At 35.2% G+C, this 72,089-nt stretch overlaps 1 protein-coding gene across 1 annotated transcript; it reads right to left on the minus strand.

The window, feature by feature from the left end:
* Positions 1 to 11,725: 11,725 nt before the first annotated feature.
* Positions 11,726 to 50,690, minus strand: LOC141682550 (midasin). Its single transcript, XM_074487242.1, has 76 exons — positions 50,455 to 50,690; positions 49,957 to 50,300; positions 49,788 to 49,872; positions 48,637 to 48,911; positions 47,961 to 48,155; positions 47,502 to 47,671; positions 47,025 to 47,134; positions 46,826 to 46,945; positions 46,085 to 46,163; positions 44,738 to 44,860; positions 44,580 to 44,664; positions 44,399 to 44,492; positions 44,167 to 44,301; positions 41,492 to 41,548; positions 41,238 to 41,414; positions 40,886 to 41,011; positions 39,058 to 40,800; positions 38,743 to 38,813; positions 38,452 to 38,647; positions 38,177 to 38,281; positions 37,774 to 38,079; positions 35,643 to 35,836; positions 35,505 to 35,559; positions 35,101 to 35,251; positions 34,438 to 34,511; positions 33,747 to 33,894; positions 32,980 to 33,078; positions 32,717 to 32,817; positions 32,520 to 32,609; positions 32,374 to 32,439; positions 31,996 to 32,160; positions 31,678 to 31,885; positions 30,700 to 31,589; positions 29,109 to 30,599; positions 28,837 to 29,014; positions 28,669 to 28,737; positions 28,409 to 28,476; positions 28,081 to 28,326; positions 27,498 to 27,633; positions 27,332 to 27,417; positions 27,134 to 27,219; positions 25,668 to 25,809; positions 25,508 to 25,597; positions 25,190 to 25,313; positions 24,953 to 25,107; positions 24,495 to 24,608; positions 24,018 to 24,167; positions 23,648 to 23,827; positions 23,023 to 23,301; positions 22,689 to 22,916; positions 22,487 to 22,609; positions 21,870 to 21,951; positions 21,662 to 21,792; positions 21,393 to 21,557; positions 21,055 to 21,130; positions 20,835 to 20,947; positions 20,446 to 20,525; positions 20,241 to 20,354; positions 20,017 to 20,085; positions 19,784 to 19,928; positions 19,174 to 19,340; positions 18,891 to 19,003; positions 18,554 to 18,789; positions 18,163 to 18,414; positions 17,220 to 17,429; positions 16,937 to 17,095; positions 16,539 to 16,865; positions 16,107 to 16,403; positions 15,885 to 16,031; positions 15,418 to 15,621; positions 13,581 to 15,314; positions 13,216 to 13,497; positions 12,814 to 12,993; positions 12,628 to 12,726; positions 12,413 to 12,538; positions 11,726 to 12,299 (listed from the first exon to the last, which is right to left on the minus strand). The coding sequence occupies exons 1-76, from the start codon at positions 50,557 to 50,559 to the stop codon at positions 12,267 to 12,269; spliced, it is 16,428 nt and encodes a 5,475-aa protein (XP_074343343.1). The 5' UTR covers positions 50,560 to 50,690; the 3' UTR covers positions 11,726 to 12,266.
* Positions 50,691 to 72,089: the final 21,399 nt, after the last annotated feature.

Here is a 72,089-nt window from a genome sequence, read left to right on the forward strand (position 1 = left end):
TCAGCCTACGGCGATTCGCCATGTTAATGGGCAGCGACAAAGGAAGCCCCAGGAGGAGAATTGGAATGAGAAGACCCCTGAGGATTTTGACTCAGATTTGATTATTGCTACTCTCTGTCAGCCGGGCACGATGTGGAAGTTTAAGACGGGATCCAACGAGTATCGTTCTTTCCCGGCTGTTGCGATGAATAGGTATGCCCGTGCATGGAATGCTTTTATTTGTGCTAATATTTTGCCTTCTTCGCATGCATATGAGGTTATAGTTGAGAGAGCCAGGTTGTTGTGGGGGATTTTGAATGAGGAGTATTATGTGGACCTTGGTGAGTTCATCTACCAAGGGATTTTAAAGTTTTAAAGGGGAAGTCGCAGTACAATATCTCGTATGCCTCTATTGTCACGAAGCTGTGCAAGGCAGTTGGAGTCCATTTGTCTTCTTATGAGCAGTTGCAGATGCCGGCCGCTCCTATTGATTCATCAACGTTGAATGTGATGCAGGAATGGACGGGTGGAGAGCCTGAGGAGCATGGTTTAGGATATCATCTCCCAGGAGGACGTCCAGCAGCTGGTATTACGATGGCTAGGCCTAGTCAGGCTCAGGGGGAGCCTAGGCAGGCTCAGGGGGAGGCAAGCCCAGAGGCTAGGGAGGAGATGGTTCGGGTATGGCTGATGTCCAGTACTGGAGGCTTTCCAGGAGGATGGATGTGATGTATGAGTTACAGAGTAGGTTTGCGCAGGAGCTCACCCTAGCGCTTGGGACTGCTTTTAGAGGCCCTGGAGCTGACATCCAGTGGCCCGTTTTTGGTGAGGACTCTACTTATCCGCCTCCTGACACTCCACCCTCTGAGGTTGATGATGATGATGATTTCTCTGAGTAGGTATACCCTTTGTTCCTTTCTATTACCTTCACTGGGGACAGTGAAGATTTTAAGTTTGGGGGTGGTAGTTAAGGAACATATTTGTGTGTGTGTCATATAGTTGCATTTTCATGTAGTTTAGCTCATATAGTTGCATATTTTGTCATATAGTTTTTTTTAGTTTTATCATGTCATATAGTTTTTTTTTAGTTTTAACATGTCATATAGCTCATGCATATACCATGATCCCTTTTGTGTTGCTTTATTGATTGATATGTGATATTGATGCGAGTGTAGTGATAGCGTTAGAGTGATGTTAAATCTTGTTAGGATGGCATGCATGCTAGAAACACTTTTAATTTCACTAAGTCTTAAAGTATGCTTAAGGACTAGATTATTGTCATGGTTTGATGGTTTTTGAGGTTAATATATTGCTTATACTTAGAATGTATGATAGGCTCTTAATGATAAAAGGCATGAAAAGATAAAATTGGAGTAAAAATTGGAATTCATTGCTAGTTGTGGCTAGGCGTCAAATGGCTAGTAGCCGGCTCATATTGTATGCGAGTAGTCTAGGGTTGAGCAAGATGGAGCGAAACGCACTTGCTCAGAAATTTAAAAAAAAAGAGAAAAAAATAAAGAGAAAAAAAAGAGTGAAAAAAATATATGGTTTAATGCATAATTGATCACGAGTGAGCTCTTTGGTATTCGAGTTATTAAGTTCTTAGGGGACTTTGAGCCTAGTGACCTAAGGCTTTTATAGTCTGGAATCCGCTAACCTAACGCTCGCTAAATGGGTACCATCGCATAAGTCTTTTGTGGACCTCAATCATTGCACGATCAAATAAGCATTTGTTTGCTGTGTTGAATAAAAGCATGATTCTGTAATAAGCTCCAGTGATCTTGAAGTGTTATAAGTCATTTTGTGTCTAGAATATATTCTTCGTATAATCTTGTGATTGTCTTGAGGATAATTGAGTTATGATAATTGATCTAGTTTTGAAGCATATCTGTTAAGCATTCGCACACACCACGTTTCTAGTTATATGTTAGCTTGCGTAATTTGATTGATCTTTAGTCGCCCAATTACATATGTTGAGATGCCATGTGTTGGTTGGTTTAGTCATCACAATGGGGATCGCTGCATTCATGTAGTTTGCATTCATACACGTTTTTATTTTATTTTTGAGTCTGTCACGCTTGAGGACAAGCATCGATTTAAGTTTGGGGGCGTGATAAGTGGCATTTTATACCACTGCGAAGAAATCAGCAAAATAAGAAGCAAGAAGTGGAATTTTTCAGAAGGTGTGCAGGCGCCCTCATGGAGACTGCAGGCGACCGCCTGGAGAGCAGGCGCCCGCGTGGGATTGGAGGCGGCCGCCTGGGGTCGGATTTTCAGATTCTGGATTTTCTAATTTGAGTTCTATTGGGATTCTGCAACTGCTATTTCTTGTGGACTCTTATATAAGTAATCTTGGGAGACGCTTTTACAACAACAAGTAACAAGCAAGGAGCAAGTAACAAGGAGAGAAGATTAAGAAGACCGTTTTAGCACGCAACAACGAAGAAGAGGAAGCATATGTTTATCTTGTGATTCTTTTAATTCGTTGTAACAGTGGATGCTAGTTTTCTTTACTTTGAACCTTAATACTCTTGTGACGTACTCTGTTTTTATTAAGTATTTTTTAGTTTATATCGTTGTGTTATTATTATATTTGCATATGAACCCATGGTGATGATGAGTTCTATCATGGGCTAATCGTGATCATGGGATCGTAGCGGATTTACTATGGATTTCTTTAGTTAATTGTTTAATACCTTAGTATGTGATGATTGTATGATATCTAGCATATGTTGTGCTTATTCGTCTTATGTGTATCGCGAACATATAAGATAGCGTGTTAATCTCTTGTAAAGCGATAGTGAATCTTGAGATTTAGAACTTGCTATGCTAGCATAGGTTCATATATTTTATGCATGATTAGTGGGTAACTCTAACCGTTTTACTTGCCCTGTGTAATCATAATGAATAACTTGCGCTTAAATCGTTATGTTGTCAAATTCTGTAGACATATAGGGTCTCAACATAATTGATGCCTATTCAACTTCTATCTTAATTATGGATGCTTGGTAGAATGGTACTTGTGCAACGAAAGTTGGCTTTTATCAGTTTCGTGTTATTCGATTAATATCATCACCGTTACATGCTAAGGGTAATAACAATAACTATTGAACGAAGTAGTAATGAAGTTATGATTTCATGTGTGTTTAATATTGTTAATTCAGGTGTTAATTTAAGTATTTAATTCTCATAGTTAATAATTAGTTAATCAACCTTAAGTGTTATTGTCTTGACATTAAAGAGTAATCATACATTGGTGAGTAAGTGTTAATTAAATATAATTAATCAGAGTCTCTGTGGAACGAACTAGAAATTATTCTATATTACTTGCGAACGCGTATACTTGAGTGAATTATTAGTGCATGATTTGTGCCTAACATAGACACATGTGCTACTAATAGCTTTATGGCTGAGAAAAATGTTAAGTTGCTGGGTCTTGAGTTGCAGCCTAGTACTAGCCAATTTAAAGCTGTGAATGCGAATGCTCAATAAGATTGGACCATGTGAAGGGAAGTACAAGATGTTGGCGATGCCCCTTGATGATTTTGATATCATATTAGGAATGGATTTCCTATTGGCAGAAAATGTTTTGGTGATGCCTCGTTATGGGGGAATATTCATAGGAGATGAGAAATAACCTTGTTTTGTGAAGGGTATTCGAGAGAAGTGGGATAAGGGAATGGCAGAAAATGGGTTATTATCAGCTTTGCAGGTTGAAGCTGGGTTGAAACGTGGTGAAGTAACATATCTTGCAGCCTTGGTTGAAGTGAAGCCGGATCAAATGGTTGAAGTTCCAGATTCTGTTGCTGAAATACTAAGGGAATTTGATGATGTTATGCCCCCTGAGTTGCCTAAATCCTTGCCGCCTAGACGTGTCATTGATCGCAAAATTGAGTTGGAGCCTGGTGTTAGGCCTCCTGCACAAGCCCCTTACAGAATGGGTCCATTAGAACTTGAAGAACTAAGGAAGTAGTTGAATGATTTGCTGAAATCGGGGTTGCTGCGTCCCTCCAAGGCTCCTTATGGTGCTCCGGTTTTATTTCAGAAGAAGGCAGATGGGTCTTTGAGAATGTGTGTGGATTACCGGGCGCTGAATAAAGTGACAATCAAGAATAAGTATCCTGTTCCAAATGTGGTTGAGCTCTTTGACAGACTTTCGCGGGCAAAGTACTTCACAAAATTGGATCTAAGGTCAGGCTATTGGCAAGTTCGGATTGCAGCAGGAGATGAGTCCAAAACAGCATACGTTACTAGGTATGGGTCTTTTGAATTTCTAGTAATGCCTTTCGGTTTAACAAATGCCTGCCACGTTTTGAAATCTTATGAATGATGTGCTATATGACTACTTAGACAAATTTATGGTAGTATATCTTGATGATATTGTCATATACAGTGAAAGTCTATATGACCACCTAGAACATTTGAAATGTGTATTCTTGAAACTGCGTGAATATAGTCTCTATGTGAAGAAGGAGAAGTGTGAATTCTGAAGTACATAAATTATGTTCCTTGGGCATGTGGTTAGTCAAGGACTTGTGAAGATGGATTCGAGAAAAGTTAAGGCCATTGTTGATTGGCATGTCTGTAATAACTCGAATTTTTGATACCTTGTAAAATGTTTAATGAATAGCAACCCTGACGGACGGGAAAAACTTTTGAGCCCACACTATGTAGTGCATGAGAAAATGAGTTTCGGAGTTGATATTATGATTATACGTACCAAATGAGTGTATGTAAACGCTATTAATTTTCGAAGAAAACGAACTTTGAAAAACGACCATATTTACGACTCATCGAGGATTACGGGAATCACAATATAATTACAAGATTAAAACCCTACGAATTTATATCCAAGTATGATAATTCAAAACATAAGGAATAAATACGAAAAGAATTATGTCGCGAACCATTTACGAGGAAGTATTACGAAAACGTTTAAGCGACCGAGCGAACGTGTAAACGATTAAATAAACGTAACGCACTAACTAACCATGGTAAGAAAGTAACCATGATTACTTTATCAAATATTGAGCTAGATATAGGATGATCAACCAAGGCTAATGAAATAGTGAGCTAAGGAACCTAAAATAAGTAGCTTAGCTTGTAAACTAGGAAGCTAGTTAGATTTGTCCATGGATTTGGCAACAAGAATAAACCTAGGATTCTAAACTAGAGAATATCAAATGAATATAAGATATCACCAACATAATTTCCTAGAAGAAACCAAGGAAGCAAGCATAAAAACTCTCTCCCCACTTCTTCATCAAGCTTCATTCGACCCCTTCCTAAAAATAAGAGAAATCAAATTCAAAACCTCAAGTTCTAGCCATGGTTAAATCCTCCCATTAATTATTAAGCTTCCTAACAACCAAACTAAGGTAAGATAAATATTTGATCTCTTTTTATTAAGGTTTGATGGGTGAAATAAAATCAAGAAAGTTGAAAATGAATAGTACGAATAGTAACTCTTCTTTGGTTTCTTGATTTCAATGGTGGTTTTAGGTTCCAAAAACCATATCAAGCACTCCAAACACTTCACCATCATCAAGAATACATCTCAAGCTTTCAATAAAGGTAAAAATATTTGACCCAACTTTATTTAAGATTCAATTTCAAGATCATTTTATTATGTAGTTATAAACCTAGTTTTAGTGGTGATATTGTTAAGATCTTGATGTTTAGTTAAGTAGATTTAAGGTTGATTGTTGTTGTCTCAAGAACATAATATTCTTGAGAGGAGTTAGTGTGTTGATGATGATATGATGATTGTTGGTGGTAGTATAAAGATTTAAGGTGTAAACGAAACTCCGATCGTAAACGTAATCTCGTTAAAACCAACAAAACGTAACTTTAAGTTTCTGCAGAAAGTCTCGAAGATTTAAACTGTAGTTTCTTGAAAAATAACCTTGATTATAATAGGCAATGTTATAAGGATCATTTAGGCACTTGAATCGCTTGATTCCGATTTACGGATCAAAAGTTATGACCGTTTTACTAAAAGTGATTTATGCGACAAAAACTGCTACGAATTACGAATTTTGAAAATATAAAGGATCGACTTAATAATGTTCATAAATCATGAAATTTTTACAGAGAGTAGTATTTTGATTTTCCTAACTGGGATAAAAATTTCAAGTAAAAATAATGATTTTTCAATTTTATAAAAATATCGGAGCCGAGACCGCGCGATTAGAAACCGTAGAATCCATAAGTGGAGCCGACGACGAAAACGAAAATGAACTTAAGATACTTTGAAAAAGGAAGCGATCATGATGTGAATAAGGACTTAAAGGAATAATAAGGATAAAATAAGTTGAGAGGGTGCATATTAATTAGCGCATGAGTGCGGGTAGCCGTAAATTAGAACGGGACCTAACGAAATGAATTGTGTTCATGATTATAGATTTCCGAGCGGAACCTAGAGCATCCTCCACCTCGAGATACCCAGGCAAGTTTATGAACCCAATTCCATTTACTGTTATGTTGTGAAAGGATTGTTTTATTATCATTGAATAAGTACCATATTTGTCATGATACGTAGCTATTGAATTTTCGCATGATATAGTGATGTTGTACGATAAAGTATATATCGTGAAATGTTTAATTCCGCTATAAGCGTGTCGTATTATAATAAGACCGAGAGTCAGTCGGGATTTCAAGATAAAAACCCTGAAATCATTCCGGTGATATTATAGGACGATTACAAGTCCATAATAGTACGTTTTAAAGGGACTCAACGTCCACTTACCAATATTAAACACCTCGAGCTTTTATTAAAACGATTTCCAAAGATCGTATTCCCTCAACTATACTTTATCATTTGGACAAGAAATATTTACTTACTATTCATTAATTAGGGAGAAGTATTCTCCAGTAAATATTTACTTCAATCTCGACTAAATATTAAAGTTATTAATGTATTAAACATAAATTAGTTGAGGAATATTATTTTATTCTTTTAAAAGTAAACTCATTCGAGGTTCAATTAATTATCGATTATCATTTAATTATTCACTATTTATTAAAGGGTTTATTTATGATTTAAAAATCATAGAACCGGATTTAAATTACTTTCTGATTTTCGAAAATCATTCGAATAATTTCAGATCGTCGGAGAATATTATCCCGACTTATTTATATTTTGAATATAGTTTCAAGGAGAAACTTTTTCCCCTTATTTAATTATCTGTTGACAACGGTCAACTCAAATCCTTAGTACTTCCTCCGAAAATTTCGGAAGTACGTATATATATATACATTTATATCTTAGTAAGATAAACTGTTTCTATCAACAAGCAAAACGCTTGGGGAACTTCGATGTGGTTCGAGTTCTCGAGATATGATAGAATTCTTTTAAAATGACAAGGGAGGGGTAAACTCTGGTACTATGTGTGCTAGATGGACTACCAAAGGTACCGCAGGCGAAGGTACTCTGTGTACTCAGGAACTTGTGAAGTATGTGTATACCCAAAAATGGGACACGTAGCCCGAATGCGGCAAGGGTGATAACCGGGATACGAAGGTGTCATTCTTCTACTAGTAGAAAAGGTTACTAATCGTATTACGACTGATCATCGTATGCGGTGGCTTCAACGAGTGTCATATTCTTCCAATTGGAATTGTGATGCAATACCGTAACCCAAGCCTAGGTGCTGGGTTTACTATTAAGGTATTCGCAGGATAATAAAATCCCCTAAAGAATTGTTTTCATAAGAAGGTGTGTATCACCAAGGAAAACTAATTTTGAATAAAACATAATTATCATATATGATGTTTTACGTAAGCTTATAATACAGTCATTTTCATACTGTACATTATTATACTGGGCACTATAGCTCACTCTTGATTTCTTTAAATGACACAACACAACAGTGAATCAAGATGCCTACCATGAGAACCACAGCCAGGAAACGGGTAGTAAATGGCCAGTTGTTCCGTAGATTGTTTGGTGTTGTACCGCAGGTAGTCTGAATAAGCTGGATTGGTTTTCAGTTGTTTTTAGTTCTGCTTATTTATAAGTATGACTTATGTAAGGTAATAAATAAGAAACATATATTTGGTCGACGGACTAGCCTTACTTAAAGGTTATTTCCCGGTAAGACTTAATTACTTTTGGGTTGTAATAATTATCACTTTGCGGTTTAATCCACTCTAATAATGAATGGTTCGTTTCCAAGACAATAACTTGTAAGTGTGTGTGTGTGTGATGAGTGTGGGGTTGTAAAGTGTGAGTATTTATATATTGTGGTGCAAGGTATGTGGTTTATAGTGGTTTAGATGGCGTGGCCTCCGAGATTTCCGACCCCGGATTTTGGGGCGCCACACTGCCCCTACTAAAGTTTCTGAACTTAGGTCCTTCCTTGGGTTGGAGAACTACTACAGAAAGTTCATTTTGGGGTATTCAAAAATCGTGCAAAGCCTCACTGATTTGTTGAAGAAAGATAGTAAAATGGAGTGGTCCGGGAGCTGCATGAAAGCCTTTGAAAAGTTGAAGCAGATTGTGGCGACTGAGCCGGTACTTAGACTTCCTGATTTTGAGAAGCCATTTGAGGTGCACACTAATGCTTCTGATAAAGCTATTGGTGGTGTGTTGGTTCAAGAGGGTCATTCGGTTGCATATGAAAGTAGAAAGTTGAAAGATGCTGAGCAGAGGTATACTACTCATGAAAAAGAAATGACTATTGTGATTCATTGCTTAGAAGTGTAGATACATTACTTGCTAGGTACAAAGTTCGTGGTGTGTACAGATAATGTGGTTAATACTTACTTTAAAACTCAGAATAAATTGACTCCAAAGCAAGCTCGCTGGCAGAAATACTTGGCAGAATTTTATTTCACTTGGGGGCACAAGCCGGGAGCCCGCTGATGCTTTGAGTAGAAAGGTGGCTGTGAAAGAATTGTCAATGCTCTAACAGTCATAAACTCAGACTTTGTGGGACAAATCAGGACGCTTTCGGGAAGCGATGAGGCATATAAGCGGCTTATAAAAGAAGTGCGTGAAGGCATTGTTCGTAAGTATTGGATTGAAGATGGGCTATTGCATGCTAAAGGCAACAGGCTCTATGTTCCTTGTGGTGGGAGTTTGAGACTACAGATTTTGAGGGAGTCGCAAGACTCTAAGTGGGCTGGAGATCCGGGTGTTGAAATGATGTATGCTTTGTTGTGTAGAACATATATTTGGCCCAAGATGTTAGAGGCCCAGCTGCGCCAGGGAAAAGAATAGAAGAAGCATCTGACTCCTTCATGCCTTATTTTATTAAAAAAAAAGAGCGGTACGCTCTAAAAAAAGTACAAGGGAGTTTGAAGGAAAAGAGACTAAAAAGACACAGAAGCGCATGTGAAGTCATGTTTGGTTTGTCAACTTGACAAAACAGAAAAGAAGAAGGAAGCGGGTTTGTTGTAGCCTCTTCCAATCCCTAGCAGACCATGGCAATGTATATCATTGGATTTTATTTCAGGGTTGTCTAGTGTTGATGGGATGCAATCTATCCTTGTGATTGTGGATAGATTCTGTAAGTATGCTGTGTTTGTCCCTGCATCGCATGCTTGTCCCGCTGATGTAGCCGATGGGCTGTTTTTCAAGAACCTGGTAAAGTACTTTGGGTTGCCTGAAGATGTGGTTAGTGATAGAGATGCAAGATTCACTGGAAGATTCTGGACAGTTTTGTTTGGGTTATAGGGGTCTGAACTGAAATTTTCAACAGCAAATCATCCTCAAACAGATGGCCAAACAGAAAGGTTGAATGCTTTGCTAGAGGAATACTTAAGACACTTTGTCACTGCGATTCAGAAAAATTGGTTAGACTTGATGAACACCGCACAGTTCTGCTATAACTTGCAGCATTCATCATCAACAGGCAAGAGTCCTTTTGAGATGGTTTTGGGAGTGCGGCCTAGAACTCCAAATGAGGTAGAGATTCAGAGAATGGGTGGAAATTGTCCTGCTGCTTATAGATATGTTGTTGGGAGACAAGAAATATTTGAAGATGCTCATGACAGCCTTAGTAAATCACAACATAGGATGAGGAAGTATGCTGATAAGAAATGCAGGCCTTTGGAATTTCAGGTTGGGGACAAGGTGTTGTTGAAATTGACACCACAGATTTGGAAGAAGATTAGTTCAAAATCAGTTCATCGTGGGTTGGTTCAGAAATATGATGGGCCATTTGAAGTGATCAAGAAAGTTAATGTTGTTGCCTATCGATTGAATCTACCAGCTAGGATAAGATTCATCCAACATTTCATGTGAGTTTTCTAAAGCCTTTTCATGAAAGCTTATTGGGTCAAAGGCAGCAATTAAAAAAGGCGCCTCCTACCGTTCGGAAACAGAATGTACAAGAATGTACATTCACAACCCAATTGGATTGTGCTTATATTATATGATTTGAAGTTTGATTGTCAACTGGGTGTAGCCGGTTATATATGGGGATCAAGGGTGAATTTGGAATTACGCAATCGGGTATTTGAGAAGTACGCATGTTTGAGTCAGGTATCTTTTGAATAACCCAATTGTATGCGTATTTGGTGAAATTTTCTAAACCTTACCCTAGTTATAGGTGTAGTACCCGAATGGTAAATACGTGTTCCATTCGGTAATTTTCTCATTCTGAAATCGTTATTTTGCTACACCCCGTTCAGAAAAACCGGTACTTTTAACCATCGGCGACCCGATTAAAATCTCGAAAAAACAGGTTATAATTTGATTATTCTAATATATTTTCTTATATATTTATGAATTTATATATACTAAAATATAAATAATACTTTAAACACATATATATTTATTGCATGAATAATAAAAAAAAAAGATATACTAGATATACTAAGTACCCTGTATATATTTGGATAAAATTGGTAAAACATGTTATTTTATAAATAAATGTTTTAATATTTTCATAAAATATTTTATGCAGACTAATAGGGTGGTGGCCTAAATGTCACTTTTTGGGGGTTAAAAATAGCCATGTCACTTCAAAACGGGTGTACCGTTTATGCAAAAAATAAACGGTACTTCGTGTAACGTTTGGCATTTTGATTTTTTTTATGCGCAAAACGGTAGATAAAATAAAACGCTATATGATGTGCCCTTTTGAGCCAAAACGCTACTTCAACTAACATTTGCACATTATAAAAAAATTTAAAAATAATAATAAAGTAGCAAAACGTACCTTTTTGCATAAAAAAATAAAACGAAAGACGAAGTACCGTTATGAAGTGACATTTTGGGTCATTTTTAAAAGTGATATTTGGATCATTTAACACAAATAACATTTTGGTCCATTGTTCAAACTAATAATGATTTAGTTTCTAATAAACCAAAAATGGATTGGATCGAAACGACTTTCCGATTTAAATTTGAAAAAAATTCAGCCCGATCCGATCCGGCCCAAAAAAAGCCCGATTTTCGGCCCGACCCGAGTCGAAGCCCAAAACATCCGGCCCAATCAAAGCTCGGACTATTCTACATCTCTTTATTCAACTAACATTTTTTTTCAAAAGAAACAGGAAGGAGGGAGTATTATATGAGCAAATTTTAATGTTCGGTACCTGGGTCCAATCTAGCCACATCACCCACCCATTTATTTCCTAGTACAATAAATCTGTTACAAACAGGCTTTATATTTAATACATACATACATATTTGATATTTGGTAAGATAATTACTCTCCCATTTTACCTGTCACTGTCTCATTTGGTGGTTTGGTTGTCATTGACTAAAATTTAACCGAAATTTATTAATACTTTATAATTGAATAAAATAAAAAATTATTATATATTTAATCTATTTTAATATATAATTTTTAGTAATCAAGAGCACTGTTTAATATTTGGTAAAAAAAATTGGCGAAGGGAGTAGTATTTAGTTCCTAACTTTTTCCACAAATTAAATTAAAAGTCTATGTAACCCATCGAGGACACTCGCTCCAGATTTACCCTTTTCCCCGACTTCGATCGACAAAACTGGGATTGGATGCACCAAAAATTAAGTTGCCAACAGACTGCCCTACTATTAAAATAGTACGAGTAATATACAGATAATAACAGCAGCAGCTGCAGCCTGCATGTATTCAGTTCTCAACCCAAGAGCTCTTTATATTTACATTGTCCGGTTCCGCATCAGTCAATCCATTGCACCCTCTTGTCTTGTACAATTTCAGCACTAACCACTGGGTTAGTCCTTCAAAAGTTTTCTCTTAGTAAGAGTGCACTTTTAGTCATTACAGTCCACAAATTCAACCTAAGCACCACATGCTTGAATGGAAGCCCTAGTTGGTGAGTCATTGATGGACTTAGTCCTTGGAATACTGCATAAGTTCAAACCACTGCAAAAAATCGCAAAATAAGGTATTAGATTGTAGACGAGATAAAAAGTTTACAATGATAGAGATCAATAAAGGAGACAAAATCATATTAATGATTTAAAATGGGGACTTACTTGTCTCAGCAAGTCAGCTAGTGTCCTAGGAAGTGCTTCTATATTCTTTAACAAGACATAGAATGGGAATGGGAACGAATCCATGTACTTGGAGAATTTAACATTTCCGCTCTCGAAAGATGCTTCCTGTAGTAGCACAATTTTTCATTTAATTGCATTAGAGATACATTTTACTTGTTCAGCAAGCAATGATAGATAAAAGTAGATTGAGGTACCATAAGGTCCATTATGGATTCCTGTGGACTATCAAGCAGCAAAAAGGCTACCATACGCTTTTTACTCAAGATGTCTCTCACACACCGTTTCAAATTTTCCTGAATAAAATGATAAACATACAGGCAATGAAACTATAATCTCAATAATTTTTTTAGCTCAAACATGAATTACTGTGAACAAGGTACCTTTTCATGAAACCGTCCATCCGCTATGATTAGAACCAGCTGCTGCAGTGGATTATGGCCAGAAGGGAGTCTCGCATTTGCTACAGCATCATCCAGCATGTTATTCAGATATTTCAAAAGATCAACCATTGGTTCATCTGCTATAGTGTTCTCTTGCCTGAATGTCAAACTTGAGAGCATCTGCACCATTAGCAAAATAGAAAAGTAAGAAAGAAGATCAGGATGGAATGAAATGATCTGGTGAATAGTATGACTAAATAACCAAGAATGGACTACTTTATGTGTTCTTAAGGGACTCTGTAGCCACAAGGACAAAAAACAACAATGTGAACACATGCTCCATATTATGATTTTCCTATTATCAGCAAGTGCATGCAAACAAAAGCAGTGTTTAGAATTAACCTTCACACCAGCCTCCCCAGTGAAGGGATGATCAAACTCATGCAGTAATTTAATGTTTCCTTTCTTCCCAAAGCTTGTAACTGCCAAATTCCCCACTTCCAACTGAGACATTGCGCGACATACTGTTACCAAAGCTTCAATTGCAACATCTCCGCAGTTGTTCTCCGACATGCTGCGGGAATCATCGACAGCAATGACAACTTGGTAATCGCGTTTATTGGGCCGAGTCCGTCTGAGCCATATCTTATCTTTTCGATACTGACTTGCAATGTATGCAATAACCTGGACATTAACCAGAATCTTAATAAGAACACGAACTAAAGTAGCGACGCTCATAAGATAACTTCAAATATAATTTAACATACCTTCTTCATGTTGATCCTTTTACCAGTCCTGTAATCACCTTGGAGCTTATTAGCTAGAGTAGGTTCCATCACCAAACGAAGCTGTTCAGCCAACTCCTGAGACAACCTTGTTGTACGCAATTCATAGTTTCTCCAAAGAGTATCACCTTTCTCTTTCATATCACTTGGCATTTCTTCCCTGTTGCCGGCTTTCCCCAGTTCATTGTCTCTGAGTGAAAGAGTCTTGATTTGATTAATATCCTCGCTCATGTACGACTTCCTCATGGACACTAAACTTTCTTCTGATAGATTTGTGGCATCATCATCATCAAGTCTGTTGACTTCCGGGGATGCCTCCGGTAGCATATGCAAGTTTTTCATATCCATCTTTCTTTCAGACTTGTTTCCATTATTTAATACATTAGTCTTAGAACTGTTTGGTTCAGCTTGCTCATCAACATCCATTTTAGCCATTCCAACATTTTCTTCGCTATCTGCATTTCTATCAACATCCATTTTATCTACCTCAATCCCACCAATATTGTTTTTTATCTGGTCAGGCAATGCAGGTCCTAGTGCCTGAGCTGTTCCTTGTTCAAACTCCGATGTAAATCCATACTCTTGAGCATTCTCTTCCATTATATCATCCAGGGACTCTTCGTTGCTTTCCTGTACATCACCAGACACCTTCACTCTTTCTTTCCATTTTTCAAGTGCATCACCAACATTACGATAAGGATTTGGCTGAGTTTTCTGAAGAGATGTAGACTCTTGATGTGGCAACTGACTGCTGGGTAAATCATTACTCAATTTCCCACTACTGGATGAGTCGGGTACAGCAATTTCGCTCTCAGATGAATTAGGTAAGTTTCTTGACGGAGCAAGGTCATTCTGAATATCACTGGAATTAGACCATTTTGCTTCTAGAGAAACGTCTCTTGCTGCTGCAGCTTGTGATTCGCCTTGTGGTTGTGTTGCGGAATCTGTATTAGGTGTTTGATTGTCAGAAGCATCGGGTCCAGATGAATTTTTCTCTTGAGCCAACAGATCCATTTCTGTATTTTTGTCAGTACTATTCTTTAAATCATCTCTCTCTGCATTTCCATCCCCTTCAGTTTCAATTTCAGCTTCAGTTTCATTTCTTATTTCCTCACTTAACTTGGCCTCTTCATCATTTTTGTGCTCTGACAACTCATCACTCTCTTCCAGGCAAGCATCTTCCACAGCACCTTGTAATTCCTCCATGTCAATATCTTTGTCAGACCCTGTGTTTTGGTCTTCAAAGTTCAACCCCGTAGGATCTAAATATGCTTCTTCCTTGTCCATGTTCATGTCCTGCACATCTTCTGTACTACCAGGACCTTCCTGCTCGCCATTATCTTCATTTGGATCATCAAATTTATTAGGATCATGGTTTTCTGTGTTATCTGCCTCAGCTGCAGAATCTTCTTTAGCTCTAAGCTCTCTACCAGTGGGATCTTCATCTTTTACGGATGGCCCAGACTCGTATTTCTCATTTTGTGTACTAGGATTGTCAACTTCATTCTTATCCCAGCATTTCTCATCAACAATTTCACTTCCAGGCCCAGTTTCCCCAATTTCCGTTTCTAATTGCTGATCATCCTCACCAGCTTCCTCATCCTCTCCAGAATCCTCACTGACATTGTATGCATCCGCATCAAAATTCTCCTCCATCTCTATTCCCTTTTGATCTTTACTTGGTACCTCATTTGAAGCATCTTTCTCTTTATTTTGCTGCAGGCCGAAGATTTAAGTAAAACAATGTAAATATCAAACAAGGAAAGAAAGCACAGCTCGAGTTTATGTGTGCGTGCACACTAATAGTTTCACAGCATACCTTATCAATACCAATAAGCTGATCTTCATCATCAATCTGATCACTGATATCCTTTACTCCATCACCATCATCAATACCGATTCCATCTGAAACCTGAGGTGGTTTATGGCCAGTGTCATCCACATCGTCTTCCGCTGAAACACCAAATCCTTGGGAAAACAATGACGCAAAGATTCTGGCAACCACATGTGTCATCATAGATACCTAAATAAAGCAGATGCAGATAGTCACATTTAAAAATAATCATGCATATACCATTTAGTTACTGCTTTATACTGTATTGTGTTTTTTGGCCGGCTACAGTTTCTTTCATATATTTAACATCTATTTGTAAATCTGGTCAGGGGTCACAAGGAGAGGAAACCCACTTATCTTGTTTATATATCAAGAAGCAGACACCAGAAAGGTTTTCTTAATCTAAAGTTTACTCCAAGACCAAATTCAGAAAATATAGAAAAGAAACATACCGATCTATGGATTACCAAAAAATCATCTAGTAGACCTTTACTGAAGATCTGCAATGGTTCTAACAGCGCATACATATGCTTCAAGTGTGCTCCAAGAACATTACATAGATTAGGATTTTCACTACTGTCACAAGCTACCAAATCTCCCTGAATAGAGATCAAATATTTTAGTATGAAATAAAAACCAAAAATATAATATAGCGCAAAGTAAACGCAACTTACAGCAATATTAACCATCTTTGTTAGGTCATCACATATAACATGTAACTGAAGATCTTCAGTTAGCACAACAAATCTTTTTACTGATGCAGTTATACTTTCTGGAGGCTCTTCAGGAAGAGCATTGCCATCATTTGACGAGCATACAAACTTAAGTGCCTTCAGAATGTGCTTATAAGTTCCATCAAGGGTTCCACTGAACATAGCTTTCAGATCAGCTGTTTCCCGTTGGACACAACTGGAATTTTCCACATTTCTAGCTTGTAGTGCTAACAGATATTCTTCAGCAATCAAATTACACTGTAAATGTTTAATGGGCCAATCATCAGAGGGCTGGGCAAATATTTCGCTCTGATATATTTGAAGTATCAGACCTAATTGATTTGTCAAAAAATATTAAAACACATGTTATGTGCATATATAGTTATGCATTACCTTTTCGAGTATATGTTCCAGATGACTAAATAGAATGTCATTAACAGATCCTCCATACATATGCTGCTTGCGGAAAGCAGATAGATGGTCACCATCCTGCTTGCGGAAAGCAGATAGATGGTCACCATCCTCCTTGCGAAAAGCAGATAGATTGTCACCGCCATGCTCCTTGCGGAATGCAGATAGTTCGTCACCAAACTCTCTAATCAACATAAAATTTTGGGTTACCATCTGTTCCATATTTTTTGTAACACCATATGGATGCAATGAAAGAACCTCGGTTGTTATAACTCTATCGCAACCTAAAAGAATCTCATCCAGTAAATCCTGTTGCAAAATTCCTATAAGAGATTGCAATAGAACTTGGATTCTGAAAAGGACATTAACAATACAAGTACCTTTGATTTACGAATATGCGGAATATACTTTTCAATGAAGAGACGGGTGTTCCTTGCTGCACTTTCACCATCTTCACAAGTGGTCAAATGGTTATTTTCTACCGTTCTCAGTAACACACACTCATCAAGCATTGTGGCGAACAGAATATCTAGTGTATGCTGCAATTATTCGACCAGTGAGTCAATGACCACAATCACAATTCTACGAAATTAGATATATGGAGAAAAGTTAATTTTACTGTCAACCATGTGCAAGCTAAACAGCAGCCAAATAGCAGTGTACCTTTTGTTGCCACATGCATTTGAAAGTAACATGTCGGCTACTGGAAATCAAACAGTTGCTGTTATTCGCAGTAGATTCTGGAGAGAGGTTTTTTAAAGTCGACAAGCAATCCTTCAAGTAATTCAGGTGCTCGGAAAATTTATAGAGAGCCAAACGATGTTCTCGCTCTAATGCAATGAGATGGTCAAGATATGAACATGTCCTTGTAACCTGTATGCAAGATATTTTTTTTACCCATCCAACATTGACAACATCTAAATGTTTTCGAGAAAGAAAGTTAAAAGATACTATCTAACAACCCATGCTATGCACAGGCTTATATTTATAATTTTATTCATATTTTAATAACTTACATTTTGAAATTTTTATATTATTTGAAATATGATAACGATAATGTTACGATTCTAATCGTATTTTTACCGTGTATAATTTGGACTAACGAATTATTATGATCTCGGCTGTAAATTTATGCAATAACTTGCGTTTCAACAAGCATGTTTGTAGTAGATTTCAATTACCCATTTTAATAAGTCCGGTGATATCAAATAAGCCCATTGTATTACCATTGAGCCCATGGTACCGACCAATGATTTATCTTAAGTTCTGATTTAATATAGTAGTATAGATATAATAGCTACTGATAAACTTCAAAGTGTATTCAGATATCTAGAAGTTCTTGTGTGACAATACACAATGTAAGAACAAATTGTATCTGTACTGAAATACCGAAAAACTAGAAGTAACTAATCTCTAATTCCGGGGAAGAAATATAATAATTCTTTTTAATCAAACTTGTCTAGGACTAAATTAAAGGTTAATAACAGATAGGGCATCCCTGTGCAGTAGGCTCCTTGCAGAAGAAAATAACTAAAAGTACTTTAGTTAGTATAATACACAAGATAATGTGACAATAAGTAGTTCCTCACAAAAACTATGAGCATACCTGTTCAAGGTTAATATCCTTGTGAAAATTTAAACAGATCTGACGCAGATGCTCTACTGACGCAATGCTCTTGAAGAAGTACTGGTTCGCTGTTTTCCATTTAATTTCACAACTTCCAAAGGGAATAGACTGGATTTCACCCAAAGCCGCAACCTTGAAATCCATTGCGAGCATACCATCTGTCAGTAACAAATGCTTCAAGTCATAGGATTGTTGAAGAACCCACAAATTGCTATTTTTAGCGACCTGATCCTGTATTTCAGATTAAAAGAATTAAATTAATTGAATTATCACCGGCATGAATAATCTATAAATTACAGCACAGATGCTCAAAATAAAAAATTCTAGTTTAAACCTTGAACTCTAGAATATTTGAAGTATAATTAAATACCTCCAAGGAGTTAGACCTATGCTTCAACAAGCCAGATCGATCTAACAGATTCAGCATTTCCACCAAAGCCCTCCTCTTCCCGAAACTTTTCTTTTCATCTTTCCAAAGTTTACTAGAATCGGCAGCAGTTTCGCATATCTTTTTAATTGAGCGCAGTACCTTCTTGCAATCTTCCTGGTATTTGAGACCAAATGAATTGGAAGGTGCACATTCTCTGATTGTATCCTTTGCACAGGCTTTAGGAGCAACAACTTAAGTTATTAGGAAAAATGGTATACGAAAAGTCATTCGTAAATTTAATGGAAGCTCAACTCAAAAACAAAGATGGACGAAAAACCTTTAATTTTTTTAATAGAGTTCTGAAGGAAATCAAATTCAGTTGTTGATCCCTGTTGAAGGTTTTGCAAAGCACTAGACAGTTTACTCCTCAACGAGGAGTACCACAGAGACCTATATCAGGGTAATGATTGAGTAAGAAAGATACATAAATACTACATTCCAGGATGTACGAAATCAGTGGTTTGCACCTAAAAGATAAAGCAATATCACTGAAAGAAACTATCAACATAATGAACTATTATAGTACAACTACAATGTATGTTGTCACTATATTAACATACCGGCTTTCGTCACTGAAATGAATGGGGTCACATGCAACATTGAGGATAAGACTGTTCATCTCCAAAGAATCTCCCAAAAGATTCAGAGCTTGTGGAGTCTGAAGTTGTGACCCTCTTTCTGCTGTGTATTGGGCAAGAAATCGCATAGCAGGCTGTTCCAGTAGATCCTGTGGAAATTTAAACACAACACGAACAAAATCAATGCCATTATGTGCTTGAATAAATCTGCAAAACAAATAACTAAAAAAACTTGTGCAGTCTATATACAGGAGTGGCAGTATATGCCATCAATGCCCTACTATTTATTAAATTATTCTAAAACAAATCAAAGGCATTATCCCTCAAACATCTACTTTTTTTAATTCTACCTCTAATGTCTAAAGCTTACATAGGATATAGAATATAGATAGAGGACAAAGTTCCAAAGCCAGACTACTTGCTACAGACAATCAGTTCATATTATAAGGTGTTGGTACACTCATGAGACGTTACAATAACTGCTAATATACGCTTACAATTTAATAAATCGCAATAACTATATTTATCAACTCCCTTGTACATTCATAAATTACAACTATCTTTCATTAAAAAATTTGGAAATGATACTTACAGTGTACTTCTGTATGATCTTCATTACTTTCTGCCTCGTTCTTCTGGAAATTTCCATATCAGCTCTATCCCATCGACACAATTTCAAAATCTCCTTTAGTTCCGAATCAATACTCTTCCTGCTGGTTTCCATGTGCACCAAGATTCTGTGAAAGAAGTACATACAACATTACCACTCTTGAAACAACTTCATGTAAACTCAAAATAATACAACACTTGAAAATTAGAACTCACATTGGCAAAAACTGAGCATAGAAGCCAAACGTGTTGTACAGTATGTCCACATTTTGTCTTTGGTAAGTACTACAAAATGTATCAAGTTAGTACTTTAAAAGAAAATAAACAGTTAGGAGACTATTTACCAAAAGACATTTGTGTCTGCTTTTTTATTGCATTATGCTTCTCTTCACTGCATCTATATATATAAACTGCACGGAAACTGAGATTAGCAAGCAAACCTTGAATAACAACCACGGAGTAAACCAGCACTAGTTTGTCCAAGAAAAGCAAAAATAAGTTGAAGGCGCTTTCTAAATTCACCAACACTGGATGTCTCCATAAACTCCTCCAAACTGCAAAATTTATCAGTAACCAACTAAGCATGGAACTAGCACTAGACAGTATAACATATAAACTGGCAAGTACACAAGCTACTAAACCTACCTCCGAATAGTGGAGTAATTATGCTCATCTGTATTTTTAGAATGCCTACGTTGCAGAACTGAATATAGAGGGAACCACAACTGCAAGAAGATAAAAACCAAACTAAGGAGCAAATAAAAAGAACTCCAACAAGCAAGCAACAATATACTGTAATCTGGTAATTAGGTAAAAAGACTAAGCTGCATAAAACATTTAAAGAAAACATTACATACTTTTACTGAAATAAAACTTAATATCTAAGAATTCGCTTTAATATAATCAAATTTATATGTTGCACAAACCCTAGTTTCCACAGTATTTTGATACTTGCACATTTACTGTTGCATTTCCTAAATAGGGGATGGCTAGCTGAAAAAGCATAATGGCCATAGAATTTAAACAATATTTACCTTCCCAGCGTTGGTCTCGAATTGAGCTTGAACTTCATTGAGCAAAGAAGGCCAGCATTCAAACTCTAACTTTTGCCACGAGGATACTAAACTAAGAATAGGCTCCAGTTCATCTGCATATTCCAGGTTCCATTGCAACACATAAATTAACATGGTACCTCAAGGAGAGAGGAACTAAAAATGATCTATAAATCTAGACTCTGCAAAATAATACACTTACCAGTAAGGGGAAATTTAGAAACAGTTTCCTGTAATGTACGGATCCTGCTCAGAAGAAACTGTAATGCTGACAGGGCCTTGAAGCAAACCAAGAAAAAGTGTAAGGCCATACCCTAGTTTACGGTATACAACACAGTAATACTAGCAATAGAAGGCAAATCATGCTATAATGGACTCCACTATGCCCAATAACATAAATTCTCAACACTATATTTTTAGTGAATCGTTGACAACGAACATAAAAGATTACGGGTCAAACTTCAAAATTTTGATGTAAGATATTATTACAAACCAAAAAAAAATGTTTTAATGATATTAAACATCAGGGAAATCTATTACCTTGGAGAGAGGAGTGTTTAAAGGAATAGAAAGGACCAATTCAATCACATCCAAAATTTTCTGAAGAGCAGGATGGTCTTCCCTTTCATTTAGAAGAAATGAAATTCGCTTCTGAAGAGCTAAAACTGGCTCCACCATTTTAGCCATCACGAGTGCATTTGAATCCTGCAAAGTGAGTGCACTGAAGAACATTAACAAAAATTATAAGAATAATATTAAGAAAAAGAATATTATAACTTCTTTTCCTATATACAAAGTAGATATAGAACCTTATAAAAATTGTAGGATTCTTTAGTTTTATGAGAGCAAACAAATTTTTGTTCATAATCTATACAGAGGCGAAGTAGATGCTCTGGCACGAGCTTTGCATCAAAACTGGAGGATAGCAAACCTTCCAGCCCTGTAAAAAACAAAAAATTACAATTTGGGTGATGAATAAATTTCCATAGGATTGGAGTATGAACTCTTAATAATTACTTGTAATCATTCTGGTCCCCAGTGTATACGAGTCAATAAAGGTCGACAGTCTGTCTGAATCCGTTACTTCAATACTTCCAGGCTGAACAAAAGAGAGTTCATATTATTTACACGACTCAAAACTATGTGAAAATACTAGAGAAACAACTATTAATAAGAATTAGTGACGAACACATTTCATCTGTCTATACACATGCATGCACATATACACACACCAAATACTCAACAAGTACTTGTGGACAAAAATTCTGACTGGCCAGTGTTAGGTTTTATCAAGTGGGAAATTTTACAATCTAAATTACAAGATTAGCTGAACCACGTAGAGCAAACTGCCATACATATAAAACCTACTCCAAAATCCTTACTTATATACCAAAGGAAGCAAAACACATAAATACATATTAAAAAACAAAAATATGATCAGATGAAAATTTCTAGCTACCACTTACTAAAGCATCTTGATACTACACCATGGATTAAAAGACTTACAAACATATAGTCTACATTACATACAAGTACATACATTTACATACAGACAAACACACACACACACATATATATATAATTCTAAACATTAATAAATATATATAATCACACTAAGTTTTAGATCAACATACATTTTGTATAAGATCTATTGAGCCATATATTGCATTGTGGAGAAAAACTATGTGGTCCAGTACTGTTTCTTCCAAGAACCTCCAATTTTCCTCCAAGGATTCACTATACTGTTCAGCATTTGCCTACATGGATGGAAGGACAGCGTTAGACATGGCAGAGAGATAGCCAAGGCAGTCAAAAATGAACTTCATTTTTTCTGACCTGTACATCAATTTCTTCTTCTGCTAAAATCATGTCCTGCCATTCTGAAAAAGCAGCATTTCCAACTGAACTACGAAGAGTGGATATGTCAACTTGAACAATGCTGTCCATCTTAAATGCACGAGGACGGAACTTGTACATCTGAGCTTCATGTTCTTCTTTAGTTTTTTCTTGAAATTTCATACTCATCCACAAACTCGAAAATTCATCAAATATGGTATCCAAAATCTGATTATTACAAGCATGCGCAAACAAATACAGGCATAGCTTAGGAAACAAGATTGGCAAATGAACTTTTAAGGCCAACAAAATATGAAAATTCCAGAGAAATTACCTTGAATGATGAATTATCCATGAAACGAGCCTGAGCAGCAAAATGTGCAACTCGAAAAAGTACATTCTTAGAGATCGCTGCTTTCAGCTGTAGGCTTGATGACTCCACATCAGTTAATAAATTTGCCAAAGTTTCCAGCAAACTTGTATTCAAAGCTGTTACAAAGTTAGGATAAACTATATCGGAGGAGGAAAGTCTGGCAGCCATGCAGTTGGGGACAAGAGATGGAGCTTCTGATAAGTAGACTCTAGGGAATCTCATAAATGAATAGATTGCTTCCTGTCAAATAAGATTCAAATCTAAATATTAAGTACTTTTGAATGAACAGCATAGTGAAAGGTTGACAAAGACAAGGACACAGATATTGACAATTTAGTCATGGTTAACCATCCCTTCCAGTTATATTTTAAAAGCTATGCACATAATGTGATGATTATTACGATAAGGTGGACAGTAGAACTGACCAAAATCACAGTAAGGTTACCGAGTTCAAAGCTTTAGAGAAGCTTTTTAAATTTTTAAATTAATTGGCTTAACATAATGATTTATAAAAGTAATCTTTACCATATTTACGTAAACAAATCGGGAACTAAAACAGTAAAAGTAAACAAGTATTGTACACTACCTGAACTTTATCTATGTCATCCTGTCCAACACTATCCAGAAATCTTTTCTGCAAATAACTTGAAAGGAGCAGAGCAAGGCCTAATTTTATTTCATATAGTGCAACTTGAACTGGTTGAACTATGTCAATGTACGCCGCATATTCATCTGACAACCGCTCAATAAACCGGGTTATAGTCTCCTGGTAGATTTAGAAGATAAGGTTGTATGAGAGTAAATAATGTTTCAGAAATAATTTGACATGTACAGACACAAAACCAAACACAGAAAACCAAGAGACTGAACAAAATAAACCATGCCAGAGAAAGTTCTAGATGTAGATATATTAGTAATAAAGAACTGAGAACTCCTACTACATTACATAAACTAACCTGACAGTTCTGAACTTGAAAAATGAGCTCCTCTATATTCATTGTTTTGACAGTCCTCGTCAAACCGAGCGATGTTGTAACAAAAGTAATGAACTCATCACATTCATATTTTAATTTAATAAATTTTTCAGGATCCAAGCGGAACACAATCTGAGAAACACACAAGAGAAACTCATTTAGTGATTGCAAAATATATATTACCTAGAGAAGTATAAATCAATACTCGATGGGCTGCAAAGGTCATATGTAGCATGAATTTTGTTTGTAAATATATGCAAAACGATACTTACACCTGCAACACTTACATATCTAAGAAATCTGCTAAATGAGGACAGACTATACATTTCATAGCATAGAGCTCAACTATTACAAATTTCTTATGTTGGCATCAATGAAGATAGTACGTAGAATCATGGCCCAACTAATGATCAACAATAAACGAAGGAGAAAGGAATATAGGTTTAGAAGTACACTGACCCGTCTTTGCAAAATTTCCTTCTCTTCTCTTAGCTTTTCCAGCAATGTAAATTTTTCTTTGGCAGCATATCTTGAAGAGAAACATCCTGCAAGATTTTCACACTCATTGCGAACCTGCAAACCACGGGCAGTTCAATTTTAATCTGTTAATGCTATCTCCACCAATTCAACCACTTCTGATACTTGACATGTGACACAAACCACATACTATAAATTCATCTAACTATAAGATGCGTGTACACTAGCTCATTGGCAAGTAAAAGCAGATATGTAAATCTCATCTGAACTTTTCAAAGATCTCATTAATGCCAAACAAACTGCACTTCCAATTTTTTTATGAGAAATATAAATCCAAACACACGCATGTACCGGAAACATCTTTATATTACTCATTTTCCTATAAAAATGTAATACAGGCAGGTGACATAAATTTAATGTTGAAGTTAAGATCAAGATACCTCGATTTCTACTTCAAGTGAAGCAATCTTTTCAACTAACTGTGAATACCTAACAGAATATTTCACAGCTGGATCTATATCATCACAACAAATTAAGAGATGATAGCGTAATGCACCAACTCGCAACCATGCACATGCAACACTATATTCAGAGTCTGCAAGAAACACAGTATTACCAAATTGTACATATATGAATATCGAGTTATCATTGCTGAATTAAAAAAATGAGGTGTTCACCTGGGGATGAGCATTGCAGATACAGTTCATTGAGCAGTGGCTCAATCAGGGAATCTATCAGCGTGGTAAATGCACGGTGATTCGACGATGAAAGGGAAAGAATCAACTCATGAATTTTATCTTTCTGTGAATATGAAAGTTCAACTCAAATAAATAAATAAAATAATGACTATCAGAACATATGTGACACCAGAAAAGTGGTCCAAGTAAAAATCATAAAAACCTCAGACACTTTAACTGAGAAGCGGTTAGAAAACAGATATGATAGTACGGTACAGATATGTATCAGAAACATATGAAGTATTGTAATAAGGTTACCATAAAGATCTGCTTGTGATCAAAACAAAACCAAGATGTTATTTCTGAGTACTTGTCAGCTTCAAAGGATTTCTTGTGTGCAAAGATCACCTAAAAAAGTAAAATTATTATTCTAGTGAACAGTTGTGATGACCCTATATTCTTCTAAATAAAATGTTACCTGTTGAAATAGACACCGGGCAGTTGATACAAGGAAGTCATATGCATTTACCATCTGCGATGGTCTTACCAAAAGAATATGAGATGAAACTCTAAGTTTCAACATGTGAACAAAATGATCCCTGATAGCAGATGTACTTTTCCTACAAAAAGGGAAAGAAACAGACATAATAATCATAGCAGTCATGAAAATGCAAAATAAAGAACTAACAGCATTATAACTAGGGAAGACGAGGGGAACTTAGCAGTTGCAAAAAATCTTTTTCAAGGCATGCGCATATTTATTCAAGGAAACTGAAATTTTTTAAGAGCCTACTTGCTCACACTTGTCTTTCCAGCGAATAGAGTCTTCAAAACTTCCACTCCAGAAATAAGCCGAACAGAGAGTAATACTGACACGAATATTTCAAAGGATACACGTGTTTATCAAATATATAAAGGTGTGTGAGTATGCACGCATGAGGTTTTGTAGTCATTATATGCTCATCTACCCCAAGAACCAGTAGTGTTTTCTGTTTTGAAAACTCTAAGCTTGCAGGTCAGCCTTTAAATGTCCCGTTCACAAATTTCAATACAAGGTTATGCCGCAACATAATATCTTATATTAGAAAAATATTTTGATTTTGCAATAGCATATTGCATATTTTGATTCTATCCTTAATTTACTGTTTTAAACACTTATAAACCTAGAAAATCACAAAAACATTCAAAAACTAGAAAATTGCATTGTCAACGCATGACAAAAGTCTAATAGACTAAACCCTAGTGATTCATGTGTGCAACTCCTCTTAGAAACAGCATAGAACTAACAGCATTATAACTAGGGAAGACGAGGGGAACTTGGCAGTTGCAAAAAATATTTCTCAAGGCATGCGCATATTTATTCAAGGCAACTGAAATTTTTTAAGAGCCTACTTGCTCACACTTGTCTTTCCAGCGAATAGAGTCTTCAAAACTTCCACTCCAGAAATAAGCCGAACAGAGAGTAATACTGACACGAATATTTCAAGGGATACACGTGTTTATCAAATATATAAAGGTGTGTGTGTATGCACGCATGAGGGTTTTGTAGTCATTATATGCTCATCTACCCCCAGAACCAGTAGTGTTTTCTGTTTTGAAAACTCTAAGCTTGCAGGTCAGCCTTTAAATGTCCCGATCACAAATTTCAATACAAGGTTATGCCGCAACATAATATCTTATATTAGAAAAATATTTTGATTTTGCAACAGCATATTGCATATTTTGATTCTATCCTTAATTTACTGTTTTAAACACTTATAAACCTAGAAAATCACAAAAACATTCAAAAACTAGAAAATTGCATTGTCAAGGCATGACAAAAGTCTAATAGACTAAACCCTAGGATTAGAATGTGCAACTCCTCTTAGAAACAGCATAGATATAACGCATATAAACAAGATTACAGTGCAACTAGATCGCAAATAAATTTCAGAGTTATCTTACAGAATGGTGTCAACAGCTGCCATTTTCACCGGCTGGAAAAGCACATCTGGGAGCATAACATCGTAACCATGCACTCCTATAATATTCTGCAGACCAGCAGACATACAAAACAAATAAGCACATAGTTTTGTGACAATAAAGAACAAAACTTTGACAGAGTCTACACAAAGGGTATAATGAATTTAACTAAACTGTTACCTTTAGATGAGAACGACAATGCGTCCACAACGACGTGTGCCACTTAAACCAAAACTCGAGAACAAAGCTAGGAAGTTTGGGCTTTTCTGTTTTACAATGGCAAGAAATTAAAGGCCTATTAAAGATGACAGCTACTTCCCAAACAAGAATTAGACATCATACTAACCTGCTTTCGTCGATGCCCAAGCATCAAGAGTCCACAATATCTTTATATGTGCTGAGAAGTCCATAGGAGGTCTAGATGAAACTTTCAGTGAGTAGTCTAATGTAAACTGAAGGCGTTCTTTTAACCGAGACAAAGCCTGTTCACAGATGTAAATAGTGAAATATTAACAAAATTTTGAAGAATAAAACAACAAAAGTCAATTAAAAAAAGATTGGAAATGACATACATCGAGGTGCCCATTCTATATTCACATTAATTGCAGCTACAATTATAACCTAAAAACCTAATAGGCACAGATATTGGTCAAATCATTCGGTGCTTTCAGCAAAGAAAATAGTGGCCCTGTACATTAAGTAGTACACAAATGTTTTTATAGCAAAGCATCTAAAACGTATTTTAATGACAAAAATGAAAATAACTAGGGGATATATATTGGACTTCAGAAGTCATATTAACAAAGGAGCAATCTTGGTGTTTTAACAGATTCCTACCATACAAATTCAAGTGATAAATATCTGAAACAATTTTTGATGACACAAATGGAAATTACTCAGACCAAATAAACCAGAAACTTTTATCTTACAGGCAGTATGTCATCCTCTTTAAATACAACAATCTTTGACAGCTCTTGAAGCAACCACATATCCACCATTAAACTTGTTTCATCAACAAAAGGAAGTGTGGGAATCCAATTATCCAGGCCTGATTGTGTACATAATACAGTTGGGGAGAAAAAACAAATAGATAGGTCTGGGTTGAAAGCTTGAAGAGCAGAACCCGTCTTTGCCTGCAAGTTGTGTTTTTCATGTTCAAATCTTTTCCAAAGCATCTGCAAAACAATATATATAAACATTAATGTTCTAGACTTTCAAGGAAAAGATCACTGATTCCCAGTACCAAGGGAGACAAACCTGATGCATCTCTTTAAGCTGATCAACATCAACGCCCCCCCTCACAATGTGTGATGACGTGCATAATCCTTAAAAAGAGACCAAAGCAAAACAAATGAAAATAAACCCAAAGTTGATGCCCTCTTTACAGTGGAACTACGGGAAGGGACTTGTAATAGCTCATATTACCACTAAATCTGAGCAAAGAAAGATCATATGTGGAACACAGAGGTGAGACAGAGTAGCACTGATTAATGTATAAAAGAAAAAGACACTCCTACCTTCTAAAGCAATTTCTCGAAGGTCAAAATCAGATGATACAGCAGCTTCAATAGGACTGTCTGTGACGACTACAAATTATACAATTTCCCCGTCAGACCACAGAAAATACAAACCAAACAAACTAATAAAACATATTATTCCCCAATTAATGAGCCAAGAGGACGTACTTTGATTTAAAAACTTCTTTCTTGGCCAGACCATATCGCAGATGCTTAAAAGCTGATGCTGCTCATGATATACATCAGCAGAAGAAGGTAGAAACGGATGGCCTCCATGGACCCAAAGCAAGGACTTTTGTGCACGTAAAGACCGAGAGGAAACACAATCCAGTTTCTCGCTCCCCTTCTACAAAAAAAACAGACGTTTATAGATAAACCGTTGCTGAATGTAACAAGGAAAATGTGTGAAATAAGAGAACCATGCTATCAAGGGATTTCACCTGAAAGTTTTCAACTTCTCTTCGACATAAATCCTTCAATTTAATAGCATTTTTCATTAGTGAACGCCATGCAATAACCAAACAATTTAACTGGGATGCAGTTATCCCCTTCCAGAACAAGACATGATCTTCTAGAAGGTCGTTGTATAACTTGAAAGTTTCATCAAAAGAAGGACACTTGACAAGAGAATCAAGCACTTTCTCTTCCAACTCTTTTAGAGATCTCAGCACAGGCACAAAACACTGATTTTCACCGGAAAAGCGATACTCAGTCTCTGCATTCCACTGCCAATAGCTAAGCCTGAGTACTCTTACACATTTAATTGCATTAGAGAGTAGCTTATTAGAAGGTCTCAATGGTGATGATGCATCCACCAACTCGACTGAAAGAATTGGCTTCCCCTTCAACTCAAATTCAGTTTGGGACATTTGATCACGGCACTGGTGTATAAAGTGCCAAATAGGATGTTTCAGTTCTTCTTGAAGCATCGCCAGGAAAAAGTTGAGGAACTTATCATGTGGCTGTAACTTAAAACTAAACCAACCTAACCAAAAAAGATACAAGTCAAAGTCCCCCTCAGTCGCTTGCTCCATTGTCCAGTTCGCAGCAAAGAAAAGCATCATTCTGTAAAGCTCCGAATCCAACTCCTCCTGATCTCCATAGTATGTGACCATTGAAGTTGAGGCCTTAGGAAAAATTACTCCATGCAACATCTTCAAATTTAACAAGTAAGGCTGAGCAGAATCAGCAAAATTTGAACATTGATTCTGCGCACAAGTTTTTCCAAATGCATAAGACGCACATTGGGCAGCAACGGATTCAAGATACATGCAATTTTGTCTCACACAAGACTCTTTAGAGTAAGAAACAAGATCTTGCAACTTCAAGGGTGTTGGCCATCCTCCTGCTAAACATAAGGCACTTGCTTTAAACGAATCTAACTTTTGCAATTCTCTGATTGATAACAAAGAGTTTGACACTTTATCTACTATATCCGTTCCCTCTGCCTCTCCTAAAGATGAAAGATATGTGTGCTGCCAACTTATTTGGAGGCTCCAACCCGGCCTGTTACCACAGTGAAGAAGTCTACAGAACAGCTGCACCCAGCGTGCAAGTTCAAGATAAGTAACGCTAACATTTACATTCACCCCTTTTTCCATTGCCGCAGTATGGGCTTTCGCCATTAAATCAACCAATTTACCAGAAGGAATTCCAGAAAGCACAAGAAATCTCTTCACATCATTAAGTTCAATCGCATCACGATTCTCAATTAAGTCCCCATGAAGCAGCCAATCAGGCTTCATAACAAAAATTTCAACACCTCTATTTCGCATTGCTCGGGATACTTCGCCATAAGTGGGGTTCACAGTGAGAAACAACCGGAACTGTTTGTGAGGATGGACAATTACCGGCTTCCCGTCCACATTCCCACACTCATTCACCATTATAAACCCGGACTGTTCAACTAAAGAGTTAATCCGATCAAGAACCTGCATACACAGCAGTTAACATAATGAACAGTGACTGTAAAAATAACAAACTATAGACTGAAACAAATTACTAACTGAAAAAACCAACATAGACAATTACCGTAGGATTGCAAAGATTCGCATTCTTGAGTACTATCCATTCCCCATTTTCTATAGCTCTTATCAAAATTCCAGTCACCCATTCAAACTTTGCTGAATAACGCCCTCCCTTGCCATCAGTCAACTTATTTGTTGTATTCAAAATCATTTCCAGATCCTTACTTGACCATGATACAGTCAATGTGTCATTTTCCAAAATCGAATAGAGATGATTTATAATTTCAACAAATAACCTAACAGAATGTAAGGACTTTGTAGTCCAATTATCATCATTTGTTGTAAAAGAACTCGAAACACCGTAGTCAATGCTCGACAAAAAAGTCAGCCATCGAGCAATCAGGTCTTTTCTCTTTATGTATGCCTCGGTTAAGGGTTCCAGATATAAGCTTGAGTACTCGGTAATGTAACTTTCAACACGGCCAATAGCAAGACGATAATTACGGAAGGCATTGTATTGCTCAAAGCATCCAAGTAATTCAGAGATATCAGTTGCAGATGAAAGGCTTAATTCATTCAAAACCCTGCCTGTAAGTTGTGCTAATGATCTCAGCAATGATATTTTACCGGATGATGGGGGACCTACTAATATGCATAGCCACTGGTGATGAACACAACGAGCCACTGCTTCCATGCTATTACGTGAACCCGGCATAATATGAAGCTCACTTTTAGTGAGTTTATGTGACTGGGAATGATTTCTACTAATGCAAGTGCTCCCAATCATCAAGTAATCAGGATTAAGCTGCAGGCGCGGAAATGGATTTATATGTGATTCAAGTTCGAACACCTTTTTATAAAGTTCTATGACTCGTTGACGATCAGACGGTGTTCGCATTCTTTGAACATAAACTGTGTCGAGGAAACAATCATTTCTTGACTTTTCAGGAGCATCTGCAATAATTTAACAGATTGAAAGACTAGTTAGAAGTTATGACATTAAAATAAGTAACATATTAGTACACACAATATAAATATATACCTTGTATGATTTGACATGATCGAATAATGTCCCGAAGATTAAATTCCCAAGGAGAGCCTTTTTGACCATATTTGTGATGCACCATTGTGTCTTCGTGTATTAGCTTATTAAACCGTATCAACTTCAACAATAAAGAATTGGAGATTGATGGATACAGTGAAGAGCATATACTGATGTAGTCATCCTCAACCAACTCATCGATGTAAACCTATAAAAGACGCAACAATAAATTTATAAACTAACTGATACTTTGGCTCTTCGTAGAATGTACAAGAATTCAAGAAACTAAACAGCTAGTAAGATTGTCAAGTACTATACCTTCGTAAATCGATTAAGGAACGATTTTGGAAGACCTTTTCTACCTCCACCTTGATATGAAGGATTCTGACAAGCAAATACTCTGAAAGATGGTGGGCACTTAAAAGTAATACCCAATTCTGGAATAAAAACTTCTGCTCGATGATCTAGAATAGCATTAAGACCCTAACATAAAGAATGATATCAGATTTCAACTCTTTGCAAGACATGATACAAACTCACGCAAATGAGCAGGCAGCACAAAATTAATTTAGATACAGACAAGTAACAAAATAAATCTCAGACTGTAAGCAAATAGTCATATGCACATACTACATATACAGCATCCACTTAACTATTTTAAGTATATATATGAAGAACAAGAATATTTCATAATACCTCCAAAACAGATTGTGGAGCAAGATTAAGTTCATCCAGCAAAACCCAAGAACCCTGTTTTATAGCCTGAAATCCAATATGCGCGAAGGTCAAATAAATCTCAAGCTTAACTGCGAAATCAAATAGAAAAGGTTGAAGAAGCTAACCTGCAGCAAAATTCCATCAGACCAAGCAAACTGAATTCCATCATCAGCCTCGATGGGCAAATCAGACCCCAGTAGATCCATTATGTCAGTCTGCACATTGCCATTTGAGAGATTGGTGTCACAAGAACAAAATAATGCACACTTATATTGATTGAATTCCTTCAGAAATGACAAATTTAGAAAATGTAAAGATTAACCTGCTCAGATAAGTTTATCCGTACAACAGTGTGCCCCGAAAATTTGCCTAGGGCCATTATTAAACTGGTCTTTCCAACACCAGGACTACCTTCCAGTAGAACTAGAAAGAAGAACATTGAAATAACGGTAATAAACTTTCACTATGACTGCACTCGTTCAAATTTCTATGGAAGACTAAACCAGGTTTCACAAGCATTATATAAATACATAACACGCACTATAAAAACAATATCAGGTTTAACAAGAATTACATAAACAATACCTGGTTTGGAAAGTTGCATAGCACGGAGTGCTCTCAAAGCATTTCTACGAGTGGTTGGTGCAAGAAACTCAAAATCATCACCAGCAGGACTGTCATTGCCTGAATAACAAAAACGGGCCAAGTTGAGAAAACAAAATTTACAAATTTCAATTGCACTAGCATGTGAGACGTGAGTAGAGCAGAAAATTGCTGCAAACTCTATATACTTAAGGCTTGACACATTAATTTAAATGTTTTCATTCTTCTATAACATTTTTAATTTTTTTTTTTTAAAAAAATCATTACAAAACGGAACTACAGATAGTTGAATCCCAATCCGATTAAATGATAAAATAAACAGATCTGATCCTAGAATCATAATTAGTTAATCACCGATCATTCCTAGAGGAATAGACCGAAATATGGTGACTCCCATTTAAGGCAAACTTTTCAAGTTGACATTCATGTTCATATTAAAGGAAAACTTAGTATTGAAAGTGTAATAACCTTTGGTGTTATACTTACCATGATTATAATTAAAAAGAATTCATTAACCCGATTGTTATTTGTACTCTGTTCTCACCTTTATCGCTAGATTTTGTGTCACCGGTTAAAATAAAGAACCGAGTTTTTTCCTATAATTTTGTAGTAGTTCATGTGTGTGCCACTCAAGCAATGAAAATGACACATTAGACAACTTAAACTCTTTTCTAAACGACATGATACATTTACACACACAGACATGTATAAAGAAAAAAGAAAAGAAAAAAGATAAACTATGAAATTACCATTCTCAATGTAAAAGGGATTAATTCCAAAGTGACTCCCACTGTGACTCATATCAATACTTGAAACATTAACAGATTCTTTAAGGTCAGACCACCCATAGTTTTCCATCATGCAAAGATTTGTGTGATTCAAGGTCAGCTTGCACTCCTGAGGCACCATAAAAAAAGTCGCCAAACGTTCACAATTTATACGTCTTGTTAAATTTCAGAAAAAAAACCGAATAGTTGCCAATATGCTATTCCTCACTAGGGGCTCTACATCTACAATTGCACAATTTACATCAAAGTGCTTGTGGTATAAATATGATTTATCATCAACAAACCAAACAATTTTTACCTCAAAAGTTTCAAGTCTCCTGTATGTTGGTTCTACATTTTAAAGCAATTTTTTTCGAAAAGTAATTTTACCAGGTTCAAATGATAATTCACCCAACTTACCAAATAAAAGTATTACATGTGACACAATTTCATGGATGTATCGGTTCAAGCAATTTTGTACCAACTTTGATCCTATTTGCTAGTCGGTTGACTAGTTTACATACGAGAAAAATACATACTATTCATTCATAGTATTATTTAGTTCGAATATTCAAGGTCTTAAATTTTTAGTACAAAAGTGTAAGAAAAATCAAATACAAAAACATTTGACCATGCACATTTATTACATACAAAAAATAAGAACAGGGTAAACCTTTAATTTTTTAAGCAAAAAGTGTAGGCATTCTTCTCTCCTTTTAGTAGCATCACTTTTTGTCATACTTGTACCTGGAGGCAAAGACATTCTCTTTAGATGAGCAATGGATATTACTGTTAACAATCTGCGGATAACATCTAAAAACTCCATTAGCAATCCAAGTTGGGACAAGTATTTTCCGGAACATAAGTTGATCATGTTTGTCTATCCCATCATTCTAAAAAATCATACACTAACTGGCATCTTGAAAAAAAGGTTCTCTCTAAAAATTCAGTAACCTTTTTGCTATACAACAAAATGAATATTCTATTAGACCAACTTTTAAAGACCATGCAATGGGAGTAAAACACATTGTAAACTAGCATAGCCATGAAAGAACTCATGGCACTGTGTACAACACTAATGACTTTGCTTCTTTTTTTTCTCCTGTGTATCATGTAAGCCACGCGCTTTAATGACCATATAATCTTTATATAAAAATATTAATTAAATAATGATATTTTAGTAAAACCTTTTAAACCTACATTATTGATTCAGCAACATGACAATAATAATATTCACTTCACATAAACATTAAATTATGCCAAATGATGATAATAACAATAATTCAACTAGTTAACAAATAAAAGCATTGCACAACAAAACCAACTCTAGACTTACCCAAAGTTAGCCCATCAAGCAAAACAAGGAACGACCCATGCAAGAATGCAAATTCCGGTCCTAAGCTTCTTTCAGTCGCTTTTATAAAATCTAACCAAGACAGAAGATCTCTTACAGTAAGCAATCTGCCTGTTTGTAGTCCGTTAAACCACTGCAAGATGGACAATTTAAAGCAATAGTCGACATATATTAAGAGAAGTATGATTAAAGTAAAGAACAAAATGCTTATAGGATGATCCTAATATAGATAACATATCTGGAAAAGATTTTGAAATTAATTTTACCTTTGAAGAGTAAATAAATTTATACGAAGGACTTGTGTCCCAAAATTATGAATAAAAATCAATTAACATGACTTTAAAAAAAGTAATGTCATAGCAATGCATGTGCGGTACAGAATATACCTCCCAAAAATGAAGCATAACATCCACAAGCCAAAAGAGGTCCGAATCTGAAATTCTGCACAAAAATATTTCAAAGAATCATTGTACAAACGTCATTTATTAAAATCATCTTCTGCAAGCGACTTTAAGTGTATATACCTTTGTTGAGCAATACTTCTCAACTCACTTATGTCAGCAACGGGGGGAACCCATATCTCAGTAAAACGATTGCGAAGAGCTGGAGAGAGTTCTTTTTTGCCATAATCACCACCAGGATTCATGGTAGCAAGAAGGAAAAAATTGGGATGAGCAGTTATCTTCTCTAGATTGGGACCTCCTTTTTCAGCCAAAGACTGCAGAAGGAGAAAATCAAGATAAATAAAGAGGTCAACTAATTTGGCAAAAAAAAAATTGACAACCAATCAAAAAGGCGATGACTTGATTCTCAGAAGCCTACAAATTGAAATGGACATTTGCTATGGTGTGTGAGTAATAAGCAACATAAACATCAAAATAAATGTGCAGGTATGATTGGACAAAAATTATGACCTACCTGGGGGACTATACAAGATTAAGATAACATTCAAACGACAAGATATAAAATACTAAAAGCAAAAGCAAATTGTGACTTCGGTTTCGTTTTTTTGCCAGAAAATAACTTGCTTTTGGTCAAATATTAAATTAAGAATATATTTTACTCAGGCTAATATTTTCCGTGAAAAATATTTGTCGGAAAAAAAATTCCAGGCAAAATATTTCATCAAAAAACTCTATGGAAATATTTTCCGTAAAAGAAGTTATCGGAAAAAGTTTCTCAGGTATTATTTGTAGAAAAAAAAAATTGTTGGACAAATTTTTTCGTGAATAATAATTTGCATAACCGATACATCATAGGTTGCCCCAACCCAGTCATGGATTTCACGATTTAATGGAAATTAGTAAATAAAATTAAAAATAAACACTGAAAAAAAATTACAAATTAAACCAGACATATATATATATAATATACATATATATTTGATACATCATAGGTTGCCCCAACCCAGTCATGGATTTTACGATTTAATGGAAATAAGTAAATAAAATTAAAAATAAACACTGAAAAAAAATTACAAATTAAACCACATAAATATATATATATAATATATTTCACTATTTTTAAAATTTAACAAATCTTCTAGTCTGGAACAGTTCAAGAATACTAGTTCTACAACAAAACTTCACCGAACTAACAATATTAGTTCAACAACACCCTATACAGAGCAATGTTGTAAAAAACGCAAATCGGACATCAGCTGTAAGACGACATTCTAGAACTTAAGTGCTAAATTCCACTTCACCGGTCAAAGACCTGCTTAATCCGATTTTGACCCGCCTAAACTCTACTAAACATTTAATAATCTGATTTTACTCTAATCGAGGCGTTTACATTCCACTTAAGCGTCCGCTTAATGTGGTTTTTAGAACACTGATATAGAACTAATTATGCAGTATGTACTTTGTTGTGTTGTGATATATTTAATAGCATTACGATGTATTTGCCAATCGTACTAGTTCTATCGAAGAACTTTCTCAAACGTGTTAAAATCTTTTAATTTTGATTTTTATTGATTTTTCAATGGTTTTAAGATATAACTACGTAGTTTATTAAATTAACTCACCTATCAGAGGTGATAATTAACCATGTCAGCACAATAGCATCACTTAGGCAATTGGCCTAACCAGATCCATATATAGTTATGTTACTTTTGGGCTCTAACTATATTATATCTAATTAATTGCTTAATTTAATCAATAAGGAATAAATTCTTATAAATATAATTTAAGGTCTATGACCAATATCAAAACTTCGACATCTGTATCTATAAAGCTAGGATTTCTGCACACTATAAATGTTTAAAATCAAGTCTATGAAACTATGGATATAATTTTCAGAAATGCTACAGTTTTCAAATTGCATCCCAAAATGAATACTAAATGCTAAGGTGCGAGTTTTTATTAATTCATCTTTACCAATTGTCGAGGGGGCTGGAATAGCACATGTATGACTAGTTACAATTCATGGAACCAATTAAAGGGAACTCTAGCATTCCTTTACAATTTCGGTGCACTGATTGAAGTGTGTGTATACCATTACTGATTAGAGGTTTTATCAACTAACTTGCTATGTATCAAATAAAATATAATCAGATACATAAGATTTAGGACTTGAAAAATATAGGATTGCATGAATCGACTCCATGTGCTCTTTTCATTTAACTGTATACATAAAGATATAAAAAATACTCACCAACTTCCTTTCTGGCTCCAAGACACTATTCAATCTTTCAAGCACACTATCATCAGCCAAAGAGATTTCATCAACAAGAAAAAGGTCACCATTCTTCATAGCTTGCACAAGAGGACCATCCTGCCACAAAAATATAGACTGCCACTTTTTGTGCAACTCGATGAGTTTCACTTTCATTTGTTCAATTATATCGAGATCTAGTGTAGTGACATCTGGATGGGACACCAGACCATCTCTGTGATTGTTAATCAGGACCGTCAATTGACTAAGAGTGTGAGGAGCTTGGTTGATGTCTAAAGATAAAACCTGCAAATAACCATAAGAAATAAACTACATCAAAACCTTCAAGGTGTGTAAAAAACAAATTTGCCTTCAGAATTCAGAAACAAAGATACAATCTTACAGCATCACCACAAATTAACATAAAAGCCTTCAATTGCATCATCTTTTCACATTGGTGTTTGAACTCCGAAGATAAACTTGATCTCTCCCTTACTGGATAGAAGCCCTGTTTATTTTTTTTATCAACAATGTCACTTTATGAGTCTATAATGAAGCCATAAAAGGCAAACAGAAAGCACATTATAATTGGCAGATAAGCACAAACACACACTAAGATGGAGCGGTGGCAAAAAAGGTTAAAATCTGAATGAAGTGTCAATTGTAAGGAAAACAAACCCCCAAAAAATCTGATGTTTCAGTAAATTGGTGACAGTTTAATATGTGCAACTTGAAACCCAAACATATACTCAGCATTTGACAAGCAGTAGTCTTCCCACCACCAGTTTCCCCAACGAGGAGGACAGGCTCCCGTAACTTGTAACAACGCTCAATAAGGAAGTACAACCTCCACATACTCTCCGTCCAAATAATTCTGCAGTAGCAAGCAGATATAGAAAAAAACATCAATCAGAGAGCAATACTGAATGACAACTCACAACAGCATACAATATCTAATAAGATTCTTACTTTCCAAGATTCCCTGGAATCTCTAAATGTTTTCCCAGCTTCAAAACATTTCTTTCGTTCTCATCCGCTTCCTGTAATACATTATAAAAAATTTAGTACACTCAATCATTATTTCAATTTCTTGTTTGTATATATTCAATATTTACTTCTCTCCTCGACTCTTGTAAGAGATTAAATCCATTGTATAGTATCTTCATATACTTATATTTTATCAAGTCACGAAGTTTTGCAATCAAGGTACAAAAACAATTAAAGGTACAAAACATTGTGCAAGTAGTATACAGAATGAAGGCAATGAAGTTGAGAAAGCTGAACCTGCTTGTACAAATCATTCTTAATTAGTTTAACACGTAGTTGTCTCTCTAACACTTCTTGAACAACTCTTTTCTCACGATCATCACGCAGACGATCTGCCAATAGATAATAACCATCTCTAGCAAGATCATCATAAGAATTTCCAAATATCCTGAAACGCTCCGCCCATCTAAACAGGTCACGTGGGGTAATAAAACCATGTTTCCCAGCAAAAACTTTGGTACTCTGCCTATGTAGTTGTAACTCCTTCATAGCTTCAACCATTTTCTTAGCGTAGCTTTCGGGAATTTTGCACCTGCTTTCCAATATCGTACTCAGCTCGTCTTGCGGGATTTCATCCACATGCATTTCCAGAAAACGATTACGAAATGCTCTTGAAAGCATCTTACGTCCACCATATAACGTAGGGGGATTCTGAGTGGCAAAAAGCATAAAATTTGGATGTGCGCGAACAGTCTCGCATAATTCAGGTACAAAAAGTTCTCTGTTGTCATCGAGTAAGCGATTCAAAGCCTCTAACACGTCAGAAGGAGCAAGATTAAGCTCGTCTAGGACTATCCAGTATCCGTATCGAACAGCCTTAACTAATATGCCCTCATGGAATACAAGCCGCCCATCAGCATCAGTAATGTAAGAACCCAGATATTCTTGCAGATCAGTGTGCTCGTGATTATTGATTCGTACAAATTCATGACCAGTAATTGCAGCGAGAAACTGAACAAGACTAGTCTTCCCACTAGATGTTGGTCCTTGTAACAGAACTGGATATCTTCCGATAAATATAGCACGTGCCAGGTTCCTAAGATGTTCCTTAACACTCTTAGTAAGAACATAGCTCTGAGAAAAATCATCCTGTCCAATGGCCTCTTTAGAAACCAGATAACGATCAAAAGGAACTTGAGGAGGTTCACTACCTCCCATCAAGTATGATAAAATCAACCCGTGCATTACCTTAGAACTACTATCATCCAGTAAAGTAAGAAAAAACATACAGAAACCATCATACAATGCCTTCTGGAATCCAAAATTTCTTCTTGCTTTTCTTGTATATTCCAGTGCACGGTAAAGAGAACGTAGACTGTATTGGGGCTTCTGATTGGCCCCATCCTGTAGCCGCTCTTCTGATTCCCTCTTGGCAGCTTTATAAAATTGCACCATCTTATTTACCAACTCTCTATTAGAATGGCTGTCATCTATGAACTGATTGATAAATAACATAAGATCTTCATCATCCAACACATCATCCACGAAATATTCAGTGAACCTACTTTTAATAGAGAAGGGTAAATCTCTCTTCCCAGCATCATTGGCAGGATTCATGCAAGCAAACACGCGAAATTTAGGGTGTCTATATATATGCTCAACATCCCCTCTTTCAGCTAAACACAGTGAGCCATTTTCTTCTTCAAGAACACCGACAATTCTCTGCAATGTTTCTGGAGGAGCCAAGTTCACCTCATCCAGCAAAATCCACTCACCATTTCTCAGTGCTGTAACAAAAGCTCCTTCAACAAAAGAAAATATCATTCCAGAAGAGGAACTGATACGAGCACTTGCAGTTTCAAGTTTTCGAGAAAAATCCACCCATGATTTCAATAGTTCCCCATCAAGCCGCTTCCGCTTGGATCCAGATTTTCCATTTTCTACAACCCTTTCAACACCCCTGTTGAAACCTTTCAGTAGCATCTTCCAGTTTTTATCAGCAACAAATTTCCTCAAACGGGCAATAAATTTTTCATTATCCTGAAATTTATTATAAAACAGTTTGAGTACCACACATAGTTCAAAACAGTAAACAATTAACATGAAAAAAATGCATAATCAGTACCTTTGAAGGAAATGAAGTTGCAAAAAGATTCTCAAATTCCAAATATAAAGGAATGCATACAAACTGTGCATTCAATGGTTTGAAACCACCTAATAAATCAGTAACATCACTTTGCTGGCTCAAATTCTAAAAAACAAGAGAGAATTCAGATATTAGTTTTTCTAGGATCAGACAGTAACTGCAGTTGCTTCTAAAAATAAAAATGGGGAATAAACCAGATTTGGAGGTTATGCATCGGAATTTTTTACAATTCCAAAGGTACTCAAGCACTAGCCACAACACTAGTTGACTCATTTTTATAACATGATTCCTTAAACTTGAGAGAAAATTTTGTTAGGAGTTCGATACATACCAACACTGTGAGCTTTTGACCAAGTCTCTTAGCTAAATTCTGTACAAGAGTAGTCTTCCCTGTACCAGTTTCACCAACCAAAAGGACAGGCTCGTTACACTTTACAGAGCATGCTATCCTCTCAAGAAGATGCAGTGAACTGCGGATCTCAACAAAAGATTTCGCATTGTATCTTACCTGGAAAGAACATTATAAATTGTTAGTAAAGAGGCTACGGGCATACATTTTTTTATAATAATGTAAGATTCATTTACAGTGGTTTGAATACGCTGGAGAGAGATTCTTCCAATGCGTAGATCAGACCTCAAATCCTGCAGATAATGTTCACAAATGATAAGTTAGAATCTCATAGTGAACACAGTTCTAATCTATACTATATAATATTGAAAAGTTCGGTAGTGGGTCGGTCGGTACGGTACTTGCTGAATTTACTTAATTACCCTTACTTAATATTAAAGTATACTCTATTCAATAAATCAGATTACAATTGTTTATATGAACTCCTAAAACTTGACCACCAAGTAAAATCTTCCTAATAAAGGAAACAAATCCTTTTCTTATTCTCTACCATTATATAGAATATTCTTAAAAATACTTGTATATATCATACTATATATTAAATATTAAATTACAACTAAATCTATTTCTAACTAATAATAAAAAAATAAATACAAATCAATATTCTAATCTTTCATTCCGCATCATCTTCCTCGCCTTTGAAAAAAACTTGCCCACGCGTTTTTTAATATTTGAGAATCAACGAACAAAGTGATGACTTGTCATGGCACTTGAAGACATCTAATGCCAACTCCATAAGCACGAACTTCGGAAACAACACGCACAAAATAAGAAATTTTGATTTGTTAGTCGTTGCCAATATCTTGTCAAAGACCAAGAAAATCAACATATTTCACCTTGATGTTGTTCTCGTGGTTTACAACTCCATCACTTTTAACTGCCTCTTCTTTTTCAATGTTAACACGCTAAAATTTGGGGACTTCACCATCTGAATTTTCTTCTGTAATCAAAACACGATCACTATTTGCTTCAACATCGACATGTTTTTTAATAGGCTGTCTCGAAACTTTTTCTGCATAAAATTTAGCAACTTGAAGTTTCACATTCTTTTCATCTTTAGGTTGATGCTGAGGCAGAGATGGAAGTCGTATGCCAAGTTTATCAATAATATTTCTAAGTGTTGCTTGCACATCTGGCATCTACAAGCCCAAATCTTCAAATTTGCTCTCCAAATTTGGTAATCTCATATTATTCTGCTCGAGATACATACAAAAACAGTTGTTTACTTCGCTAGCAGTAGCCATCGTCTAAAATTCAGGTTCAGTTCTGCAAGTTCTAAAAATTAGGGGCTGTTTGTAACTTCCAGGACCCCTGGGGACTGTTTTGTAGCTTTCTGGCGGCTGCTGGACAGTGTATAGTCGCTGTTTGCTGCTGCGGGCAAGGTGTTTGATAAAAGGTTTGGTTGTGAGAATGGGTATACAAGCAGTGAAAAGGCTGGTCTACTGGTGTTTGGGGAGGAACGGTGGCTTTTGATACTATTTTGATGTAGGACAAGGGCTAGGAAGGGGTATAAACAAGAGGATAAGGCCTATCTCCACATAGAATCAGCAAAAACACACAAATCCGCAGATCTAATTCATATTAATCAACTCTATTCGATAAATCAGATTACAATTGTATATAAGAACTCCTAAAACTTGACCACCAAGTAAAATCTTCCTAATAAAGGAAATAAAATCCTTTTCTTATTCGCTTACCATAATATAGAATATTCCTACTAATACTTATATATATCATACTATATTAAATTACAATTAAATCTATTTCTAACTAATATTATAAAATATATACAAATCAATATTCTAATCTTTCGTTCCGCATCAGTAACTTTGTTTCCCAGAGAAGGCAATCCAAATGTCATCCTGATATATTTCGAGTATCCTACAATTAGTTCCCAACTTCGTCATTGATTTAAGGAGAACGAAGAGCAAATTTATTAATTTAAAAAATCAGTTTGAAAACATAAAGATACATAAAGTTATAAAATACACTATACGATACTAAACCTGACAATTCAGATTATCGGATCGGATCCGGATCAGATCAATTTCGGATCTGATCGACCAAACATTAAAATTTTGGTTGGCCGGTTGGTCGGTCGGTCCGGTACTCGGACTTTGTTACTTATTTTTTTTATTTGGGCTCAAGATAGATACAAAAACATATTTAAAGCCTAAACTTTTTGCTACGAGCCTAAGTATTTCACAAATATATTCTAATTAAAACACATATGGCCCAAATTATTTTAGAAACCTATTATAACTAAAACCTATACAGGCCTCACTATCTTACAGACCTGTTCTAATTAAAATACTTGGTCGAGCAGGTAATTAGGTTTTCTTAATATTTTTTATTTGGACCCAAAATAGATACAAACACATATGTAGGTCCTAATTAAAAAAAATAGATACAAATGAATTCTAACTTATTTTTTGCAAGGACAAATGTATTCTTATTAAAACACATGGGGGCCAAACTATTTTACGAAAACTATTCTAAGACCTAACCATTTTACAAACCTATTTTAATTAAAACACGTATAAAAAATTAATTTTAACGCATCTCAACCCTCTTCACATAAACCTATTTTAAAAGTTTTATTTATATAAAAATTTATTATAGCAGAAAAACAAATACCAACATCAATTCTGAGTCAATTTCAACTACCTTCAACAAATATAAAACTAATGCTTATTATCATAAATACATGTAATAGTAAAAATACATCTCTATACTTACTTATACTTCAACAAATTTAAATTATTAATAATGAAATAACAATAATTTAAAAACAAACCGTGCATCGCACGGGTTTTAAGCCATATTTTTTAATGTACAAAAAAGTCAAAACCTGAATCACTGGTTTATCAACTGGATACAAGGTATTTGCAACAGAAACTGGCACGCTCCATAGCATCGCAATCTCTCGCATAATGGACAAGCGGTTGTTGGCTGAACTTGAATACAAAGCAAATATATCTACAGCCTATAAAGGGAATTCAAGATTAGACAACCATTACAATGTCTAAAACTTTAACCTGTTAATATAATCAGAAAATGGCAATAGAGAAATAATCACAAACCTCGTGATAGATGCTACTACACATAGAGGCGGACATATTGCCGCCAAAGAAGAAGCCCAAATTCACAATTCTCCGGCACCATTTTAAGAGATCCCTGCCATTGTGGAGAAAGATGGAATCCAATTAAACTTAAAATAAAATCTTTTAAAAAAGAGTGCATCAATGAGTGGACATTAAGTACCTCAAGGAAAACCTGCCGTTAGAGTTGGAAGGGAGATTCAACCCAAAGCGAAATCCTGTAAGTTGGTTGACCCTTGCAAAGGTTTCTGAAATATTAAAACATTCAGCCAAAAGATATCCACTAGAGTGTATGACAGAAATTTTCGAACTTTGACATACCTATAAGTTTATCAGCAAGAGGCTCTAGCTCTGGATACCAAGCATTCACAATACTCAGCAAGTCATTATTACTACACGGCCTAATCATTACTTTCCTCCAAAGAGTAGAAAGTGAGTTTCTACCTGAGATGTTAAAGAATAAGAATTTCATAAACTATAACAAATATATACATTATTTAAAAAAAATCAACCAGTGAAGAATACTTGAGGGTGCAAAATTGCTAAGCGAACAGCTAAGAAACATAGTAGTAACACTGATGATAGTAACTACTAACTGCAGTTCCCGAAATTCAGAAAAAACTGAGAAATCCCACTTATTGGTTTAACGGTCCTTTTTTTAACGAATTTACAAATACATCCCAGCAGCAATTGTCTATAATTTCAAGAACAAGCTAGCATGACATGCTTCAAGATAACACTCCTGTTTCAATATAACAGCATTTTAAGAGTTTTACACAAGACCAATAATTTCATTACCTTCAAAGCAAATTAATGGGTGCTTTTAACCTACTGAACTAGTAAATTTATAATTAGTAGATACTATATACTCAGGTGTATAGTTGAAATTAAGCATTCTTTATCTTTCAAATCAATAAAAAACTCTAATTTCAAGCAATACCTTCTCTCTAAAAAATCTATTACTAGTATCAAAGGGAGGGGCATCAGTAATAAAAACAAGTACTAAAGTACAGAATTCAATACTAAATAGCAATTATTTGTTTGTCCTACCATTTCTGTGCAACATTTGTAAATTCACTTCTAATATTCCATAGGGTTTAACCCTGTTCAAATATATCAACACTTTACACTTCTATACTTATATATTATAATAACTAAAGAGAGGGGTAATAGCTTAGCAAAAAAAAAGAAAAAGAGAGGGGTAATTTATAAGTGTAGGTACTCAGTAGAACGTAGTTTAAGTGCCATAGGTCTAGGGTTCGAACCGGTGTTGCATGGTTCGTGGATCGGCCTATGGATCCGTGAACTGGTTCGTACCGAAACACGGGTCGACTTCGATCCAGATCCCCATGGTTCACCAACCAGTTCGCCATGCTTCAGAGGTTATGGCACATTACATTGTACCAATATAAAGAATATTAAAAGTCAATAAAACCTGCCTAAAACATCCAACTATAAATACCAAGTACTGGAAGGACATAACTTGAACACATAATCAATATTCAAACCAAGCAGACTGATAAACTCTTAAAAAATTTCTTCACCATATATCCTCTTTTACTACATCTTGCTGGCCGTAAACGTATAAAAAGGAAAAGAAAAGGAAATCAATATCAAAGGGCTAGACATTAACGCAAATACCCAGCAGGATATTACTGCCTTACAAACCTTCAGAAGCACGAGAAGATTCTAAGTTTGAACATGATACAGTAGAGAACAGTCTGAAACCCTCAGAAACCCTCACTGCCTGCAGCAGTAAAGCACATTTTAATGAGTTAACCAATAACTAGAACATTAACACAAGACTGTTTTTATGTGGGAAACAGGGTGTATGAGATTGTGATATTATCCAGTCTTTTAATGGAACCCTGAGATTAGGGACCAAAATAAATAGATATAAGCAGCAGAATGGAAAATATACACAATACAACATAGTCGACTTGTTATTACAAAATGTTCACTTTCACTTCTAATCATTGTTTTGGCTTGGGCAAGCCCTAATATAAGCACAAACCACTACTATAGTGTACCATAAAACAGCAGACTGATCAACAACAAACAATAATACAACAGAACGACAAACAATAATACAAAACATCTCCACTGGTATAACAAAATAGTAATCACAGCAAAAAAGATTTAAAAAAAAATAGTAACTTTCTACTATTTCTTCTCCTATTTATATACTACTCTGCTTAAAAGCTGGTAACATATATCCAAACAGACAATTATTCAAACTATTAAAAGTCATGGTCCAAGCACAGCTGGCATACATTCACACAGACAATTATTCAAATTATTAACAGACATGGTCTAAGCACAAATTATGTGCCTTCTTGTGGACAAGCTCCAATCAGTTGCAAGAACAAAAAAATCTAAGAAATGAAACTTTAAACTAAAGTAAATTACCTCTCCATGCCCAGTTAAGAACGAGCTTGCACCTTCGAGCAAAGGTAATATAATGGATTGTACATCTGCAGGAGCTTTATCAATATCCTCAAATACAACCCAATACCCTTTCATAATAGCCTGAAAACAGGGATTGACTTGTAAATATAATCAGAGCAAAAAATAAAGAAGTGAGTATATAAAGGGCTTGTAAACAAACCTGAGTAAGAGAACCCGGTTGCCATCTAAATTCACCAGGTTGCTCAGAGCAGACATAACTTCCAATTAATGTTTTCCCGTCAATTTGCTCATCCATATGAATAGACAGAACTGATATAAGATGCAATTTTTGACTTGTTCACATCATAAGGAATATAAAGCAAAGAATAAGATAATAAATTCTAGCACAAATTACCATTTATGCTTACCTTTTGATATTGCGACTTTTAAAAAAAATTGGATGGTTTTCTCTCATATTAAAAATGTTTTTAGGACGTGACGGTTATATTTAAATTATAACAATTAAAATCTAAATTCTTCAAATTTTATAATATCATAGATTTAACAATACAGATAAAATAACTTGTAAAATAGTCTTTACACACACACAAAGGTGGCCAACCATGTGGAAACGCTTGAATTGTTGCTTGTACTATTTAACAGGATTATGGTAAGAAAAATGTGAGATGTATGATACCTCTGCTGCCATAATCCTGGGACAACTTTTTAATCAGTGCACTCTTGCCAGACCCCATAGTGCCATACAGAAGAACAGGCCACCTTTGGCTAGCTGCCATCAAAGCCATCTCAAAACTTTTTTGCATAGCCACGGTCAGAAAGAAAGGTTTTTCGCTTAATTTCACATCCCTGAAAACAGTATGTTTGCAAGAAGTCATAAATATACAAACACAAGTAAATACTCGAGGACAACAAATAAGAGGTGATTAAACAGAAAATAAACAAAGGACCGTTCTAAATTATTTTTCGTCCAATCACAAGCACAACCACCCAGGGTAAGAGAAAATACTAGATACTCTAAGACTTTCTTCGAAAATTTTGTTAATGATTCATATTATTCAACATATAAGCGTGTTGAGTACAAGTATAAAATGATAGAAAACAACTAATTACTTCATAAGTTTACTGAGAACCGTACCATGCTGCATGTCTGCTGTCTGAGTTTGATGTCTCAATTTCACTTAACCTAGAAATAGAAACAGGTGAAGGAAAAAGGCTGGTGGAATGTAGATCGCGAGAAATGTCTCCACATGATTCCAACTCATTTTCATCATATACTTCAAGATACCACCCTGCCTTTTCCAAGGACACATCCTGACAATATTCTTGCCAACTACAAATTGACATGGAAAATAATAAGTAACAACGGCAATTCGAAATGTCAGTTAAACTTCTAAAAACTAAAAATACAATGAGGCATCAAATTTCTAATATTCTAATTAGACTCAGACTATCTGTACTAATCTTTAAATGTGCACTGAATTGCATACACAAGATATAAACTTGAAAATAATCATCATAAACGTATTTAGCAGGTAACGACATTACCTAATAAGTAGACAGCCTAAAAACCTCGTCAGTCTAGTTACCTGGCTTGGGGGTGTAATTTAAAATATACAGGACCTGCTAATATTTGGCAACTTAACATTTATTAATAGTTTACCTGGAAAGTCCATATTCTGATAGAAATCTATGCATGTAAAATTTCATTCATACAATTGTTAGGACTCCATCCCGTGATTAAATTATCCAAAAAAATGAGTAAAACCCAACACTTGTTTTAGCCGTATTTGAAGAGAGTACAGAAAACCAACCGCAGTAAACATGCAAATGCTTCCTTGGGACCTAGATCATAGTTTGCGGTCGCTCTTTCGCTTGTTTTCAGAAGAATAGATATTAATTGCACAGTACACCATCTTATATCTGAGACATTTTCTACATACTCCGGTTTGCTGTGCTGTTTGAGAACTGCACAATACTGTACAAAGTCCAAAAAACAGGACCAATCCCAGAGTGTTGTTAACATTTCCGAATCTGATAAAAGGAGCCGTAATGATATCCGTACAACATTTAAATAATGACTTCCGTCCTGCCACGAAAGAAAAAGGTAGAAAACTTCTTAGATGATGATCCAATTTCGAATTACATATAAAAGGATCTGTAATTTAAAAAACAACAAAAACTAAAAGAAACTCAATAAGGACAAAAATCTTCTTCTGCTATTGCAAGTTTGCAACACAGAGCACGAAATCTAAATATCTGAAAATTGAAGCTTACCGAGCTTTTATCAAAGTGCAATGACAAAAAGTAACCCCTCAAAAGTATGATTACGGTCATACAATGTAATTTAAATTTTGGCACTTACAAGCATATACTTTTCTGATAAACTACTACAAATTTACCATGTCACTAATATGCAGTTAAATAGAAAAAATTTAGAGAGACACAGCATTTGTACAGCAATCAGAAGAAAAACAAGTCTTGGCAAACAAATTAGAGTGTGTTTGGATTGACTATATGATACAGTAAGCACTTGTTCAAATTTGCTCATAGTATGTCCCAAAATATCTGGGGGCAGGCTATGGTAAAGAAAAATTAATCCAGGAGAAGTGAGAACAAATGTCAGCCCGAAATGAGCATGAAACATGAAAAGCATATAAATCATAGAACAAACACTATATAACAGATGAAGCAATATACCTGCACAGAAAATTTTGAACAATACAATTCAAATCTATGTAGCAAATCATAATTATACAGTGTTCCTCCTTGTGAAAGAACTACTGTAATGGGGAAAGGAGACGAACACATGTAATAAATTGAAAGTAGTAATCTACTACGTTAGCAATTAAGCACTACATATAGATGGTTAATACATTTCAAACATCAAAGAATTATTAACATCAGCACAACACAGTTGCATGAAATAAGATTTTATAGAATAAGCTTATTGAAGCCAAAATACCGTATCCATTAGATCCCTCTCCCATTTCCCAGATTTAATTCTTTCAAAAGGAACCGGAGCAAACTTGAAATAATTCGAAACAGACCTGGATCAGAAGAAAAACAGAGTATAAGCTATATAGCTTCATCACAGTCCAGTTGCAAGCAAAAGCAAAGTAACAGTGACTTACCCCAACAAAGTAGGTACCAAGTCAACAGCTCGAGAAAAAGCCCAGCAGGCAAGCTCGTGCAAGCTCAAACCCTTTCCACTTCTAACATACAATTCAATTATGGACACAATTTGCGAATTATCGTAACCTTCTTCATCTCTAAGCAATTCATCTTCATTTAATTCAATCATTGGATCATTTACGTTCGACTTCAAATCAGGAACTAATTTGAGTAAACCAATAGTTCTATCCAAAATTCTCTTAGCTATCGGTCTAAAACATCCTATTAGCGGAATTGTATACTTCGGGTGTAAAAACAGTTCCGCTACTCCATTCACCACTTCATCTTCACTCAACTTATCTCCCTGCATAAACCCCCACAATTTAACACAGTTACACACATATCTTTATATATTAACAAAGAGAGAGAGGGAGGGAGAGAGAAAGAGAGGGGGAGAGAGGGAGAGAATAGGGGAGAGCGGGGAGAGAGAGAGAGGCACAGAGAGAGAGAGAGAGAACCTTGTGTAAGAGGTGTTTGAGAGAAGGAACATTGAGAAGCTTAGGACAGCGAGAGAGAAATCTCTCTAATTCAATCTCGACACGAAAACTCCCGTCAATTGCCATTGGAACTACAACGAAGATGAAATTCTATAGATATAGAATCTATATATGTATAGTCTTGTGTATTTTACGGGAGCTTTTTCTCTTCCTCTGTTGCGTTCGTGTTTCAGAAACTAGGGTTTAGGGTTTTAGGGGTTCGTTTTCAGGAGTGCCTTGTATTTATATGCCTCAAATGTTGCTAAAGATGTACTAAACTAAAACGGTGTAATAATTTCCGACTCCCGACAAAAAAGAGACTAAAATTTATATTTTATATAACAAATTACTACGAGCGAAAATATTATCATCAAATTTTTATACAGAAATAATATGAACGAAAATATTATCATCAGATCTTTATACAGAAATAATATTAAATTATTTTTTTTACAAATACACCGTATGTATTTAATTACTTAAAAATGAAAATTATTTCAACAATTTATTTAAAAAATTAATAATTCAATACTATATATCACTTTATAGCTAAACTTACGCACAAGTCAAAGTAACCCTCAACATCGATTAGAAAAATCAATCCATCAATCATCAATATCTTGTATCTATTACTATTATATAAAATACGAAATATTAAAAATTTTGGTACGGTATATATTTTTTGATACACGCTGAATTTACTCAATTATCCTTATTTTACTTAAAAGTTTTGTTAGTCTCATTAATCGAACTATAATAGAAAAAGAAATAAAATCGTTTTCAACTATAACACGTTAACTTTTTTATTTCTTTTAACTAAAACAACTTCTCTAAATATCACGGACAAGCTTATATAATAAAATAGAATAATAATATAATAACCACTAATAACTAATGAATTATATTATTTAGCTACTTAATTGTTTATTTTATTTAATTATTATTTCACTTAAAGATTTTGTTAAACACCTTGACTTTGCAAATTCATAAATTCTTAAATGCTTTACGTAATATCACTACGCCATAGATGGCCTACAGCAACACCCAAAAAATGTTACAACAGGCCAAAAAAATGTTAATATAGCCACCCAAAAGACCTAAGATAACATAAAATTTAAGTTGCTTTTTTCGAGTTAACTTTGGCCCCTAAGGTAACATTTTCTTTGCCCTGGTGCAGCATGGACTTTTATGTTACAATAGACACCAAAGGTAACATCACTGTATGTCTATAGTATCACACTATATATGTTACCTTTGCACTTTGAATTTGCAAAAAAAAAAATGGGGCCTACTTGTGGGGCCCACCTGTGGGCCCCATTTTTCATAATGATTTGTATTATATTAATTTGACAGGATTTGTTTGTAAATTAAACATATATACCATTAACATGTATATATATGTGTTTGATTTGCAGATTGCGGAATGAAGTAGTTATATAAATTAAAACACAAAGTAATAAAAACACAAGTTTTTTAAACTTTCTGGTGCATTTGAAAGTATACACCATATATATATATAATATATATATATATATAATATATATATATATATCGAATGAGAATCTTGTGAAGCTTGAATAGCTCACAGCTGCTTACAAGTAGAACAAACAAACTACAGAGAAATTCTTGACAAGTGCGGCTTTTTCTATCTCTTTTTTAAAATGTGTTTGTTTAGTTGAATGTTCTACTAACTACACTTGGTTTATATATTACCAAGTTTACATGACAATAAGACAAGATAATAAAATAAAACATATCTAGTCTAACTCCATGTTGCTTCACTACTCTATTCCAGCATCTTTGAATATCTTCATAATAGCATGGAAATGGTAATGCTTCTTTGTTCTCAAATTCCTGCTTAACAGGCTGCCACAATCCTTTTGCAAACACCCAACGCATGTGACTCTGTTGACACTGTCAACAAATATTTGAATTTGATCATTCGTCGGGTACATGCTTGTCATCCGTCGGGTAGCTTTGTTGATCATCCGTCGGATAGTTATTTGTCACTTGACTCCATTTCACTTATACAGAATTACAAGACATCTTATATTTACAATTAATCAACCTATTTTGCATATCCACTAGTAGTCAACATGACTCATATGCTCCTACAGAATCTACACAAACTTGTTTGCAGAAATGTGCTACAATACTTATTTGTTACATAAGCTACTCACCCGGTGGATGTCAAATTGTCATTCGTCGGGACTATATTAAATCATCTGTCGGGACTATATTTGATCATCCGTCGAGTGCTACAAAATATACTAAGTTAAATCTACTAAGGTGTTTTGTTTAATTTATCATCAAGTTCACAACATATTCCTAACAATCTCCCCCAATTTATATCTACTGGAATTGTAGCCATAAATTAAGAGAAACTTGATGATAACAAAACACCCTAATGATACAGATTGAAAAGTAGTAGATAAAACTGATAAGTGCTGCAATATTTACATTGAACAAAGCAAAGTATACAAAGAAGTTGCTCACAATCATTATCAAGGTGCTCCTCAAATCTGAGCAGATCAGTCTATTTCCTTGATTGTATGGATTTCTTCCCAAGCATCATGTTGTTCTCTTCTATCTGATTTTGGAGTTGTCTGTGGGACTCAAGTTCATCAGCTTCTGAGAGATCTAGCATTTCTTGCATTTCCAATAGAGTCTCATTGCTAGAGATACTCAACTGCTCCTCCAATCTGAAGAATCTTCTTACTTCCTTTTCATCCCTGAATTCCATCAGCCAATAAGGCCTCAAATACACTATCTTTCCTGTGAAAGGGAATTGACAGAGTTTTTGGTAGTGCATCTTTAGCTTTATTACTCCTCAGCTCATCAATCTTCTTTAGAACTAATCTCCTTGCAGTCACATTGTATCCAAAGTTCTTTTTGAAAGATGAGTAGATCTTTATTAGAACAGATTGGCTTTCTAGAAGAATCCTGTGAAGTGGCCATATCATCTCTTTTCCTCCCTTATATTTAAACACCAGCCTTTCAGGAAGATGTTTGTGAGCATCAATTCCTCTTACTTCTTCCAATTCATCTAAGTAGAGGTTTATGTCAGAGAACTCATTGATGTCACATATGTATAATAAATCTCTCTTGTTGACTATACACTATAAGAAAAATGTCAATAGACATTACATATTAGACATCGATTGACAATGCCACTGATGTTAAAAGATTTAATGACATTACCTCGTGTTAATCTAATGTCTATATTGTTTCAAGACATCGATTATTTTACAACCGATGTCTAAATTGGCTAAAAAAAATTAAAACGTGCCCACTTTAATATATTTCCCACTTAGTCAAAATTTTCCCATTTATTCCAAAATTTCACCCCCGCCTTGGCCAATATTTTTCTTCCCCCCATTTTATCCTTCTTTCTCTTACTCACCACTCTCTCTCTCTCAAACATCTCTCTCTCGATTTTGTGCTCACCTTCACTCACCACCACCCTCTCTCCCTCATTTGTGCTCACCTCTCACCTCTACTCATCTTACATCCCTCCCCCTCTCTCTCTTTCTTCACTCTGTACTCTCTACTTTCCTTCTCAATATTGGTAATAAGATAAGCTTGGTAAGATTATCTTGTTTGAAACTCAAATGGTTAAACTCAAATCGAACTTCTCTTCTCTGCATGAAAGATTAACCGAATCAAACTTTATAAATTAGTAATTTTTAAATCAAAACCCTAATTTTGTAAATTGGGAATTTTTCAAATTGAAACCTTAATTTACTTTATGATGTTTTCATTAATTTCAATGTATTTCGAAGTTACTAATTAATTTGAATTTGTTGTGTACAGGACCTTTATTGCATACGACCGGGATTCAGATATTTAGGTATGAATTTTAATTTAAAGATTTATAATATTTGTGGACTGAGATTTGAATTGGTCGTGTTATACTTGTTTATGCTAATGTGTTTGTATTTTTAGTCTGTTAAAAGTGCAATGACTTATATGTTTTAAGGACTGGAAATGTGTTTGGAGTGTGTATTTGAGAATGTTGATTTTTGCGTATTTGCTATAAATAATTCGTGAACTTATTGGGAACTTAATAACGAAATGAAAGAGATATGTCCCAAGTCCAATCATGTATGAGGATTTAGGAATAACTTTTATGTAATCTGTTTTGATTTCATTGATATTAATAAAAGACTTGTTTTGTTTTTATTGCGGGCTCTATCTATTTAAATGTTTAAATAAGATATACCACAATTTAGAGTAAAGCTTTTTATAGATTGTGATGAGATCATAATAATGAGACCTAAAAGATGATAACTCTAAACTTAAATAGTTCCTGGTCATAGGATTACTAACTGGTAATTAATAATCCGCAAAGATCGGTACATACTATGCTTGCTTCATTATGAAGGATGTCTGTTATCATAGACATTTGTGTGGTGACACTATAGCTAGTATGTAGGTGCTTATTATAGAATAAGTTCACTGAACATGACTCACACAGCTGAACAACTGATGGAGTTCACTCACGTGTCAGCAGTTGTTCACATAGTGATAGTTATACAAGTATCCTTAGACTTGAGGTCATCATAGTCATCTTATGTACACTGAACTATGCTTTGGTTTAGTTCTTAGTCTCAATGGACAATTATAAGGGCTCTACTGGGTATAGGAATTTGTACACGAAGATAGTGTATGATCAATAAAGGATCTACCCCTTCCAGTGAAGGAAAAGAATGTTCAATGCTGATCCACTTATGTTAGTTCAGGAATCTCTGGCCAGAGTGAATGAAATTAGAAAGGAGTTTCTAATTTACATTAAATAGAACTAAGCATAGTGAATGGGAAAGCAAGTGATTAAATAAGATAGGCTTGACACAAGTTCCATGCCTTGTATTTAGTCGTGACATTGCAGGGTAGAAGGAATTGATTGTACGGTAACTACTCACTGAATAGGTTCTTGGTATTCTAAGCAGTGAATTCGTATTATCCGGATAGTCGCGATATGCTGAGAAGTATCCCTCACGATGTAGAATAAATATGATTAATTAATTAATCATATTTAATGAATTAAAGAATTTATATAAATAATGATAAAATAGTTTTATTATTATTTATTTCTACTACCGGCTTAATATTGAACCTACAGGGTCACACCATAAAAGAGAATGATTTAATGGTGGAGGAATTAATTAATAATGGCTGATAATTATTTATTTATGAAATAAATAATTAATTGGCAAATTTAATAATTGATTAAATGAGATTTAATTAATTATAAATTAATTAAGAAAAGGTTCTTAATATTATTAATTAAGAATTTAATTTTTGGAAATTAAATCAAGTGAGAGAATTATTTCTAAAGAGTTTAGAAAAAGGATTAATAATTAAAAGGTGTTTTAATTATTAATGAGAATAATAAAGGGTTAATAATAATAATATTTTATGGAAAATTTTCAGCTGTAAATTTTGCCTATAAATATACTATTATAAACCCTATTTTTGCCTCAACCAAAAAGGTTTACAAAACTCTAATTCTCTCCACCTCCTCCTCCTTCATTACATCATTTTCTTGGTGGATACCGGTGGAGTGCTCACACTTGAGGAGCAGCTGCTAAGGATCTCCGCTCGTTGTTCTTGGATCGCCATTAAAGACCTCCATCTTTCCATTAATATAAAGCTTCTTAAGGTAAACATATTGAACTACGAATTAAATATTATTTTTCGCATGGATCCTGCGGAGGGTTTCAGTTTTTTTTAAGATTTAAATTTACATTTTCGTTGCGTTTATGTGCTAAAACCCTTCAGATACATCCATCATCATTCTCCATAGTTTGTCTCTGAAATATTCATTTTCATTCGATTTCAACCATGGGATCTTTGAGGCTAAGACAAACAGTTCAACAATGTTCAACTTCTTCAGTACACTAGTAGACACTTTCATCTGTAGACCATACTGAACTACGAATTAAATATTATTTTTCGCATGGATCCTGCAGAGGGTTTCGGTTTTTTTAAGATTTAAATTTACGTTTTCGCTGTGTTTATGTGCTAAAAACCCTTCAATGGAATCAGAGCTACTTGCGAAAAGTTTTTAATTCGTTTATGTGTTTAACTGTTTTCGATATATGAGCATGTACGTGATTCGCCATGATTTGATGTTGATATAATATACTTATATATGTATGGTTTTGAATATATGATATTCATGTGAGTTGTATAATCATAAGATGATTATATAATCTGTATATATACCGATATATATATGATTTATGTTTGTTCTAATTATGAGAATCATATTAGATACGGATTCTGAATTGCCTGCTGCAGATTTGCTGAAATCTGGGCCTGGTGTCCGATTTATGCAAACTAATACCCTATTCTATAGGTAAATGAGCGTCTGAACAAAACTGATAGCTTAAGCTATCAACGACTCGTCTGTAAGGCGTTTGACGTTGTTTACTGCCCGTAAACAATGATTCTTGTTTTTCTGATTTGATTATGATTTTTCTGATTTTTGTCATATTTTCTTTTTATGATTAGATCATGGATAATATGATATGTTAATATCAGATTATGTGTTTTAACATGCATTTATGTGTTGTATGAGCATGGTGGATGGTTATGACCTTCGACCTTAATGTAATGGTTTTGGTTTTGGTTTTTAATACGACTTACATGTCGTCAATCTTTGTAATCATAAATCTCGAATGTAACTCGAGTTATTCTTGTAAGTTCATTAGATTAGTTTTACTTTCAATCGTGTAATGTAATTGAAGACTCAAGAAGGCTATCCAATGGAGGTGATACAAAGAAGAAGACGAGGCATACAAGAAGTCTAAACAAAGAAGAAGACTTATGTAATAAGTAGTTGTATTTATTTCCATCACCATATTAGATTGGCCTTGATCATTATCATGAGCTTGATAAAGATCACATAGGATGGGGCCATAACCAAACACATTTATTTATTGCACTTTACATTTACTTGTTTATTTAATTTTATATATGAGATATATGCCTATGTTTACCATGCGATGATAGATTTAGGTGAACTTAAATCAATATAAGGCGTGCTCTAGAAAATCTAGAATAGGAATCGTTTCTTGCCTTAACAATAAATATTATGAATACGATCATGAGATTCTTGTGTTTATGAAACACGTAATTGAATATAAATTTTCAATATTGAGAGAAAGGATGATTCTGTCAACAACAGATTTCTATCTGTAAGAAAGGGTTATTAAGTGACGCCTCTTGACAATGCTCCACCCGATCTGGGAATCATCTGATTATCGATTATTGATTTAAAATATTTAATTTAAAAGGAAAAATCTCTTTATAATATGATTATGATTGTAACGTAATATAATCCCTCTAAAATTGAATAATATCAAGTAGTAATTGGCCAATGACACAACAGGCTTGTGTCGGTCATAGCCTTCCAATATGGTAGAAAGTGGTTCTTATTTTTTAAATCATTGTCGTTTCGTGCTACAGCCAAGGGCTTTGATTTCGAAATAAGAAATACTTGTCTATTACATAGAGATGTGTACATTGAATTAGAATCTAAAGGTCGGTACGTGCTACATCTGTGGGCTGTTGGAGACTGATTCAATTGTACGAAATGTTGGGTTAGACTTGACTTAGAATATTGAGTTTGTCGTGCCACAGCCGTGACTCAATTATTCAAGAGGCTAAACTTATATTAGGGAATAGCATAAGATGTAATTGACAAGAGTTGTCTGCCTATTGAACATCACATGACGTTTCGTGCCACAGCCGATGTTGTGTGATGAAATGTAGAATCCCTATTCCCATTAGCTTTATGAATGCTTAATTTTCACTTAGGGGTTGAAAAAATTAGATAAACTAGTGGGAGACACTTATGAATAAAGACCCGATTCATATAGTGTTTTGAAATGAAATTGAATATTTGCTAAGTGTTGTTATGTGTTTATCATTTACAGATTTACTATATTCGTCATGTCTTCTGCACTATCACTCCGGAGCATACTAGATGCTCACAAGTTGATTGGTCCTAATTTAGCTGTTTGTTTTCACTATAACAAGTTGGGGCACTGGAAGAGGAACTGCAAGGTTTACCTTGCAGAATTGAAGAAGAAGGGTAGTGAAACTACCGCTTCTGATTCAAGCATGTTCATGATCGAAGTTAATATGTCACTAGGTCAAATTTCTACTTGGGTATTAGATACCGCCTGTGGTTCTCATATTTGCAATTCGTTGCAAGGACTAAAGGGAAGTAGGACTCTTGAAAAAGATGAGGTGATTCTACGTATGGGCAATAGAGCAATGGTTGCGGCCATATTTGTAGGATCATTTAGTTTACATATGCCTACGGGAAAGACTATTATTTTGAATAATTGTTATTACATTCCCTCTATTGTGAGGAATATTGTTTCTATTTCTATGTTGGATGTGGGTGGTTTTTCATTTATTATTAAGAATAATGAATGTTCTATCCTTAGAGATAATATTTTTTTTGGACGTGGCATTTTAAATAATGGTCTGTATGTATGTGACGTAGAGCATGATTTACTTCAGATTGAACAAACTAATAAAAGAAAACGAGATGATGAAAATCTGACATATTTATGGCACTGTAGGCTAGGTCATATTAGTGAAAATAAACTGCGGACATTGCATAAGGAAGGGTTACTTGACCCCTTTGATTTTGAATCATAACCTACATGCGAGTCTTGTCTATTGGGTAAAATGACCAAATCTCCATTTAGTGGACATGGAGAGAGGGCTGCAGATTTGCTAGGATTGGTACACACAGATGTATGTGGACCAATGTCTACGCAAGCCATGGGTGGATTTTCGTACTTCATTACTTTCATAGATGATAGATCTAGATTCGGATATGTGTATTTGATGAAACACAAGTCTGAAGCCTTTGAAAAGTTCAAAGAATATAAACATGAAGTGGAGAAACAAACCAAACACAGTATTATAACTCTTTGATCAGATCGAGGTGGTGAATACTTGAATGGAGAGTTTCTAGATTATCTCAAATAAAATGGTATAGTCTCCCAGTGGACTCCTCCATATACTCCACAGTTAAATGGGGTATCTGAAAGGAGAAATCAAACTTTGTTAGACATGGTTCAGTCCATGATGAGCTATGCGAATCTTCCAGTATTCCTATGGGGTTATGCATTGGAAACCTCAACATATTTACTGAATAAGGTGCCTTCCAAATCTGTTCCTCAAACACCATATGAGATATGGAAAGAAAGGAAACCGAGTCTTAAACACGTTAAGATTTGGGGATGTCCAGCTTATGTCAAGAAAGTTGACCCAGATAAGCTGGAATCTCGATCCGTAAAATGTAATTTTGTGGGATATCCTAAAGAGACTTTGGGGTATTACTTTTACACCGATCATCGGGTGTTTGTCTCCAGACATGCTACCTTCTTGGAAAAGGAGTTTATCCTTGAAGGAAACAGTGGGAGCAAAATTGAACTTGATGAAGTTCAAGAAGCACAAACTACTACGGATCAAGTGGAAACACCTGTTCAGACTGAACAACCTTCTGTGAAACAGCCCATTCGTAGGACAGGGAGAGTGTCTCTCCAACCTGAGAGGTATTATGGCCTTGTCATTGAGAATGACAATGAGTTGTCAATCATTGATGATAACGACCCTGTGACCTATAATGAGGCTATGAATAGTGTTGACTCAGAGAAATGACATAGTGCCATGAAATCAGAAATGGAATCTATGTATACCAACCAAGTATGGACTCTGGTTGAGGCGCCTGAAGGTGTTAAGCCTATTGGGTGCAAGTGGGTATACAAAAGAAAGATTGGAGCAGATGGCCAGGTGGAGACCTATAAGGCCAGGCTCGTGGCAAAAGGATTTAAACAAAGGCAAGGGATTGACTTTGATGAAACTTTTTCGCCTGTAGCCCTATTAAAATCAATTCGGATTTTGCTTGCGATTGCTGCTTACTACGACTATGAGATCTGGCAAATGGACGTGAAAACGGCCTTCCTCAATGGGGAACTTGAGTAGGAAGTGTATATGACACAGCCAGAGGGTTTTCTTTCCAAGGGAAATGAACACCTAGTGTGTAAGCTGCTGCGAACCATATATGGTTTAAGGCAAGCTTCTCGTAGATGGAACATCCGTTTTGATGAGACAACCAAAGAGTTTGGTTTTATCAAAAAACATAGATGAACCATATGTCTACAAGAAGGTTAGTGGGAGCGCGGTAACATTTCTTGTATTGTACGTGGATGGCATACTTCTTATAGGAAATGATATACCGATGCTACAATCAGTCAAAGTATGGCTATCAAAAAACTTCACCATGAAGAACTTGGGAGAAGTATCCTACATTCTCGGTATGAAGATCTATAGAGATAGATCTAGAAGAATGATAGGTCTTACCCAAGGTACATACATCCAGAAAGTGCTTAAAAGGTTTAGCATGGAAAACTCCAAAAGAGGTCTCATACCGATGAGCCATGGAGTGTCCCTTTCTGAAAATATGTCTCCTAAGACACCTGAGGAAAGAGAGCGTATGAGTAAGATTCCTTATGCTTCAGCAATAGGATCTATCATGTACGCGATGTTGTGTACAAGGCCTGATGTTGCTTATTCAATTAGTGTGACGAGCAGATATCAGTCCAATCCAGGTGAAGACCACTGGAAAATAGTGAAAAACATCCTTAAGTACTTGCGAAGGACTCAGGACATTTTTCTTGTTTTTGGTGGTGAATCTGAGTTGAAAATAGAGGGTTATACTGACTCGAGTTTTCAATCAGAAAGTGATAGCAAATCCATGTCAGGGTACGTGTTTACTCTGAAAGGTGGTGCGATTAGTTGGAAGAGTTCCAAACAGTCTACAACGGCTGACTCCACAGCGAAAGCAGAATATATAGCTGCAAGTGAGGCTGCAAAAGAAGCCGTTTGGATGAGAAAATTTGTTTCTGAGTTGGGAGTTGTTTCTAGCATTGAAAAGCCTATTGTGTTGTATTGTGATAACAATGCAGCAATAGCACAAGCCAAGGAACCTAGGTCTCATAGAAATTCCAAACATGTCCTGCAACACTTTCATCTGATTAGGGAGATTGTTGAAAGAGGAGATTTCAACGTCGAGAGAGTTGACACACATAACAACGTAGCAGACCCACTCACAAAGCCACTTTTTCAGCGTCACTTTGATCATCATAAAAACAAGATGAGTATTAGATACCAGGGTGATTGGCTTTAGTACAAGTGGGAGATTGAAAAAGATATGTCCTAAGTTCAATCATGTATGAGGATTTAGGAATAACTTTTATGTAATCTGTTTTGATTTCATTGATATTAATAAAAGACTTGTTTTGTTTTTATTGCGGGCTCTATCTATTTAAATGTTTAAATAAGATATACCACAGTTTAGAGTAAAGCTTTTTATGGATTGTGATGAGATCATAATAATGAGACCTAAAATATGATAACTCTAAACTTAAATAGTTTCTGGTCGTAGGATTACTAACTGGTAATTAATAATCCGCAAAGATCGGTACATACTATGCTTGCTTCATTATGAAGGATGTCTGTTCTCATAGACATTTATGTGGTGACACTATAGCTAGTGTGTAGGTGCTTATTATAGAATAAGTTCACTGAACATGACTCACACAACTGAACAACTGATGGAGTTCACTCACGTGTCAGCAGTTGTTCACATAGTGATAGTTGTACAAGTATCCTTAGACTTGAGGTTATCATAGTCATCTTGTGTACACTGAACTATGCTTTGGTTTAGTTCTTAGTCTCAAGGGACAATTATAAGGGCTCTACTAGGTATAAGAATTTGTACACGAAGATAGTGTATGATCAATAAAGGATCTACCCCTTCCAGTGAAGGAAAAGAATGTTCAATGCTGATCCACTTATGCTAGTTCAGGAATCTCTGGCAAGAATGAATGAAATTAGAAAGGAGTTTCTAATTTACATTAAATAGAACTAAGCATAGTGAATGGGAAAGCAAGTGATTAAATAAGATAGGTTTGACACAAGTTCCATGCCTTGTATTTAATCGTGACATTGCAGGGTAGGAGGAATTGATTGTATGGTAACTACTCACTGAATAGGTTCTTGGTATTCTAAGCAGTGAATTCGTATTATCCGGATAGTCGCGATATGCTGAGAAGTATCCCTCACGATGTAGAAAAAATATGATTAATTAATTAATCATATTTAATGAATTAGAGAATTTATATAAATAATGATAAAATAGTTTTATTATTATTTATTTCTACTACCGACTTAATATTGAACCTACAGGGTCACACCATAAAAGAGAATGATTTAATGGTGGAGGAATTAATTAATAATGGCTGATAATTATTTATTTATGAAATAAATAATTAATTGGCAAATTTAATAATTGATTAAATGAGATTTAATTGATTATAAATTAATTAAGAAAAGGTTCTTAATATTATTAATTAAGAATTTAATTTTTGGAAATTAAATCAAGTGAGAGAATTATTTCTAAAGAGTTTAGAAAAAGGATTAATAATTAAAAGGTGTTTTAATTATTAGTGAGAATAATAAAGGGTTAATAATAATAATATTTTATGGGAAAATTTTCAGCTGAAAATTTTGCCTATAAATATACTATTATAGACCATATTTTTGCCTCAACCAAAAAGATTTACAAAACTCTAATTCTCTCCATCTCCTCATCCTTCATTACATCGTTTTCTTGGTGGATACCGGTGGAGTGCTTCACACTTGAGGAGCAGCTGTTAAGGATCTCCGTTCATCGTTTTTGGATCACCATTAAAGACCTCCATCTTTCCATTAACGTAAAGCTTCTTAAGGTAAACATACTGAACTACGAATTAAATATTATTTTTCGCATGGATCCTGCGGAGGGTTTCGGTTTTTTTAAGATTTAAATTTACATTTTCGCTGCGTTTATGTGCTAAAAACCCTTCACGAAACCTGAATAATATGTGTCTACTTGGTACTTAACTAAAATGTAGTTTGTTTGTTGCTTTGTGAACAAGAACTTTTTATGGATTATCATTTTTGTTAGTGTATCTGTAAGTTAAAGGAATTGGTGATATTATTATGTACGAAATAAAATGCTTGTAAGTTAAAGAATTTTTTATTTTGGTTTTTTCTGTACTATTTTTTCAGCTGTTGAGTTTGGTAAATTTGTTTGTAGATATCAACATAGTCTACTGGAAAGATAGTTGCAAATGATTTTGTATTGGTACTTGTTGTAGTCATATGAAAGTATAAATCTAATAGAAAAAAAGTAAAAACTATTACAAATAAACTATTACCTCCTGATTTTATAAATATGACTCAGTTGATAGCTGTAAGTGTCATGAACTTATAAATGTGTTATAATTATTTTCTAAAGTGTTTGGATTTTGGAAAGCTTTATACTTATGGTATTTCTATTTTATAATGATTGAGTTTACAAGGAGCCATTTTATGGCTCTACTGGTTTTTCTCATAACTGTTAGTTTTCTCTCTTTTTTTGGGTCTTAAAAAGCTACTTGGTAAAAGCTGATGACATATAGTACTACAGAATTAAAGCTCTTCCGTGGTATTTGATTCTATGTGCATGGTGTATAGTACTACAGAATTAAAGCTCTTCCATGGTATTTGATTCCATGTGCATGGTGTTAAAGTTGAATCAGGCACATAGACTAAGTAAAAAAGACGTGATGATTATATAACTCTTCTTGCTACCTGCTTATTATAAAATTTTGATTTTTGTGAAATGTAATTTTACTACTAACCATCTTTCATACTTTATATAATAATAAAGTTGCATGTGCTTGTCAAAACTACTACTAGCATTGGATTCGGCTATTGTAATATTTTAGTACTTGTTAAAAGTTTTGAATTATTTTTTGTACTATTTTGATCATTCAATCAATAATATAAAATTGAGATAGAAATGATTACTTTCTTAGGTGCTCTAGGCACTCTCACTCCTCTGAAGATTATGATATTTTTACTTGTGCTTGGTTATATCTCCAGGTGCTTGCAACAGTGGTTGATGAGCTGCCTCCGAATAGTGTCATGCTAATATACCTTTCAGCATCAGGTATGTATTGTAGCTCAATTGATGCTATTGATGGCTTGATTATACCTTTATGTCCATAATGTATGTGTTTTTTTGGTGAGAAAACAAAAGTAGTTCTGGTCATTCTACCTTAATATATATAGGTGTAACATTATTTTTTGAACATATAACACGATAGACTAGTTAATTCAGAACGGTAATCATACTTGTCACCATGTCCTTCAATGGATCATGAAGGGAAAATTAGTGGCTATTGGAGACCCCCTTTTAGTTGGAATAAAACCTTCCTGTACACTTAGTTTCTTTCTTCTTTGGAAGGACAGTTTATAATCTGTGTTTCCTTGTAGTGTTTTCCTAGGTTCTGGAAGGGGATTTTGATCCTGCTATTAGAACACATACCGCGTTCTTGAGAGTTTGGAAAAGATATGGGTTCACCCTAGAAGGTTTTAATCTCGCGACCTTCAGTGCTCAGGTATATAGCTGGGCATGCCCATATATATGATATTTTTCTTTTTTTAGTTATTTCTATATTGCTGGACCCTAATTATATTGTATTGAATCATAAGTTATATGATGGGTGCCAAAGTTAATTAAAGCAAAAATGTTCCTCATTATTATTTATTGAATTTATGTTTGAACTTAATTTTTCAACTATTTTGCTCTTATTATGCAGATGTGCTAGTTATGGTAGAAAGAAGGTTCTGAAGATGATTGAACCCTTAGGCTGAGGTTATATACAGCATTGAACCCTGGTGATTCAACCCCCGCAACACTTCATATTATATATAGGTAACACTCTGTCTATTTCAAACATTAAACTGTTATTTCTTGACAATGCTATGAAACAATACAAGTTCAATCTCTAGTCTGCGTGTCCAGTGCTCAATAATTCAAGAGCCTCCCCCCCCCCCCGTAGCAACATTGCTTTTCATTTATCCAGTCTCCTAAATTTACAGCCAGGAGCAGTAAAAAATATCCATGATAAAACAAGTTGCATTAACTATTATACATTACTGCCAAGGGCCATTATTTGGATAGACGTCTAGGCTGTATTTGTTTTGTAATTGTGGATGGTTTTATTTTATGTTTGTGCCTGTGTTAGTACGGAGCTGGTGTGAGTGTGATTGTTGATGTTTATTATGCGTTTCTTCCTTTGGATCAGTTCCATTGATCACATTGTGTTGTGTACATGTTTTGCTAGGCAGCTACACCTTTAATGGACTCAGGTTGGTTTGATCAGGGGGAGTTTGCATGTTTCCTGATGATGGGACATTGTCTTGTGTACAAGTTTTGTTAGGCGTACTCCTAAAGATGCCTTACTAGAGGAGAAAGACGCACTAACTGAAGAGGAAAGATTTACTAAAGAAGAATGACAGGCAATCAGTAGTCTACCAGCCAAATGAGGATTTGACATTTCATTCAGGGAAGAATGTGCAAAATAAAACACAATATTTAATTGATATATTGGTTGGTTAAGCTGCTGCCAAGATCGTTAATATTAATCAAACATAGATTGTTTGTGGTAGGTTTAAGTAACTCCATGTGTCCACAAAATTAAAACATGGAAGCACTCACTGTGATTTGACACTAAAATACTATGGCGTATCTACCCCAGAAGGTTCACATGCCTAGGTTAGGTTTTTCAGTTTGCATGTTTCTTTTTCTACAATATTAATGTCTTGCAACATCAGAATATTTCCTAAGTTTGTTTTGGTTTTTAATTTTTTAATTTCGTAATACACAAGCACATTACTTTCTAAAGCTTATAGTGACGGTTGTAAGTATATGCCTCTAGTTGGCTTTTCAGTTAACTATAATCCACAAACACATTACTTTCTAAGTTCTTCACGAATCAGTCTCATTTTTTCTATTTTAGCCTCTAATGTTTAATTTCTTCTTTCAGATTCTATTTGTCACTGTTAGGTGCGAAGCTGCAGGATAAAAGATGCATTATGTAAACGAGTAATGATCACTCCTGAAGAAGTTATAAAACGAAGTCTTGATCCTCTTAGTGTAGCTGTTAGCAGGGATGACTTAACTAAGACACTATATTCTCGATATTTATGTTAGCGAGGATGGATTAGCAAGCATATAATAATAGTTTGGTTTTGAACGATTCTGCAATAAAACTAGATACTTGATATTTATGTTGCTCAATATAAGTGTTTAGTTAGTTCATTGTTTAAATACTTTCAATGAATAAATACTGATGTCAAAAAATAATTGTACATCACTTTTAATGAATAAATACTGATGTCAAAAAAAATTGTACATCACTTTTAATATATAAATACTGATGTCTCAAAGGCAATTGTACATGACTTTTAGTGAAGAAAAACTGATGTAAAAAAAGTTGATATACATTGCTTTTTCCCAAAAAACTGATGTCAAAGATTGACATGTTCAAGTCTAAAAAGAACATAGACATCACTTTGTTTGGGATAAAACTGATGTCTAAGTGCCAACATAGACATCACCTTTTACTAAATAAATCGATGTTTAATATCTGATTTTACATCACCTAAATGAAAATATTCGATGTCTATGTGGAAAAAAACATAGCTCATTATATGTTTAATTTGTTGTAATAGGTGTAATTTATTGATTAAATTATTTCTTTCTAACATTTTTTGTAAAAAACAATGCATGGACATAAGTTTTTTTGCCAGAAACGATGTCTAAGCAAGTAAAGACATCGGGTTATGGCCGATGTCTAGAATAGACATCACCGACATCAACATCGGTTGCCAAACAGCATAGACATCGGCCAAAAACCGGTGTCTATGGACATTTTTCTTGTAGTGATAAATTGAGATTTGGTTAGGGTCTTGGATCTGAGAGTTACAGGTTTCACTTCTTGCTTGCTCTAGTCTTTGTCTTCTTGGGCTTGTTGAAGATTGGAAAGTTTAGTTCAGGAATTGGCAAGCTATCCCGGTCTACTAGCCCATCCTTTGGAATTATGGGCTCACCATGAATATTCTTTGTTGGATCCACCACCTTGAATTCTTCAAATACCATTGAGGGTTTTGATGTCTGAGTTGAAGTTGTAGACTTTTTGAGAATGTAGTCTTCCATTTCCTTATCACTGAAGTCCAATTTTCTTTTAGAGTACTGGAGCTTGGATCTGAATCTTCTTTTCTGTTGTGGTTCATCTTGCACTTTTTGATCTTGAGGTTCAGCAATTACAGATGTTTGTGCAGAAATCTCAGTTGTAGTCTTTATAGCTTGAAGTTTGGCCAAGATAGCAGCTTGCGCTTTCTTTTGTTTGAGCTTCTTAGCATCTAAGGCAGCTTGCTTCTTTTCTTGCCTGATTTTTTCCTTCTCTTCCTTTTTAGCTTCTACAAACTGAGGGTGTCCAGCCACCACACAAATTTCTTTGCCATTTCTGTAAATCTTGGCAATTCATCTTTTAAGTGTTGAATCAGCTGGATCCTTGAAAAATGCAATTGACCTAGCCAACAGCTTCTTCTCATCTGGCCTAGGTGTTTCATACACAAGGATTTTTATCTAAAAACTTTGAGTAGTTTCTTTTAGGCTTCATGATCAGCTTTGCTTTTGGAGATTTGATGCAAGATATTTGACCCTTTTCCAGATAATTCAAACTCATTTCATTCACAAAGATGTGCTTGACTTGAGAGTGATGATTGAAGACTTTGTCTGGTTTCTAAATTGGTCCAAATTTTCATTGAATTTCTGCATCTAATTTCCTCTATTTCTCTTTTAACTCCTTCTCAATTGCTGCTACATCAATCTTTAGCAGTTTGTCATTTGTTTCCAGTTTTGCTGCTTCCAGATTTATGATGTCAATGTTATCCATGAATGGTGGCTTTGTGAAAGCAATTGTTGGCACAAGTACTTTGTTGACTTGGATGTTGAGCTATTTCTCCCCCTCACTAGATGAGCCTTTCTCCCTTTTTTGTTAGCATCAAGTTGGAGAGTGGAAGGGAGTTGAGTAGCCACCAACTGTTGGAGCAAAATAGTCTGAGTTTCTTTATTAGCAAGTATCTTGGCCATTGACTTCTCCACATAAGATAATATAGAGTCCATAGCCTCAACCTTTCTATTGAGATCAACCTCCTTCCTTAGCTTCTGAGCTATCTCAGTCATGGTGGTTCCAGGAAGTCTAGCATCCAACCTTGCTATGAAATCCTGTTTTACTTCGGAGACTTCCTGCTTGATTTCATCCACACTTTGACTGTGTTGGAGAGCTTGAATCTTATGCAGCTGGAGTGCTTCAAGATGTGCTGTAAGTAACCTCTTTGTGCTAGCATTTGTAGATGCTTGAATGGCTGTTTGGGTGTCATGAATCAGCTTGAATAATGTTGATTGGAGATGTGAGTAGGAACATTCTTTTGTTAGCATCTAGGCAGGAACATCTGCATATCCCCCTATGCTCATGCTATCTTCCTCATCATCCCCACCAGCATCCCCAAATGTGTCTTCAGCCAATTTAAAATCACTTCTAGTAGTTGAAGGCATAGCAGTGATTGCATCATTTGCTCTTTGTAGAGATTGAGTAGTGTGCACCAAATTAAGAATTTTTTCAGCCTGCTCATTGCCCTGTACAACTAATGTTTGATAAGCTGTAACATGATGAGTAAATGTCTCAGCATCTAGGGAAATAGAATCTATGACAGCTTGATATTCTTGCTGAAATAGTCTTTTCCTTTCTACATCATTGATATTCATTGACTCATTTGCAATGGTGTCCATCCTTATCTCTCCAGTACCTGCATTTCTCTCATGATCTCTCTGTTTTTGCATCAAGGGCTCCCCTTGGCTTCCCACCCTCACACCCTCACCTTCACCATCTAAGGTGGGACTCCCCTCACTCACTTTTTCCAGTCCTGAAGAAATGGACTGCATTTGTTCACTCATATTCTCTCCTTTTTCCTGGGAGCAACCCAGCCTCTCACTCAGTTCACTCCCTTCCCTCAGTCCTAAGAGTGATTGCACTACCACTAAGTCTTATGCACTTGTGATAATTTAAGAAATTTGAAGTTGTGTAGAGACTACTGACGGATGATGAATATCCATCGGGACAGTAGTATGGCTATCCGACGGATGACTGCTGTTAGGCTTATCCGTCGGGATATAATCACTACTCGACGGATGATGAATATCCATCGGGATAAAAGAAATGAATGAGTTTGGAGTGGAGACTATTGTAGACTCTGTGCAGCTTGATGAAAATTTAGGCACATATGTCTCAACAGACTCAGAAAGAATTGGCAAGTGAGCCAACAAATCATCTAAAAGATGATGCTCACTTACTTGGATTTTTGGCTTCTCCAACAGAGTTAAAGATGGATAATTTGGAAGTGATGTATTGATCATGTCAACATCCAGTGAGTGTGTGGGCGAATTTGTTATTTCAGGTGCTTCAATTGTTAAGGATTTTGGCTGTGACTCCAGATTTATTGGAGTCACATCAATCTGACTTTGAGAAGGTGCAGTGACTGGGTCTTTAGCACCAGTTTGCACTGTGTGTGTTCCCTGCGCATCCCCAAGGGGTTTTGATCATTTCTTTCTAGCATAACTTTGTGCTGAACTAGTGTCCCTAGCCATCTTGGCATGTGCTCCTGGTTGGGAGCTTGTTTCAATAGTAACATCCTTTTGGGAGGATGAAACTAGAATTGAGCTTATTTCCTTATGAACAACCACAGTTTGTTGGGAAACTGTGATGTGGCTAGGCTTGGGTACACTCATCTCACCAGCCTTATCCTTGGGGTTTCTTTGATTTTCACCCTGTCCCTCACCTTGCTCACTCACCTTCACATTCCCCTCTTTGTGTTTAGTAGATTTTGCAACTGATTTCTTTTGAAAAAAACCAGAGGGTGCTTTCTTAGTTTTGGGTTTAGAAATTGTTGTTTTGGTAGCTTGGGTAGGCATCTGTTGGGTCATTGACACAGATGCCATAACTACACTAGAAGGTAAATAAATGTGTGAGGTTGGAAGAGTGGAGACAGTAGAACTTACATCACTTACCTGAGGACCCTCCATGACTGGAAAATAGAAGAAGGGCACCTCTTTGTGGTGATTAGATCTATTAAGATCTGCAATAATTCTTCTTTCCTGAACCCAACAATTCGGCTTGTTGGTTGGGGTCTCAATTGCAATGTCCTCAATAAGATGGTTAGCAAGCATCATAAAGAATCTAGCATAATAGACACTTTTACCTCTCTTATTGAGTTCTCCTAACTTAAAACCTAACTCAAATATGATTAAGTCACTGAAGTTAAAGTACTTATCAGTAACTAGCATATGAAGCATGTTAAGCATGGAAATATTAACAGAATCAAAGTTACTAATCTTACCAGAAAATACCTTAGTTACCACATCACATAAAAAGCTCCATTCCTTTCTAAGACCTAAACTCCTAATTTCACTTAACTTAGAAGTGGAAAGTGCATAGCCCATGGAATTTAGCATGTTAACTATATCAGTGTCTGTGTGTGGAACAGTGGCAGTGTTATCTGGAATTCTAAAGCATGCCTTGACAATGTCACTATTAATGTAAAACTGTTTACCTTTGAGAGTGAAAGTTATGGTCTTGTCAGTTGAGTTGTACCCGACAGTTGTCCATATCTCCTCTACAACCTCACAGTAGATTGTGGGAGATTCCAGCATCGCATAGTTGAGTTTACAGCCTTTCATAAAATCCATCATTTTGTGAAAATCTCCAGACTGTTAAATCTCCTTGTTCACTAGAACTGTGAAGTTGTTCTTTTCATAGATGTATCCAGTCTGAGACATGATTTTGACTACAGGTGCCATTGCTAAAGATTTGAAATTTGCAGTGAGAATATTTGCTTTTGAGGAAGAAAGAAGTTAGAGCAATTGATTCTTGAGAATGATAAAAGAGTAGAATAAAAATGAATTCTGCTTTTATACTATCTCATAAATAAACTGTCAAAAATAATAAAATGAAATAAAGTAACCAATCAAAATAGCCCAAAATAGCCATTTAAAAATAAATAAACTGTGAAAATTATGTCACTTATCCGTCGTGTTGTGCTTACAAACTGTAAGTATACTCGATGGATATCGTCCAGAGTTTTAACGGCTAAGATTGAGACAATTCGACGGATGAGGATAAATCAATTATTCGTCGGGTTATGAAATAATCCAGAAAGGTAATTGATTTTTATTAACAAATAATATTTCGACGGATGATCAAACTCGATGGATTATGAGCATCCGCCGAGATGCAAATTTTGACTTAGCCAAAATTTCATCCAAAACAGAAAAATCAATTAAGTTTCTGGCTGCATTAAAACTTGCAAAAATATCTGAAATAATTCAAGAATAATTAAGCATACCTAACTCACTTACCAAACTTGAAAAGGTGGATTCATCAAGTGGTTTGGTAAATATATCTGCAAGCTGCTTTTAACTTGGAACGAAATGAAGTTCCATAGTACCATTCATCACATGCGCCCTAATGAAGTGGTACTTGATGTCTATGTGCTTTGTTCTTGAATGCTACATTGGATTTTCAGTGATGGAAATTGCACTTGTGTTATCACAGAAAATGGGAATTCTATTCACTTGTAGACCATAGTCCAAC

This window comes from Apium graveolens, chromosome 9 (genome assembly GCF_009905375.1).
Source record: "Apium graveolens cultivar Ventura chromosome 9, ASM990537v1, whole genome shotgun sequence".
Classification (NCBI taxonomy): Eukaryota; Viridiplantae; Streptophyta; class Magnoliopsida; order Apiales; family Apiaceae; genus Apium; species Apium graveolens.

Coding starts and splice junctions, on each gene's coding strand:
- LOC141682550 (XM_074487242.1), bottom strand. CDS start 50,559: ATGGCAATTGACGGGAGTTTTCGTGTCGAGATTGAATTAGAGAGATTT. Junction 25,598..25,667: donor CCCGGTGTCTATTTCAACAG/GTAACATTTTAT, acceptor TTACTTTTTTAG/GTGATCTTTGCACACAAGAA. Junction 15,622..15,884: donor TTTTGGTAATCCATAGATCG/GTATGTTTCTTT, acceptor TGCTTTATTTAG/GTATCTATGATGACACATGT.